Source organism: Rosa chinensis, chromosome 6, assembly GCF_002994745.2.
Source record: "Rosa chinensis cultivar Old Blush chromosome 6, RchiOBHm-V2, whole genome shotgun sequence".
Taxonomy (NCBI): domain Eukaryota; kingdom Viridiplantae; phylum Streptophyta; class Magnoliopsida; order Rosales; family Rosaceae; genus Rosa; species Rosa chinensis.
Window position 1 is genome coordinate 19,065,613 of NC_037093.1, and position 71,439 is coordinate 19,137,051.

At 37.6% G+C, this 71,439-nt stretch overlaps 5 protein-coding genes and 1 long non-coding RNA gene across 8 annotated transcripts; 4 read left to right on the forward strand and 2 right to left on the reverse strand.

Annotated features, from left to right (window-relative positions):
* Positions 1–8,498: 8,498 nt before the first annotated feature.
* LOC112170278 (SWI/SNF complex subunit SWI3D) lies at positions 8,499–14,194 on the forward strand. The gene is made up of 7 exons (XM_024307506.2): positions 8,499–9,108; positions 9,358–9,884; positions 10,359–11,021; positions 11,710–11,876; positions 11,956–12,590; positions 12,854–13,068; positions 13,159–14,194. The coding sequence occupies exons 1-7, from the start codon at positions 8,631–8,633 to the stop codon at positions 13,522–13,524; spliced, it is 3,051 nt and encodes a 1,016-aa protein (XP_024163274.1). The 5' UTR covers positions 8,499–8,630; the 3' UTR covers positions 13,525–14,194.
* Positions 14,195–14,762: 568 nt separating this feature from the next.
* Positions 14,763–15,844, reverse strand: LOC112173565 (organ-specific protein S2). The gene is made up of 2 exons (XM_024311214.2): positions 15,748–15,844; positions 14,763–15,409 (listed from the first exon to the last, which is right to left on the reverse strand). Exons 1-2 carry the CDS (start codon positions 15,790–15,792, stop codon positions 14,993–14,995), a joined length of 462 nt encoding a protein of 153 aa, XP_024166982.1. The 5' UTR covers positions 15,793–15,844; the 3' UTR covers positions 14,763–14,992.
* Positions 15,845–30,268: 14,424 nt separating this feature from the next.
* LOC112173906 (ras-related protein Rab7) lies at positions 30,269–33,567 on the reverse strand. Its single transcript, XM_024311599.2, has 7 exons — positions 33,357–33,567; positions 33,111–33,137; positions 32,890–32,989; positions 31,495–31,641; positions 31,285–31,365; positions 31,058–31,203; positions 30,269–30,537 (listed from the first exon to the last, which is right to left on the reverse strand). Exons 1-7 carry the CDS (start codon positions 33,407–33,409, stop codon positions 30,471–30,473), a joined length of 621 nt encoding a protein of 206 aa, XP_024167367.1. The 5' UTR covers positions 33,410–33,567; the 3' UTR covers positions 30,269–30,470.
* Positions 33,568–37,201: 3,634 nt separating this feature from the next.
* Positions 37,202–46,387, forward strand: LOC112170989 (26S proteasome non-ATPase regulatory subunit 14 homolog). Of its 3 annotated transcripts, XR_005802117.1 has the most exons (8): positions 37,430–37,466; positions 39,753–39,792; positions 39,908–39,989; positions 40,599–40,775; positions 40,858–41,025; positions 41,606–41,811; positions 44,303–44,755; positions 45,976–46,387. XR_005802117.1 is itself a non-coding variant. In XM_040509321.1 (7 exons), the coding sequence occupies exons 1-6, from the start codon at positions 37,445–37,447 to the stop codon at positions 41,795–41,797; spliced, it is 681 nt and encodes a 226-aa protein (XP_040365255.1). In that variant the 5' UTR covers positions 37,430–37,444; the 3' UTR covers positions 41,798–41,811; positions 44,303–44,936. The 3 variants fall into 3 exon arrangements, 1 of the variants encoding a protein (XP_040365255.1); XR_005802118.1 differs by lacking the exon at positions 39,753–39,792 and having other exon boundaries at positions 37,202–37,466; XM_040509321.1 differs by lacking the exon at positions 45,976–46,387 and having other exon boundaries at positions 44,303–44,936.
* Positions 41,826–44,936, forward strand: LOC112174392 (mediator of RNA polymerase II transcription subunit 32-like). Its single transcript, XM_024312158.2, is given in 3 exon segments — positions 41,826–42,563; positions 44,303–44,628; positions 44,631–44,936. Coding segments are annotated over 2 exon segments (435 nt in total). The 5' UTR covers positions 41,826–42,563; positions 44,303–44,318; the 3' UTR covers positions 44,756–44,936.
* A 2,308-nt stretch (positions 46,388–48,695) lies between the features above and the next one.
* On the forward strand, positions 48,696–59,506 carry LOC112170990. The gene is made up of 4 exons (XR_005801398.1): positions 48,696–48,849; positions 49,474–49,533; positions 59,093–59,254; positions 59,384–59,506. It is a non-coding gene; the product is annotated as an uncharacterized LOC112170990 (long non-coding RNA).
* The last annotated feature ends 11,933 nt before the right edge of the window (positions 59,507–71,439 follow it).

Here is a 71,439-nt window from a genome sequence, read left to right on the forward strand (position 1 = left end):
TGGGATGATTGTAGTTGAGGTGATAGAGGAACGGTCCCTTGAGAAGTCCCTTCCTGAAGGCCGCTGATGCCATAGTTTTGTCTAGGTCGCGGCACTGAGACGCTGCCGCTCGCCACCTTGTGACGAAGGCCTTCAGTGATTCGTCCTCCCCCTGCTTAACGCTGAATAGCTGGCTCGTGTTGTGATGACCGGCGGACAATAAGATGAAGCGGGAGAGGAAAGCGTGTGATAGTGCATGGAATGAGCTGACAGACCCCGGCGGACACTCAAAGAACCAGTTCATTGCCTCGCCATCCAACATTTCGCTGAACAAGTGGCACAAGGTGGCGTCGTCGAACCCCTTGTTGTTGGTGACCTTCTTGAAGGTGTCCATGTGGACGAAGGGGTCGGACATTCCGCCGTAATGCGACATCTTTGGGGTTTTTGCATGTGCCGGTCTGACAGCCCGCAGAATTGCAGCGGAGAAGGGTCCCAGTCTGGAAGTGAAGAGCAGATTCCGAGTTGGTGCTGGGACGCCCGATTCCGCCCGGATCAACCTCTGCTCCAGTTGGTGCATCCTTTCCAATATCTGGGCGGTTGCATCGCCGGCGGAATCGGCCTGAATGTCCCGCTAGGATGGCCTGCGCCCTGGCATAGGCAGATTGCCTTCAGTCCTTGCCCTGGCTTCCGAGCGGTTGGTGTGCGGGAGTGATTCCACCACTTGCTCCAGCAATAGTTGAGGTATGGGCGGTGGTCCCATTCCCAACAATTCAGGTGGGTTCAACGGTACCTGCATCTGTATGGCCGGCCCTGGTACCAATGTGCCGGTGCTGGGTCGACTATGCCTGGTGTTATGTGATTGCCCGCTCAGTGCTGGGCGGGCGGTGGCCTCCAGCGTCCTTTTCAGTTCCTCAAAACGTTCCATAAGCGTAGCCACCTGTCTTTGGGCCTCGGCCTTTTCCTTGCGCTCCTCCTCACGTTCCCTGTTTGCCTTATGGAGATCCGCTAGTGCTAGCTCGTACATAGTGACGAGGTCTTGGCCAGGCGGGCGACTGCCGCTTGGATCTACCTCACCACCGAGGTTGACCGGGGTTGTGAATAGTGCGCGGTTAACGCCCACCGCTGGGTCGGAAGATTGGGGGATGGAGGGATGGTCTGCCTGCTCTTCAGCATTTCCCCCGCTACTGTTAGTCATGGTGAGTGTGGTGGGATGGCCTTTTGTTCAAGGATTCCCACAGACGGCGCCAATGTTGATGCCTAAAAGTCCAGCGGTAGCTGGACCCTAGCTAACGTTGATCCGGTGGGAGGATCGATACTTGTGTTGTTCTCGAAGCTACCGTCACCTGTCAAATGAAATACAATGGGCGTCAGAGGGAGACCGCGCCGGGCGGTCTTCTGCTCTCCGATGCCTAAGTTAGTCAATGTATTTGTGTTGACAAAGTAACAGTAGGTAAGTATTGAATGCGTCCTTAATGAGGAGAGAGGAGAGAACCTTTTATAGGTGAGGAAGATGTTGATCTTCTCTTTGTTTTCGATGTGGGACTGACATGCCTCAGTTCCCAGTTTCAGAAGCTTCTGATGCCATCTTGGCGTGGCGCGTGGCGGCGCGTCGGCGACGATCTGGAGGTGGTCCGACGCCGAGGCCGTAGCCTGTCTGGCGGTGTGTCTGCATGTCATTCCTTTAGTTGGAATTAGTACCTTTGGCGGTACAATGAGCGTGGCCCATTATAGATAATTATGCTTGCAAATGTACATGCATGTACATAGAGTAACTTCATCATGTGGAGATGTCACGCCACTAATTTCGAATAAAGATATTCGAATCCGAAATGTGATAACTTAACAAGCACAAGAAAAACACATAGAAAATTTTTCCTTTAAACTATGCAACAAAACAAACTGAGCTCACAATGTCAATACCGACTAGTTCTTTAGAGTCACATATTACATTACAGATAGTTTACAAATTAAACTGAATGACAATTCAATAAGTAAACACACCCACCACAACTCACTACACAGCGGAAGACTTAAAACTAAGATTACCCTTCGACGTCCACGCTACCGAACGTACCCCTCAGCTTCGACGATGATTAATCGATATTCAAACCTGCACAAAAACCCCTACACTATAGAATAGTGCACCGGGATTGAACAAAACAAACCCGGTAAGCTTTTTAAGCCCGTATGAGCTAGTAAACTCAATTAAAGTGACTCACGTCACGCATGTTTATAATTTCTCAACTCATGAGATGAATTAAAGCAACATTATTTAATTTCACAAAACATAATCAAACATCAAGTTCATATCATATCATATCATCTCAACGACAAATCACACTCACTTCCCCTCAACATAAAGCATTTGTCAAAACGATGACCTCACAACTCATTCACAACTCACTCCAAGTCTCAAACCACAACCGCACTTACAATTGAATTAAGTAAAATCAGTAATCCCTGCATGAAAACTTAGTTCAGGAGATCACATTAAAAACAACAATGGAAATCATATAAATCCCTACATAGAGTTTAGTTCAGGAATTTACATTAAACAAACAATTCAAAAAGTGGTAATCCCTGCATATAATTTAGTTCAGGAGATTACATTAAAACATCCCTACATATAATTTAGTTTAGGAGATTACATTAAAACAAACAATTCAAAAGGCATGCAGTGGTAATCCCTGCATATAACTTAGTTCAGGAGATTACTTAAAATTCAACAATTTGAAGGATCACACAAAACATTCTTTTACAAACTTGTACTCAAGAGCACAATAACACAAAGTTATCCCCTAAGCAGTACAATGTACTCAAGAGCACGATAACGTGAAGTTATCCCCCAAGCAGTACATAGGCAGACACACTAGAGCTCTAATTGAATTGTAACCTGACACCTCGGCCGAGGTTCAAGTATACAATATATGTGCCTCGATCACCAATGTGACAAAAGGTCCTTAGACCGAATATTTGAAAGCCCACTTGACTCAAATATTTCCTCAAGCAAAACATATCTTCATAAAAATCAACACATCATGATAATTGTACGCTCGTAATAGAAATGCTCAAAATAAAAACTCACTCAACTCATAATCACTACTTCCTCAATGTCACTCCATCAAATATATATATTCCACGTAAATATATATATACGTAGTCATCTACTCAGGAATGCCTACTAATACCAACTATAGTTTTATAATTATTCCTCTCGAAAATCATTTTATATCAAAACATTGTTTTAACTTACCCATGAACCGTTGTCGATCAAGTTCATATATTTTAAAACAAATAATTTGTATCGAAAATGATTTAACAATTAAACAAGTAATTCCGAGTAATAAATAAATCCGTTCGTAAATAAACCATGTGAGATTTACTCACCACCAATCTAGCTGCGTCTTCAATACAGCCCACAATCACAATCACAACCGTCCGCCCAACCAAAACCATCAATCACCTAAACAAATACGATCCTAACTTAGCAACTAATTCATAACACACTTAAACGACGATCCAATGGTCGGATTCTCACGGATCGCCCTTGGGATCATCCTATCAAAATTATACAAAGATCCAACGTTGGGATCCTCGCGAATTGCAAACCGAAGATAACGCGTAAAACCGAAACCCTAGCATGCATCAACTTTCTCCAAAATGACCTTATGATATATCAAAACGACCGTATCGATGCGTAGATGAATAATATGAAAACAGAACACAAAAATAAGGCCAGACGCACTGCTACGCACCACCACAAGCAACGGGTCAGCGGGCGGTCAACGGTGGCGGTCAACGCCGGGTCAACCACCTCTGATGCAAAAGTCGTCAACTACAAACTTGTTCAAAATGAAGGGATGATCAACTTTCATACCTGGAGCTAAGCGAGATTCTGTCTAGATCATCCTAGGTTAAGCTTGGAAGTTGAACTAATATCGGCTCTCTGATCAGGTTTACAGATTCAACATGGGGCGTCAAAAGCTTCAAACCTTGATCTAGCTCTCTACACCCCAAATCGTGATGCAAGGCTTATATGAGGATGATCAGGAGGAAGAGACGATCCCAAAAATGGAATGGATCGGCCAAGAGGATACAGGAATCAGTGAAATTCGGCCGGATCCGTTTTAGGGTCTGTGGCTGCTCAGATCCCCAAGTTCTGGTGGCTTCTGTAGTGATTGAGCACCAAGGGGACGAGGAGGAGGAGGAGGAGACGAAGCTGTCTGCGGTGGTCTCGTCGTCGACAGACTTTGGACGGAAGAGATAGAACCAAGTTGGTACACCGAGTTCAGGTCAGGTCGCGCGGGTAGGGAGAAGCGAGAACATAGCGAATTTGGGGAGGAAAATGGGATTTTCAGAACTTTTGGGATTTATGAAAAAATCGGGAATTTTCTTATATTTATATAAATTTCCCCAAATTTCAATCACTCATAAGTTTCTCATACGAACTACGATTTCCGCGTTCCACATGTCCACGAACTCGTATCGACACGCTCTACGACTTTAGTGAAGGAAGTTTCCTAAGAATCCAAACATATAAAAAGTCAAACTTCGTAACCCCCCTAAAACGTGTATTTCGAATAATTATCCGTCCGAAAATAATTCCACTCCACCCTCGAACCACGAATTCATTCAAACAAACACTTTATTAATTTCAGGAAACATTTAGGAATTAATAATGAATTTCCGGGGTATTACAGGAGAACCTCAAGTTCTGTGTCACATATAAATGACATAGTCATAAAGAGGAGGGACTTCAGGCCCTCATATAATTGGAGATCCAAGAAACTTGAGGTTTCAATTTTTTTCAATTTATAAAAATCTCTTAAGGAACATCAGGTTCTTAGATAATCAGATTAAGAAACATTTAGTTTCAATGGGAACTCAAGAAGTTACAATAAATCTATGGAGTAGCACAATAGTGCTTTCAAGTTGCTTATTGTAAGCAAAAGACATCAGGGGTGTGTGATGATCTCAATGTTCTTATTAGTCAATGAATTTTAATTTGACTAGTGCCATTTTGAAAATGGCTTGATAAACATCCACCATATAGTGTATCATAGGTGACACACACCCAATTTTTAATTTCCTTACATGTGTGGCTGTGAGGGTAGTATTTACCTTGACTCCTGATTTCTCTCTTGCCATGATCCACTTCTGGTGGCATTTCATGGTGTAACCATGTCAATTGGCTTTCTTGCTATACAATGAGATGGGGAGATTATACATCTCTGGTAATATTGGAGGCAGAAAATGTAAAGAGACAATAATGTGTGCTCTTCTGGAGCCATAAATCAGATATGTAAGATCTGAGATGATTTTTATATTAGCCTTATAAGCATAAGACTTAATAATATTTTCTGGACACCATGGATAAAATTGCATTGCCTGAAAATCACTCAAAACATAAGTTTGAAGATGACATAAATCAAATTTGCAAGAATTGAACAGTGGATCTAATAGGATATACACGAAGCTTCTAGTTCGTGTTATACAGGTAAAACATGACGTTCAATTATTGTATTGTTGTTTGATGTAGATTGATAACATCAAATGCATTTTGAACTTCTAGTCAAAATGATTATCCGAAATATCGAGTTTAAACTTTATGACCAGAACTTATGAGTAAAGGACTTTAGATGGTCATCTAGTTAGTTTGATCATTGAGGAACTTCAAGTCCTCATGTAATTAAGGATCAAGGAACTACAAGTTCTGATCTCTTTTAATTACGAAATCCATGATCACAAATTTGGGGTATATTCATACTCATTCATCATAAACCAATAGTTAAATATCTACTTACTTTTAAATTGGTGTCAATATAATTCCCTCAAAACTTCAGGTTTGAGGTTGACCGAGATTAAAACTCTTTGATAAATTGTCCATATATCCACTCGAAACTTAAGGCTCAAGTCTGCACAATTAGAACTTCAGGTTCTAAGGTGGAATGCTTTAAGCTGGCATAAAGAAGAATGTATCAATCGACATATGAAAATTTACTTGAAACTTCTAGTTCGAGTTGACATAAAGTCAAATAAACTATGAATGAATTATATGTGTAATCGAAGCTTCAGGTTCGAATATTTTTTCTATGAACTGCAAGTTCTAAGATTTCATAAGTTGAACTTCGGGTTCAAATAAATTTGGTGCTCGAAACTTCAGGCTCGAGGTGATTAAAGTGAAGCTTCAAGTTCACTTTTGACTAATTTATATTTTATACTCAAAGCTTCAGGTTTGAGTTTTACTGTTAGAACTTCAAGTTCTGCTATGAAATTTTGAACTTCTGGTTCAAAAATATTACACTCAAAATTCATATGTTCGAGGTATAGGACTGCTAGTCCATATGAGTAACAAAAAAAAATGCTTAATGAAAGAAAAGAAATTAATAGATAGCGAGCAAATAAATAAAATAATAATGGAAACTTCTGATTCCAGTAATGAAGAGAATACACAGAACTTCTGGTCTGGTTCATGAAAATCTTCTATCTGTCTTCAAATTGCACAAGAAAGCAATATTGTCTTCTGGACCAATTCTCTTTATAAAAAAAATATATAGTCAAGAGGCTTCTGGCATTGACTTAGTCTCCATCCTCAAACTACAGCTTCTAGAGGTGGTTCGAACCCCATTATTGAAAAAAAAAATTAGAGGAACTTCAGACCCTCTTATAATTGAGGATTAAGATGAGTTTATATAACATTGAGGATCTTCTGGCCCTCGTTAATTGCATAAGTTGTGAGGAACTCCATCTCGTAATTTCTCATTGTATAATTCTGGAGGAACTTCAGGTCCTCATGTAATCGAATCTAGAACATGAAGTTTCGATCAATTGTGATTATATTCACATTTAATCATATTATGAACAAAGCATAAATAATATTGAGCATATTGATAGTTCATATGATATAACAGAGAGACTGGAAAAAAAAATTGTATCTAATACAACTTGATAAGTCTGCGGATCAGAAAATAGAAACAAGGCAATATACAACCAATTGATATTAGAGATATGGAGTGTAATCAGATCAGGAAATTAGAGCAAATTCAACTTACCAATAAATTTTGATATATATACAAAAGCTCTTGGCTCCGACGAGATCACTTCAACCCACTGCTCTTGGCTTCCACAATATCACAATTGTAATTACCAAATTTGATATCCCTGAGTGTATGTATTATTTTATATTTAGAAGGCGATTTGCAAAGCAAATTGATAAACCAAACAATGGCAAGTGAGAGTACTGATAAAAGGTCCATGGATAATCATGGAGATACAAATATATCATGATGTACTGATAATATATAAAGGCCCCTTTTATTTGCTTGCTAAAGCCAGTTGAAGCAAATGATTTTGATAGGCAAGTCAGTAGCTAGCTGTCCCTTAATCAAGATTTGAAAACATTGTAATATTATGCAAAATTGAACCAATTTGTTTGCATAATTACACATCCTGCGAATCAAATATAGGTTAAACAAAAAAAAATTGCTATAATTATAAAAATTAAACTCATAGATCACGAGTCATGGTAAAAAACAACACACGTTGCACCAAGACATCTTAGATCATCATCGAGTTTTTAAGAAAAAAAAGAAAAAGAAGAAGAAGAGCAAAACGTGCTGATAACGTGTTATAAAGTAGAGGAAAGATAAAGAGAAAAAAGTTGGGAGGAAGTAGAAGTATTTTCATTCAGTCTCATTAACCTTCTTTATATAGAGGTAGGGTTTACATCAAAGTACATAACTAATGAGTATTTACGTGGACAGCCATACAGATAATAATATTTACAACAAGTCGATCATTCTCTCATTTGAAAGCTTTATTACTTCACCCTAATCCTCTTCGGACACAACTTTCTAATATCTAATCCTCTTCGGAGCCGAGTTTCCAATATCTCACTCTCTTATGTTATTTTCAGACCAAAAAAAAAAATCTCAGGTTATTTGGTGCAGTGTTAACATGAAAACATAAGGAGTTAATGTTTTTGATGCAATCGACATACTAAACAAATACCAAACACATACATGTTAACATATATATGGACTTGGCCATACGTTTCCTCATAAGATGCGGAGCTTTGACACAGAAATTTATTCACATAAGTGGAAGAATATTTCATCATTGTTTGTGAAAGCAAAGAACTCGAGCAAGAAAAAAAAGTTAATCCCCATTGAAGTCTTAACACAATACAATCGAGCAGGTTCACCCGTTTGGGTTGTTCAACATTAACTACATTCATTTCTAAAGAAAAGACTTGGATGATTAGAAATTTGACCATTTCTAATAAACCAGTTTTTGAAACCTCAGTGCAATCTTTCTTCATGTAGCCTACTTTCTTATACAGTAGCACTTAAACCTGAATGACTTATTGCCCATAGTTGCTACAGAGATAGACCCTTTGGTAATAGTTTTGGTTGGCTTCAGTTTGTTCTGCCCAAATATGCATATAAGCTTCTTATAGCGTGAAGCTGCTTATAAGCTTTTGCAAACACATACATATTGCGCATACTTTGAATTTAGGACAACACAAAGGTTTCGTCTCAGCTCTAGTCTATATAATAACTAAAAAGAACGAAAAAAAAAAATTACAGGTTCACCGTGAGAGGTAATGTTTTAAAAGAGAAAGTAACTGTGTCAGTGATGCAAGTCTGTATATGTTGCAAAGCCCAAACCCCGATCCGCATCCAAACCCATTCCCCCCATCCATGGAAGAAAAACGCGGAGACGCCGGAACTCAGCCTCCGGCTAATGCCGCCGACTCTCCGGCCTCCGAGCCTACTTCTTCGAGACGCCGCGCCGGAGGCCAGAAGCGAAAGGCCAGCAGCCTCGGCGGCTCCGGCTCTTCATCAACACCGTCGAAACGCTTGACTCGCGAGAAGGCTTCGCTTTCTCACCCTCCGATCCACAACGGCCCGTTGACGAGGGCCCGCCAGGGGCCCAATAACCATGCGTCGGCCTCAGCCGCGGCCGTGAAGCCTGCTGCTCAGACGAAGCGGCCGGAGCCGTCGTCGGTGGAGGCGGAGCGGGCTAAAAGGGAGAGCGAGTTGGAGGCTTTGGAGGCTTCTATGGAAGCTGAGTTTGAAGCCATTAGATCTCGCGATGCCAATGCTCATGTGGTTCCCAGTCATTGTGGTGAGAGAGACTATTTCCAAACCCTTGTTTCTGTTCAAATTTTTTGTTAGAATTGATAGAAATTTTGGATTTTTATGTTCTTGGTTTGAGATTTTGTGTAGTTTAGTTACTGAAAATGAGAGCATTGAGGTAAATATACAGGTGCTGAAGTAGTTTTTGCTTTTGAATTTAGAGGACAACTTTCGAATTCCTTTTTTCGGAACATTAATGTGAAACTGTTTTGATTGGGATCAATTATCTGGATTACAGGTTGGTTTTCATGGACAAAGGTTCACGCCATTGAGGAGCGTATGTTGCCGTCTTTCTTTAATGGGAAGTCTGATGCTCGAACTCCCGATACATACCTGGAGATACGCAATTGTATTATGAAAAAATTCCATGTTAATCCGGGAACATTGGTTGAACTGAAGGATATGTTGGAGCTTGAAGTCGGAGACTTCGATTCAAGACAAGAAGTAATGGAATTTTTGGACCACTGGGGTTTGATAAATTTCCACCCTTTCCCACCAACAGGTTCTACTGTTGCAAATGTCAACAGTGATGAGGTGACAGAAAGGGATTCTTTGGTAGATAAGTTGTATCACTTTGAAGCACTAGAATCACGATCATCAGTGGTTCCTAAGACTAACTTATTTACTCCAACTGTGCCATCTGGTCTGTTCCCAGAGTCTACATTTGCTGAAGAATTGGTGAGGCCTGAGGGGCCAGCTGTTGAGTACCATTGCAACTCTTGTTCAGCTGATTGCTCACGCAAACGCTACCATTGCCAGAAGCAGGTCGGTTCTTTCATACAATTCCTGATTTTTCATTGAATTTATAGAAAATACACATATTGCATTATCTTTGTATATATATGGATGTGGCATGTTAATTATAAAATGAAGAAAATATTACTGTTTATCATCAACATGAAGATTAGTTCAACCACTTGCATGTTATCAAAAGAAGTCATTTTACCATAACTTTTCAAGATTCTTATTTTTCTAGTGTGTGAACTATGTATTTGTCCAGATAAAAATTGTCAGATTCAGAATTGTTATACATCTTTAGGAGGTCAGCAGGATTTATTACCAGCTAGTAGTAATTTGATAATACTCCCTGGTGCTTATTCTTTGCTACTGTATTAGAGTAATTTACTTTTACTTGATGTCTGATGAAGTGGTTGTTATGGTTATACAATTATTAATTGCTGCAAATTTTAGTTACCTGGTTACGACTGTCCTGTTTACCATTTACATTCATTTCAACAGGCAGATTTTGATCTGTGCTCTGATTGCTTTAACAATGGGAAATTCGACTCGGGTATGTCTTCATCAGATTTTATTCTTATGGAGCCTGCTGAGGCTCCTGGGGTAAGTGGTGGGAAGTGGACAGATCAGGAGACCCTCCTTCTCCTTGAAGCATTAGAATTATATAAAGAAAACTGGAATGAGATTGCTGAACATGTTGCTACAAAAACAAAAGCTCAGTGTATATTGCACTTTGTTCAAATGCCAATTGAGGATACCTTCCTAGATCGTGATGATGATATTGATGCCATAGCCAAAGAAACTGCAGATCCAACTTCAACTAACAATGATTTATTGCCCCCCAAAGATGCCCCTGAAACAACAGAGAATAAGACAAGTGCTAATGAGAGTGACCCTCAAACTTCCCCGATGGAAATTTCAAAAGAAGAAGCAAGTGAGGTTAAAGTTGGGGAGGATACTTCAAGGCCAGAAGATGAAAATGAAGTCAAAGTTGGTCAGGACACCTCAAAGTTGGAAGATACTGGTGATTTGAAAATTGATCAGGAAACAGATGAGAACCTTGCATTGAAGGCTCTTAAAGAAGCCTTTGAAGTTGTTGGTTATCCTCAAACACCTGAAAGTCAACTCTCATTTGCAGATGTGGGAAACCCTGCCATGGCATTGGTAAGTTAATTACTTGTGGATATGGTGCATCAGCCCACGGGTTAGTGTGAGTCGGGCCTCGGATAAAAAAGTAACATAGAATTTTAGTTATGAATTCATATAAAACACTGAAATCTTGGACATCTAACAGTTCTGTATAAGCACCATCTTTAAAATATCTTAGTCTTCTGGTAGCCTGCTCTTGTTAGCCAACGATTGATGTAGCATCGAGGCACCCATTCTATTACAAATTTTGACAACCTGCATCTAAATCTTGTGCCTTTAGTGGGCCCCGTGTCTGGCGATTGCAATCTAATTTACCCTTTAAACTTTCCACTTTATGTGCGCTCAGAAATTTACTGCTGCTTACTGCCAGAATTTGAGATAACCATATTACTGAGTTTGTTAACCTTTCACCTTTGTCATGTAGAAAGAAGTATTTGAACTGATTTCGGGAGGGTGCTGCATAATTCTTTGTTCCTTCATCCCTGTTTAATGTATGTATGATGTGTGCATGCACGCATCTACAGTACTTAGGCCTTTATACATGCACGCATGCATCTACTTATGCTGTGTATTATGTCGGTACCAATACAATCTAGTCTAGTGGAGCCGTTACATGCTGTGGGGTTTAACAAAAGCATATAACCATACTTTGCCTTTAAGCTTGGCTAATGTGTCACTAATTATAGACTGAACTCTTTTACAGGCAGCATTCCTGGCACGGTTGGTGGGACCTGATCATGCCATTGCCTCGGCACATAATTCTTTGAAATCCATATCTGCAGATTCTGCTGGCATTGAGCTGGCTTCGAGGCACTGCTTTATTTTGGAAGATCCACCAAATGACAGAAAGGAACAAGCTAGTCATGATAGGTATGTTGATTTTCTGTGAGCAAATAATGTCTCCACCAGTTTCTGTGCATTCTATCTGATGCGATTGAGGGATTTGCAGTGTTGCTGCTGAAAGGGAAGTGCAGAGTGAGAAAGTCGATGAAGAAAATAGTCATAAAGAGGATAACTCCACCTCAGGTTTGGAAGATAGAGGTGTATCAAATGATAACAATGACAAGAAACTTGAAGAAGTTACTCCTGAAGAAAAGTCACAATCTACAAAAGAACAAGATGACAGGGTTTCTCATGAGGAAGTAGGAACTGATAAATTGAACAAGTCAAACAACTCAGAGTTACCAAATGACCAACCACCAACTTTGGGGGAGTCAGATAATTCAAAAGTTGAGACACCACCAAGTTCAGTAAAGGAGTCGGGAGAGGGAACTTCAGTAGGACAGCCTTCTGAAACCATAGAGACACCAATGGATGTGGATATGTCTGACTCCAATCCCTCAACGAAGACGGAGCCTCAGCAACCAGTTACATCAAATTCAGCTGAGGAACCTTCTCAGTCTACAGAGGCATCAAAAGAAGTGGATGTATCTAATGCTCTGCCTTCAGAAAGAGATGAGCCTCCACCACCAGTTACTGAAGAACCCCCTCAACCTACAGAAACATCAAAGGATGTTCTTATGGTGTGTGACTCTCAGCCCCCACAAGAGAATGAGCCTTCCCAACCAGTTGAAAACACTGCAAGTATATCTCTCTCTCTCTCTCTCTCTCTCTCTCTCTCTCTCTCTCTCTCTCTATGGTGTGTGTGTGTGTGTGAGCATGTTAAATTTGGTACAAATAAGAATCTGGGAAGCGGTTCTTATGCATGCCAGTTTTGCTTGGAATCATTAAAGGTGCAACAAATCAAGCCACAAAGAAGAAAAGCCTTTGTTCAACACATTCAATTTTTTGAATTAAAAGTTCAATGCCTGTGATTTACTAATTTCCTGTTTGTTTGCACTTTGCAGGTGAGGATCAGACTGATGATAGTAAACACGAGAAGCATGACTGTACAGACCCAAAAAATGATAAAAAGCAAGAGACAAAAGGCGAACAGAAGATTGATAAAATAAAGCAAGCTGCAGTTTCTGCAGTCTCAGCAGCTGCTGTGAAGGCAAAACTTCTAGCAGAACAGGAAGAAGATCAAATTCGACAGCTTGCAGCAATGCTGATAGAGAAGCAGGTCATCCCAATGCCATATTTTCTCCATACTGTTTGTTTGCTATTAATAACGTAAAGTTCTTACCATTTGGAGTTTTTGGTTCAACTGCAGTTGCATAAGTTGGAAGCCAAGTTAGGTTTCTTTCATGAGATGGAAAGTGTTGTGATGAGGGTAAAAGAGCAATTGGATAGGTCAAGACAGAAGCTCTACCATGAGCGGGCACAGATAATTGCTGCCCGACTTGGCTTACCAGGTTCCTCATCTAGAGGAATGCCATCTGCGATGCCTACCAATAGAATGGCCATGAATGCTGCAAACTCAGTTCCAAGGCCCCCACTTATGATGACCTCTCAAAGGCCACCCATGTCGAGACCCACAGGGGCGGTGGCTTCGACCCCTTTAAACCAATTTTCGTCCTCAGGAAGTGCGATTCGGCCTCCCAGTCAGGACAGCCTTTCTTCTATTGGGACAAAGTAAATTTCACAAGAGAACATGTGAATAAATGTTGATCCTTTCTTATATATCGGTCATCAACCATCCATTTTACCATGTGAGTTATTCAAGTTTGGCAGATTCTTGGTTGCTATTTTGGGAGTTCAAAATTCTGTCACGACAGAATATAACCTGTCCATGTTCCCAATGTTACCACTGATAAAACCAGACACAAGGGGCTCTCAGAGATATTATGAATGTGCTCTGCTGTCTTGCTGCAAGGCGTGTCATGAAGTTTTGGTTGATTTGATGATATGGGAAGTGGCCTATCTATAAACTTTATTTGAGGCTCTCAAAAGCTAATCCGTCCAGTTCCATGACCAATGATTACCTTGTAATATGAGACTGAGGCGAAGGCACAGGCAGCATCTTCTCTACCAGACAGGACTCACCGGATGTTCCCTACAATATAACCTTTTTAAGCTTCTATTTGAAGCAGTGCTCTCAAGTCGTGTCCACTTGAATTTAGCTGCTGTAACTTTTCATGAGGTGATGTTAACTCGAGTTGTATCATATTTTATTCAGTAAGAATTACTATATTGTACCTCAAACAGCTTAGAGATTCAAATTAGTGCGTGGGATGTCATCAGGTCTAATGTTGGATTGAGTTCATTTAGCTCATATGACTTTATTATATAGAATCAGCTTCAATGCAGAGTCTACAAAATTTGCCCCTGGATTGAGCAAGAGTGAATTTATCAATTCTAACAACAGACCCCAAAATATTACCAATTCTGTTCAATGTGTATTCCTTGAAATATCTCACAGGTACCCAGAATTCTAACCCAGACAGCCATTCTATTAATTTTATCACTGAAAGGACCAAGGTCTAGGCACTAAAGTGGGTTCAGTAGCCGAGCAGCACAAGTGTTCGATTTAGCAAGCAAATCAGGAATTGAGAAATCAGATTCAGTAGCAGTAACTTAACTGCTTGGAGCTCAGTACGAATACGCTTAAAAGAAGAAGATGATTCATCTCTGCCACTCCCCGTTGGGAGGGCGAAGAAGGTGAAAACAGGAGAGTATGCCGTCACCACGGCGTCAAGATATTGATCAGAATGCCACTACCAGTGACCGGATTGCAGTAGAAATGGCAAGGTATTGATAATGGAGGTTGCTTTTTCGCCCGCGCGTGAAGCGGTCTAAGAAAGCAGAGCGGATGCTTGTAAGTGCATGTAACTGTTTTGAACTTGAGCATCTTTTTCGTATTATACGGATCAATAATAACAATTCACAATAACCAGATACGTACTATTCACGAATTGCATTCAGGGATGAAACAACTTATTTAACTTCTTACAGGATTGCATCACACGTACATATCCTGAAGCTTACAGTTACTCGACTTGAAATATCAAACAATCAAACCACATATATCTTACAATCATAATCATAAAAACTTATTTAAAAACAGCACCATAATTGCACCAGTATTTCATCACCTCTCATTTTCCTCAGTCATTGTACACAGAAATATTTGGCCTTGGCTCAAAATCTTCTTCAAATGCATGCCTTTTGGCTTTGACTTCAAATGGCAGCTTATCTTTAGGACCTTTATCCTTAGGGTGCATGTTACCTATGGCCTTAGACTCTAGCTCGTCTTTAAGAGTTCTGGACTCTGTTACTTCACTGTCACCATGGTAAATTGTGACATCAGGTCTCGGTTCAAACTCGACAATCTCAAATTCACTGTTAGGTTTCCCATTTTCATTGCAGTTGGTTTTCTCAGCCTTATCATCAGATAGATCAGCATTGTTAAGCTCAACCTGTTCTTTTACGAGCTTCCATGAGTCTGCTGGCATGGGTTGCTTTTCAATGGAATTTTTCATGTAGCCTCCTGCACCTATTCTTGAATGTACAGTTGTAGTGAACTGCTCCACAACGTAGGAAAAGTTCACAAGATCAAATCGAAATCTTAGAGAGATTATATTATTTTTAAAACCTAGTATTTTTATTTAAGTAAATGTTCTTTTCACCAACAGTTTAGTTTATTAATAGCATTACATATGATATGTAATCCTGGGGCTAGGTTCCAACCCTTTTCAAAAAAAAAAAAAAACTTCATGCAAATACAATGTAATTAAGATTTTAGCCTATGATTAGGTCGTTTTTCCCATCTTTCAAGTTCTTGACAAGAAATAACAATACATATCAAGCTTAAAATCATATATTATTTAAATGGAAAGATACTTAAGATAGAAATTCTCACCAAAAGAAGTGAGAGGAGAGCTATGATGGCATAAAGGGAGTTCATGACTGCAATGCTATGCAAGAAGCCTTCCTTCGATATTGCAATGATACGTAAATTCAGATTATTTATAGATAAATTAGTAGGAGAATAAATCTCTTCATATAATCATGTTGGGTGTGCCAATGAATTAAATTATATGCACTTATTGATAAGAAAACAAATGATGAATAGAATAAGGTAATCCCAACCAGGCAATGAGTATGCATGGTTTATTATATTATACTACAAGTAGCACAAAATATCAAAGCATCCAATTTCTTAATCCGTATGTGGAACTGACATGCATTATCTTATAAACTCCACCAATCCAAAACATGTTTTAAAATTGGAAAGATATCATCTTATATAGCAATCCAAAATATAGTGGCCGGATGTCTACTAACAACCAAGATGTTTCGCTAGCTAATTTTGACGAGAAAATATAATCAATAAATTAAACCTAAATATTTAAAGATATTAAAATATCGACTCCTCTTTTATTTCATTTATCCATCATTAAAATTGAATTTCTTGCCGAAGAAACAAGTACCTTTCCAAGCCAATTATATTAAAACAATTGGGCTTTTTTTTCACTTTTGTATATGGTTTTTGCTAATAAAGCATCAAATTTCTTGACTGTCTAGTCTCCAAAGTATTTGTTGCATTGCCTAATATGTTTCATGTGGGTTGTCATTGTCTGATTGTCAAGAATTTATAAATAGGAGATCTGCTCCAATCGTGAAGGATCGATGGTGATTTTTTGTTTCCATGCAAATAATGGCGATAAAGATGTCACCCACTGATGTATTATTTAAGGCAAGAGTTGTTTCCAAGTGATATGGATGATTGTTTGTGACTTATTTCTTTCAAATACAAGTTAATTTGCAATTAGAATAAAGGGTTATTATTATAGCTAGTACCTTAATTTATTCTCTATCTTATCGATAATATTTGAACTTTAATTTGGATTACAATCAATATTTGATTTGGAGTGTCTTTGTCACACTTGGTTTGCGGTAGGGCTCGTCAACGGGCCGGGCCGGGCTTTATTATATTTTTAAATAATGGCAGGCCGGGTTTTATTGTAAATCGAAGGATCCAAGCCCGTCCATATAAAGCGGGCCTTGCGGGATTTTTCGGGACGGGGCTTGTGGGCTTTATTTATAATAAATATTTAAAGACACTAATTTTTTTATAAATCTATATTTATATATCATACATTCCAAAGAGCAACCTCCACCAATTCAAAGAAAATGAGAAAACCGAACGTTGGATGTGCTTATTACAATAAATTATGCGTATGGTTAAAAATTTAGTCAATTTCACCATAATTTCGAACCCGATCGGATTGGTCAACCGTAATTATTTGTATGTTTTCTTGGTTGACCGATTGCGTGAAGACCGCGAAACGTGCTTATTTTTTTACATCATGTTTGTAAATATTTCATCGATGGATGTGTATGGACATAAGATAAAAATTTCAATTTTAATTACAAATACGTTGGTCTATAGCAATTTGCCTCCTAAAGTTGCATAACTTATACATTGCATTTAAATTGTTGAGATTCATTCTAAAGCAAACATGAAGTGGAAAATGAATTTGGAGAAACCAACCACTCGATGGAAAGATTGTAATATTTTATGGTGGTTGTAAAAATTTCAGCCAATTTGGTTCTCGTTTCGAATTCGATCAACTAGGTCAAACTTAGTTACTCTTATAAACCTATATTTATATATCATACAGTCTAAAGAGCAACCTCTATCAATTCAAAGAAAATGGAAAACCAACCGTTGGATATGATTATTACAATAAATTATGAGTGTGGTAAAAAATTTAGCCAATTTCACCATATTTTCAATCTGATCGAACTGGTTAACCGTCGTCACTTGTATGTCTTCTTAGTTGACCGATGGCATGACGACTGCGAAACGTGCTTATTTTTTCACATCATATCTGTAAATATTCCATAGATGGATGTGAGTGAACATAAGATAAAAACTTCAATTTTAATTACAAAGACGTTGACCTATTCCAATTTGCCTCATAAAGTTGTATTGATTTATACATTGCATTTAAATTGTTGAGGTTCATTCTAAAACAACCATGCAATGGAAAATGAATTCGGATAAACCAACCGCTCGATGGAGAGATTGTAATGTTTTATGATGGTTGTAGAAAATCCAGCCAATTTGGTTCTCGTTTATAATTTGATCAGCTAGGTCAAACTTAGTTACTCTTATAAACCTATATTTATATATCATACACTCCAAAGGGCAACCTCTATCAATTCAAATGAAATGGAAAAACCGACCGTTGGATGAGATTATTATAATAAATTATAAGTGTGGTAAAAAAATTTGCTAATTTCACCCTATTTTCGAATCTGATCGAATCGGTCAACCGTAGTCATGACATGAAGAATATATATGCACATATTCTATATAGAAGCACATATTCTATACTTCTATATAGATAAAATCTTCAGAAACAAGACACATGGGGCTTTCCGTGCATATAGGGTACAGCTCCTAATTCTATCCGAGCAGTTCCCAGTAATTCAGCGAAGTTCGGTTCTAGACATGAACTTGTAAAAGATGTTGCAGATTCCCGTCTAAACAGAACTGTTTTCAATTAAATTGCTATAACTCCTTCTAGAAAAGTCGGAATCGCAAACCGTAAAATTTTCCAGAAACTAGACACATGGGGCTTTCCGTGCATATAGGGTACAGCTCTTAATTCCATCCGAGAAGTTCCCAGTAATTCAGTGAAGTTAGGTGTTCTGCACAACAGTTTCTGTGTTGCAGATTCTCGTTCAAGCTGAACTGCCTTCACTTAAATTGCCATAACTCCTTCTAGAAAAGCTGGAATCACAAATCGTAAAATTCTTCAGAAATTAGACACATGGAGATTTCCGTGCATATATGGTACAACTCTTAATTCCATCCTACCAGTTCCCAGTAATTCAGTGAAATTAGGTGTTCTGCACAACAGTTTCTGTGTTGCAGATTCTCGTTCAAGCTGAACTGCCTTCACTTAAATTGCCATAACCCCTTCTAGAAAAGTCGGAATCACAAACTGTAAAATTCTTCAGAAACTAGACACATAGGGATTTCCGTGCATATAGGGTACAGCTCCTAATTCCATCCGAGAAATTCCCATTAATTCAGCGAAATTAGGTGTTCTGTACAACAATTTCTGTGTTATTTATATAATATTTTTTGTTTGTAGGCTTTTACGGGCAGGGCCTAAGGGGCTTTTGGCTGGCTAGGCCTATGGGCCGGTCCGGGTTTCAAACCCCTAAACCAAGCCCAGCCCTCTACCCACCGGGCTGGGCCTATGGCGGGCTTTTTGAATGGCCGGGCCGACTGGCCTCCATCGGCCCACTTGATCCGCGGGCTTTTTGATGAGGCCTAGTTAGCGGTTGCATGGCAAGGTAATATTTGGTGATTTCAGACAACTTGCATGCAACAATCTTTTTTTTTTTTTTTTTTTTTTTTTTTTTTTTTGCCAAACTTAAAGCCGGTAGGTGATGTCCTAGATGAATTTGGCCCTTAGGATTTTGCTGACATAGATATGGCCACTGATGTAACCTAATGCGGTGGGGGTTACTAGAGTTAAAAGTTAGATTTGGTGGAATGGCTCTGCACTAGTTTGTGTATACCCATACTCGCTCATTCTTCACCGTCTTTCAATATTTATAAATTATAAATCAGGTCGACCAGATTCAATCTGGATATGCATCGTCCCTCTTTGATGCGATGGTTCAGCTACAATGGTGTAGGTTGGTGTTTTGATGGTAGGGTGACTATGTTTTTGATGTCAGGATCTGCTCAGCCTTGGATCCACAAAATTAAATCACCTGTTGGATATATATATATATATATATATAGAACTTTGCTCAGGTGCGGATATCCGCACCGAAACAAAAAGGTACGGATTTGCCATTTTTTCTCACTTTCCGATCATATTTTCACATCTTAACCTTTCAATTTTTAGTTCCTAATGTATAGATCATCTCTACAAAATTTCAGCCAATTTGGTAATCGTTAAGGCATCCAAAACTGCAATTTACACGAACGGACCGAATCTGTCTAACCGGAACCGTTCGTATTTATAATGGTAAATTGCAGTTTTGGATGCCTTAACGATCACCAAATTGGCTGAAATTTTGCAGAGATGATCTATACATTAGGAACTAAAAACTGAACGGCTAAGATGTGAAAATATAATCGAAAAGTGGAGAAAAACTGGAAATCCGCACCGAAGCAAAAAGTGCGGATGTCCGCACCCAAGAAGGGCTGTATATATATATATATATATATATATAAGAAGGGCTGTATATATATATATATATATATATATATATATATATATAGCGCTTCTCCACTGCGGACGTCCGCAATTTTTCTTAGGTACGGATTTTAGGTTTTGACCCACTTTTTGATCATATTTTGACATCTTAACCGTTCAATTTTTAGGTCCTAATGTATAGATCACCTCTGCAAAATTTCAGCCAAATTGATGGTCGTTAAGGCATTGATAACTGCTTTAAAGCTAGTACGGTTCAGGTTAGACAGATTTAGTTCGTCCATTAGTTTAAGCGAGTTAGAGACCTTAAAAACCATCAATTTGGCTGAAATTTTACAGAGATGATCTATATATTAGTACCTAAAAACTGAATGGTTGAGATATGGATATGCGACCGAAAAGTTACCCTAAACCCTAACCTCGCTCTAGATAGGATCTATATATATTTGTGCCCTAAAACATGAAAATTACTTGTCCTAAAAGTACAATTTAGTGTTGACTAATCTAATTTCAAGTTTTGTAGAAAATCTTGTCAAGAGGACGAAAAAAGTGAAATTCCGGTGAATTTTATATGCACCACCACTTTTGGCGGCACAAGTACTTCATGAAGCAATCCCAAAAAAATAGGAGTTTAAATGGAGCAATGAAGCCATGGACCATGAATTACTAATTCAAAGGACTAATTTTGATCACTCCTTTGGCCGTAAATTACAAGGGAAGTCCACGGAAATCGTTATGCAAAACATTTGTTGCAAAGCAGGAAACTGCATTTCAGAATCAACTTGTCGGGAATAGTTTTGGAGAGTTTTTCTTACAACCTTCCAAGTAGACTCTTATAGAAAGGGCCAGCATTCCTTAAAGATATTATATTGTAGTACAGCATGAGCCCAATATCTGGTCATAAACGTCATCAAGGCAGCTGAAATTAATGCTTAAAATAGGTTTCCTGAGAAGACATAAACTGTCAGATTTTCATGAAGCTTTTTAGGAGATCTTTTCTGGCAACTTACTTGGATTTTTTCTCGATGGCTTTGATCATTATAGAAGAGATGATGTTATAGAGTATATAGGAGTCAAGAAACATCCAGAAACATGCCAATACCAGGTCAAACCTAGTCCAAGAATGAAGCTTCAGAAGTAGAAAACGAATCCTAGTCGAATAAGGGTAACTTGACCGAGAATCCATTTTTGGACGGCTTTGTTGTGCCCAAATTTTATATATATATATATATATATATATATATATGTATATATATATATAAAATGGGGGCAGAACTCAGAAGGCCCAGAAAGAAAGAAAAAAAGTTTTATCAGGGCAATACGGGGATATTGAGGGGCAATAGAAGTTTGTTAAAGGTCTATTGGGGGGGGGGGGGCGGCAATAGACATTTTGAATTGATATAATCTGTTTGTATTTTTTCTTTAATCAAAGTTTATTTGTCTAAATTTAGAGAGATTAGTTTCCATTTTGGTGACTGAAAGCTCTATTGGGTGGCAATAGACGTCTATTAGGAGGCACTAAGCCTTTTTGGCGACCTATGAGATCTATGACGATCTCTTTGGGGACCTCCGGTGAGTTTTTCAGATAAGTTCGGTGGGCAGCGGCAGGTGACCGGATTCCAGCGATCGGTGACCAAAATCCTGCTACCGGTGACGGGGCTCCGGCGAAGTCGCCTATGGTTTCTCTCTCTTCCATTCTCTCTCTCTCTCTCTCTCTCTCTCTCTCTCTCTCTCTCTCTGTGTAATAAAGGGGTAAGGGTAAAATAGTCTAAAAAAAACAAAAAACAAAACAAAAAAACTTTATGAGATATTAAGGAAGACATTCTTAGAGTGTTTTGGGTAAAGGGGGAATTAAAAAAACTTAATAGGGCAAGTAGGAAAAAAAATCCCTAGAATTAGAGTAAATGGACAAAATCCCTAATATTAAAGTACTTAGAGACTTTTGAGAGACAAAATTTAGGATTGGCCAAGCTAGGCCTGGGCACGGTCCCAGACCGACACCATTTTTCCCAGGACCGAGATCACTTAACTCAGGTCGGGCCTTCACTTTTAGAGAGCAGGGACCGGACTGAGCCCAGACCACCACTGAACGGGCCGGTCCAAGTGGGCTTTCAGTCCTCAATATGTCAACTGAAACAAAGTGCAAATTGGAAGTCTACAAATCTGAAAACTGAAATTGCTGGAATTCTGGAAACAGAGAGCTACCACAAACTGAAAAACCAACTTCTGCAGTTCTACTCTTCTACGGTTCTACTCTTGTATAAGTCTATAACATCACAAATTCATTGCAACCAACTCATCCAGTGATCCAACAATCAACATAAATACATAACCAAGTCAACCAAACTGTCCAACTGATCATCCAACTATCCAAGATTCAAAGTAAACTGTCCAACGAAGTAAACCAGTAATAAACTCATCCAAATGACCAAATGAACATGGATACAAATATTTAACAGCAAATACAAGTTTATAACGGTGAACTGATGCAAATGACCAAATGAACATTAACATGAAACTGTGAACCAAAGCATTAAGCATATGCTTAGCTCATCCAAGTATCTAACATAATTTGCAACTGTGAACCAAAGCATTAAGCATAAACTCATCCAACATTCCAACATAAATTTGCAACTGTGAACCAAAGCATAAACGCATCCAAATGACCAAAGCATTACACAAAGTCATAAATAATAATTGAGTCTAAATCTGAAGAATTACAACTGTGAACTGTCTGCAATTCTGCATTTTGAAATCAACAAAAGTAGAAAATTGAAATGATGAAAATTAAGTGATCAACTGCATATAAAGATTGCACTGTGAAACTGTAAAAGTCTTGCTAATGCCTGCTGGTTGGCTTTCTGACTAGCTTCTGACTCAAACAGATTCCAATTTACAAATTTGCAGTTCATTTTTTCCCTACACAACACAAACATAAATGATAAATCTGTATTACACACTAACACATTTTACAAATTCAAACATTCACACAATCTCCAATCTATATATTCTTTACCTTTAGATTTCTTTGATGGAGTCAGTTTACCAGCTCTAGACTTTGAAGAAGCTACAGTAGTGCTTGTCTTGGAAGCTTTTGCTTTTGCAGACTTTGAGGTTCCACCTTCACTTGCTGGAACAGCTTCAATTTGTTCTGCCACTTGGTTTCCCTTGTCTGCTATTACATCTATAGAAAACAATAATGTTCAACCTCAGTCATCAAAAAAAGTTAGAAACAAGTGAAAGTTTGAACCTGTGAAACATTGAAACAAATATACAAGTACATCTTTCCATTTTTTCATAGAATTCAAGCTCTTCTATGCTTGGATAATATTCAATTTCAGATTGATTTTTTTCCTTATCCAATTTTGCAAACAAATTAATGCTTCCACACTTTTAGGAGTTAAAGAACTCCTAAAAGGGTCAATCACTCTTCCTCATGTACTGAAGCAAGACTCAGATGCAACTGTGCTGACTTGGATTGCAAGTAAATCCCTTGCAACAGCTGCAAGGTTTGGATATTTGCAGCCATTCATCTTCCTCCATGTAAGCAGCTGTTAATCTTCATTTTCTTTGGGCTTCTCCATTGGATCAAGGAGGTACTATCCACTTCACTCTCCACCACCACAACTTCTTCAGATTCTGCTAGGGCTTGCTGCCACCCTTTTAACATCTCAACCATTTTCCCAATCATTTTTTTCTTGTTCTTGGACTTGGAAGATGTGGTTGTAGCTTGTGTACTAGTGGAAACCACACAACTTGTTGCACTGCTGCTTTTACTCTTCGCAGAGGCATTGCTTGAGTTTGCATACAGAGCAGTCAAGGACAGCAACAACTCTTTCACTTCATTGTACTTTGCTTTCACTGTTTTGACATCGTAACTTAGCATTTCAGTACAAATATGACTTATATTCTTCAACTTGAACCTGGGATCCAAGACTAGGGCCACTAATAACAGTTGATTCATATCATCGATGCTTCCAAAATACTTCTGAATTTTTGTTCTCATCTTCACTGCCATGTCAACCATTCATTATTTTTTCAGTTTCACTTCCATCACTCATCTCAGGCTGCACAAAAAGGGTATCAATCTCAGCTTGTATTGCCACAATGTCGTGAAAAGCCTTATGAGCAGTGGGGTTTTTGGTTGCACTAATTCTCATTTTGACATCATAAAAAACCCTCAAGAACTTGACAAAAATTTCAACTTTATCCCAATCTGCATCAATAGGTGGCCCCACTCTTTTTCTTGCAGTTTTCGATTTTTTTTTAACTGAAATTTCAATGTCTGCTTCCTCCTCAAGCTCGTCATCATCATCGAAGTAGCCCAAGTACTTCTGGTCCTCCTCCTCAGCCAACCTATCAAAAGCTGGCCTCACCTCTAAAGTCGTGTCAATCATGAGAAATGTGGAATTCCATCTTGTTGGAACATCTAACACAGGAATTCTTTGACATTCCGGTGTCTCCTTTTCAACGCATAGCTTAAAGCAGTCTAATCTGCTTGAACTGCTTCTAATATATTTCACGGCATTTCTAATTTCTGCATAGCTTTTATCCATTATATGCAGTCCAGCCCTCACTATAATGTTCAAGATGTGAGCCAAACACCTCACATGCATGAACTTGCCACCAAAAATTGGGGGGTTCTTCCATCCTGCCATTTTCCTTCTCAAATAATCAATTGCAACCTTATTTGCACTAGCTTTATCAACAGACACAGTCAAAACCTTATCTATCTTCCACTACACCAAATAAGTTTCTAACAGCTTTCCTATTGTTGTGCCTTTGTGATTGGGAATCACACAAAAATTGAGGATTCTCTTGTGCAATTTCCAACCATGATCTATGAAGTGTGCTGTTAACACCATGTAGTTGATGTTATGCACATATGTCCAAGTATCTGTAGTTAAACACACTCTATGGCCACTTAAATGCATCCTAAACTCCTCTTTCTTCCTCTCATACATCTCCAAGAAGCATCTTACTATTTTTCTCCTAGAAGGCACCTCAAATCGAGGAATAGCTACCTTGCAGAACCACCTAAACCCCTCATTCTCAATATGGCTAAATGGTAGTTCATCTATAACTATCATTTCACAAGTAGCTTGGACACAAGCTTCTTGTGACCAGCCTTTGCTAACATTTAAGGTAGGTTCAGTTTGTCCATTACTAATCAACACCTGCTGAGTTTCTTCTAAATTCTCCCTACCAGGATACTTCTTACACATTTTTTCTACATGTCTACGCAAAGTACTGGTACCATTAAAAGAAGAATCAGCAGCAAGGTTAGTGCCACGATACCTGCACTTTGCCCGTTTCTCAAATCGTACTTGCTCTTTCTTCCCATCAACATCTTTGAAGAATGGACTATCATATTTATCATAATGCTCCCACACCCATGACCTTTGGACCTTCTTCGTTTGCCTTTCTCTTTTTCTTTTTTCAGCTCACCCCGGGATGATTGAGTTGGTGCTGCGTCTGCTGGAGTTGGTGCTGCATCTGCTGGAGTTGGTTCACTTGGTTCCTTATTCTCACCTTGTTGTGAGACAGCAACAATCTCGTTCCCATTTCCTTTCTCAACTTCAGCTTCTAGATTGACCTGACATTGAGAATTCGATGGAGCTTTAGAACTTACAGGTGAATGAGATGATGATGGAGCCGATTTTGAGTGGCTTGAATTCGATGATGTTGCCATCGAGAGGTAGAGTCAGAGTCTCGGAGATGAAGAGAGGTAGACTTGGGGACTCGGGGTTGGAGGCTGGAAACCTAATTTTTGGTTGGAGATGAAGAGAGGTAGAGTCAGGGTCGAGAGGCTGCAAGCCTGCAATTGGGATGCTCTTAGGGTAAATGCTGATTTGGGATTGTCTTAGGTTAGCTGTGGTCATGTCTATAGTAAGAGTATGGACTCTGAAAACTGACCAATAATGGGGAAACAAGTGTATTGCTCGGTCTTTTCGGTCCAAGAAGTCTTCGCAATTCATGAACCGGGACCGGCCCTGCAGAAATAAATCCTAGGACCGAACTAGCCGAGAAAGCAGTGATATATTGAGAAAAGCCCAGACCGAAGCGGCCAGTCTGAGCAGGGTCGGTCCTGTTTTCCAGGTTTTCGGTCATTTGTGCCCAGGCCTAGGCCAAGCAATAGTTAGTTCCCATACTAGTAGGCCCAAAAAACGTTTGAGAAGGGTTTAATCTCTAGTCTTTACTATCATAAAGGCATAAATGGAGCCACTCTTTTAGTGTTAAAGGGCTTCACAAAATTTTGAAATGCTCATAATACCTTTACATAACATAATTATCAAAGTAAGCCAATAAAATATAAAAGATTGAATTCACCATCAGTGCCTCAACTCTTTTGCCCCGCTCAGTTTGATACCTGATTTTCAAAAACGATCAAAGTCATACCTGGACTCAAATTTTACTATCGACGACATACTTTTGTTAGTCTTCCATCAATGGTCCGTTAAATACAAGGGTATATTAGATAATTCACTTCTTTTATTAATGAATTGACCTATATATCCTTCTGATTCTTTATTTATATATTTTTTATTTAATTAAGTGATTCTTTAAAATTTGTCTCTCTTCTCCCTCTTCTTCTTCAACCAGAATCAGATCGAAATTGAAAAATTTAAGAGAAAACCCACACCAAACCGACCGGCTTTTCAAGTTTTCGGTCTTTTTTTCTCTCTTATCGAAATGTCAAATAATTGAAAGAAAAACCGGACCAAACTGGCCTAATTTTTTTCAGGTTGACAGCCTTTTTTGCTAAGTCGTGTCCAATAGATATTTGGATAAAGAACATGTAGAGCAACTAACAAAAAGAAGGCGTAGAACTTAGTTGTATTTACACCATTAATTTTCAAAAACAATGAATTGGTATTTATGGATAGTTTATAAATAAAAACTAGTCATTCTCCATACATGCTCTGCATGTGAAGTATTTTTTTTTCTTCAGAAAATAAAAAAGAAAATGGTTATTTCAAAGACAAGATAGTGGGAGAGAAAAGTGAGTTGTGAGTTTTTTTTTTATAATAAAAATAGATTTTGTAAATGTCATAATTATCCTTGTAATTTAATTAATTATAATAAAAAAATTAATCTTTTAGGGTCATTTTCGTCAAAATTTTTTATTTTGGCTAAAAATTCTCTTCTCTTAATAATAATAGTATAGATAATTTAAAGAATGCACAAGTGCCTGTTAATAACAACACCCACAAAACACTCAACACTGTAAAACCATTCGAACAACAGAAGAAGAATTTGACCAAATCAGGTTTGATTTTCAAGTTTCCGGCCTTTTTTGTCAACCCCTATTCGAAAGTGTTCAATGGATACTTGGTTTAGCAAAGACTATAAATTTATTGACCAGTTGGCAAAAAAAAAAAAGGATTTTGCCCCATTTTTAGGGATTTTTTTCCCACTTACCCTATTAAGCTTTTTTAATTCCCTCATACCCAAAACACTCTAAGGAAGTCTTCCCTAATACCCCATTAAATTTTTTTTTAAAGACTATTTTACCCTCATCCCTTTGTTACTTAGAGAGATAGAGAGAAAGAGAGAGAGAGAGAGAGAGAGAGAGTAAATGAAAGCAAGGGCATAGCCAATGTAGGGCGAGAAGGGTCAGATGACCCCTCTCAACTTTTCAAAACTATTCCTGATTGGCTTAAATTTAAGCATCTTTGATATAAAACTAAACCTGATTGGCTGAGATTTTGGATTTTAGTGGACCTTTTGTGAGAAGATCGGCTCATTGGTCTAGCTGAACTGTGGGCCCACTTTCTTATGATCAGCTTCACAAATTTTAATACATTTATTCTCCAACAAAGTCTTCTTTGTATCAAGACTAACTTACCTTATTCGAAAAAAGAAAAAAAAAAAAAAAAAAAAAAAAAGCTTTCATAATAGACTGAGTACAATAACACATTAGACTACTCTTTTTCTTATATTTTTACTAGGCATCTCAAAAAATTTTGGGATAAATCAATTCAATTAATGTAATATATTCATCTTTTAAATTGAAGCTATTTTGGTGGACAATTGTAACTAAATGAAGTATTAATTATCTGATAATTCTTTAACATATAAGGTAATCTGGCTATTAAAATTTTGACCCTCAATATAATTTCTAGCTACGCCACTGAATGGAAGAGAGAGAAACCATGAGAGACTTCGCCAAAGCCCCGTCACCGGTCACCGAATTCCGGTCACCGGCTACGCGCCCACTGGACTTTTCTGAAAACATCTCCGGATGTCTCCAAAGAGGTCGTTGGATATCTCATAGGTAGCCGGAAAGGTTTATTGCCCCAATAGACATCTACTGCCCCCCTAATAGACGTTTATTGCCTCCCAATAGAGGGGCAATAAACCTCTATTGCCCTTAATAGACGTCTATTGGAGGGCAATAAAGGTTTATGAAACTTTGCCGGAAATCTCCAAAAAGGTTGTTGTAGATCTCATATGAGACCGGAGAGGTTTACTGCCCCCAATAGATGTCTATTGCCCCCCAATAGAACTTTTGATCGCCGGAATGGGAACTAATCTCCGTAAAATTAGACAAATAAAACTTTAACTAAGGAAAAAAACGAGAACGTTACATCAATTCAAAACATCTATTGTCCCCCAACAAACATCTATTGCCCTCTAATAGACGTCTATTAGGCAACAATAGATATCTATTGCCCCTTAATTAAAAATGCAGTAGGTGACCTAATTTTGTTGGATATGGAGATTCACCTCCTAGGTGACCTGTATTGACTTTTATCGTCCATTAGTATTTTGTACCATGATTAGAAGGAGGTGGTGTAGTAGTGACTGCAGGATTGGATGCCAAACCGGTAGTGACCTAGTTTTGTTGGATATGGATATTGATGGGGTCGATCCTACGGAAGGGTTTTGTTGTGAAAAATAGACATTCTAGGCCTCCAGGTTCTCGAACCTTTAAAAAGGAAAAAAAAAAAAAAAAACAAAGCCTTGAAGGACAAGATTGGCCTGTTCCAGGACAAGTGTTGCTTGCTGACTGTACTACTCCGCCTTCAAGCTCCGGTCTCTGTCCCCTTCACCTTCAACTCCAACGACTTGTAACACGCAAGAGACACATACAAACACACACAATCAGATCTCCAAGACCATTGAAACAAAGAAGTCTCACAATTAGAACTCAATCCAAAGAGGGACGGTGAGTTTTTACACGATCGAAACGTTGTGATGGCGGACCTCGTACCAGAGCTCCTCATTGACCATAAGAGCCAGGTCGTTGTCGCTGCGCAATTCAGAGTTGTTTTGATGCGAAACGACGAAGCAGCGTTTGAGGTCGTCGATTAGATCTGCACCATCACCGATGTATCACCTCCGTCGACATCATCGTCAGCCTCGTCTCTCTGCCAGCCATCTAGACCAGAGACCGGAGCTGAAGGCCGTGCGCTAGCGTGAGAGAGAGAGAGAGAGAGAGAGAGAGAGAGAGAGAGAGAGAGAGAGAGAGAGAGAGAGAGAGAGAGAGAGAGAGAGAGAGAGAGAGAGAGAGAGAGAGAGAGAAGAAATCGCCGGTGAGAGAGGAGATCTAAGGGAGGGGCATTTGTAATACATTAGATCAAGGGTAAAATTGTCATTTTATCTTAAATTGTGTTGTTGGGAATAAAATTTAAATTTTGTTGCTGGGGTCAGTGAGATATAGATTGGTGCTTTGGGTGAAGGACCCAAAAAACAAAAAAAAAACGCATACCGTCAACTAGTATTAATAACTTTACTTTTAACCAAAAAAAGAAAAAAAATCTAATGTTATATATTTGTAATTTATATAATAAAAATAATTAAAAGAATGCACAATTGCGGTGGTTGATATGCAAATTAAGCATCTGAATGTTAAATCTGATTCTACCATTCTAACGGATCTTGATTCTACTATTCTCATGAATCTTATCCAGAGGAGCGAGGACTTCGATGGTAAACTGCAAATCCCAGCTGAATCATTTTGAGTCCTCATGGACAATGATTTAGGACCATGCAGACTCTGAAACAAATCGCCCCTTTGATAATAAAGTTTTGATGGATGGTATTGATGGCCTAGTGAGATCTCAGACTTTAGGTAGGAGTTGAACTTAAAATGTGTTACCAACACAAACTAGTTATACTTAATGAAGAATGCATTAAAATACAACTTGTACCATCTGTTGTAGTGGTAATGAGAAATACGGGATCTCGGGGATGAAATAATATGTAATCTGTTTGAACCAACCAGAAGTCAGAAAGAAAGGCACCACACAACCGAGATGAAAAAGCATTGATGAGACTAATTTGTTCCCCACACAAACAGTAATATACAGTATCAGTGTATGTAGCACCGAATGTACTTCCAAAGATGACTTATTCTTTTAATAGGAAAAGAATTCAGTTGAAATATTTAACACTCGCATCCACTCGACCTTGGCTGACTGCTGCTTCCAACATCAATGGTATCCGGCAAGTATCTTCATGAAATTGATAGTTTCACAGATGCACAGCCGAAAGAAAAATATGTCAAAACACATGAACTCTAGAGCAAGAATAAATGTAACTTTATCATATATGTAATATTTAAAACCAGAACAGTTCTCACCTACATGATTTGTCAAGTGTAACGTTTATTCAAGAAGGTTTTATTAGTCTAAATAGTAGAGGACATACAGAACTCTATAACAAAACTATCAAACTTAATTATTTGGAAAAGAAATAAAAATCTGTGCTGGTGTAACATAATTTCAATTTGTCATGGTAAACAGAGTGGGGCTAATCTGTCGGCACCTATTACTAAAAACAACTCAGTGAAGCTCATTCCCATTATAGAAGAGAAATAAGATGGGCATATCGAGAACGACTAAATCATATTATGAATAGGTGATCTAACCCAGGTAGTGTGAGGAGGAACTATTTTGGCTACTATTAGATTAAGTTTGTTCATATATATCTATAAAATTAACTTTCAAACTGCTAGTTTCAATTTCAACTTACATCTCCTCCTCTTCTCCACTCTTCAGAGCATCCCTTGCTATGCACTGGAAAGCTTCTTCCACATTAATGCCTTCCTTGGCAGAAGTTTCATAGTACGGAATGTCTCCTTTTGATGCACACCAAGCTCGAGCCTTTTTCTCCGACACCTAGAGAAAGTGAAATGTAGACTTCAAAAAACAGGATGAGAGAGAGAGAGAGGACAATTTTTCCTTATAAAAGATGCATACCACTCTACTATTTCCACCATCTACATCAATCTTGTTTCCAATAACAACAAATGGAAAGTTTTCTGGGTCGTTAGGACTAGCCTGCAGAAGATTTTCCAAGTCAATATCAAAAGCTCAATTTCCCAATTGTACTTGCTAAGAAATGTAAGTTGATTTAAAAGAATAACCGCAAGGGATTGCAAGACTGCAACAAGAAATCAAAGACAATACCTGAATAAGGAATTCTTCCTTCCAGTTGTTAAGGTTATCAAATGATTTCATCGAATTAACGTCATAAACAAGAACACAGCAATCTGCACCGCGATAAAATGCTACACCAAGGCTCTGAAACCGTTCTTGACCAGCGGTATCCCAGATCTAACGAAACAAAAGGAGGTGAGATGACTTATTGAATCCACATAGCGGCCAAATTATCCTAGAACTGAAAAACATAAAAGTCTACTGCAGAAGCTATGGTAAACATGCTAAGCTAGAACATATTCAATGGGACTGTAAGGTTAAGTGCATAACAAGACGAAGTGCTTAGAAACTGGATTCTGCTTTATTATGCTATACAGAGAACACAATCCCCTAGATTACAATCTTCACACAGTAGCCTATAATGGAAGGTTGTTCAACACTGAGTAGTTGAGATAATAAAAATATAAACAATAATTTAAACATACTACGTCACGACAAAAAACAAAATTATGCCCTGAATTTACAGAAACTAGATATCAAAAGTATGAAATACCTCAGGCTGTTCAGATCTATATACCACTGAGAGCGAAAGAGAGAGCGAGGTACTGATTTAGGTTTACTTGTTTGGTTGATCTATAAAATCCAAACTAACTTTGGTTTGTTGACATGTAAGGTAACATTCTGAAACTAGATTACAATCCAGATATGGCAGTATAACTAAACAAGAATAAAATGGAAGGAAAAGGAATGGCTGGCAAGTTGGATTCAGACTTACATTCTTAAAGAAAATCACCTCTTAAATTTTTTAAAGGGGAAACATTGTCTAATATGTACCACTTGTGCAAAGTGACCAAATACAGGTGCCTCTTCAAATTTCTAGTTCTCAAAAATGTGAAGACTTGCTAGCAGATATTCCAAGCCAACAAATTGTCCTTTCTAGCATATGATTACATGATAAGGCCATTTAAGTAGAAGAAATTGTTGATATGAAGGCTCAGGGGAATTTCCAATCATTAAGAACTATCTAGTTAATTATAATAGTCATAACCATCAAACAATTCTGATTTCAACATGTGAATGTTCAATATAGCTGTGAAGATTCGTGATCCTAATTATTCCTTCAGATTCTCAGAACAACGAATTGCAAATTCTGGTTTAGTGCAAGTATCAAAAGGAAAAGTGATGAGATCAGATCAACATCTATCTAGTCTTAACTCGGGTTTTTCAAACCTTGTTTAACCACCTAGTTCCTCCAAATCTAGGTCACCACTAGGTCAACCACAAGTCCATGAAATTCGAATCAATATAAACGTCACCAAACAAGCATCCGCATTTAAACCGAGAAACATCCTTATGCAGTTTTTAAAAACATAAAAATATTTAAAATGCTTAAATCAATAAGATGAACCAAAGACTAAAACAGACCTGTAAGGTGAAGAGCCTATCTTCGAACTGCACTTCTTTCGTCAAGAAATCGGCTCCAATAGTCGCCTTGTATTGATTGCTGAACTTCTTATTAACATATCTATAAGAATTACGGTCAAGGAAAACCGAAATTGCACTATCTAAACAAACACAACGCATCATCTTCAAAACTAAATTAGCTATAATCAATAAAAAAAAACTTAAGCGCTTCCAAAGGATACTGATTCATCAAAGAAGTCTTCCCAACCCTGCAAAAATCACAAACCAAACAAAAAACAAACGCTTTTACTCCTAAGAAGCATCAACCAACTCAAATTTCGTGTAGCTATACAATAACAGATGAAAATCAAGGTTTCAGATCACTGTGTGAGCTAAGATCTAGAAAGATCCGCGCAATTTTGAAGCGCGAAACCCTAGAACACAGAAATAGAGTAGGTAAATAGAAAGGGATAGAGAGAGAGTCAGACCCGCTGTCGCCGAGGATGATGACCTTGAGGAGCGTTCTTCTCCGAGACGGCATCGTTTCGGAGTTGAATTGGAGACGATCTGAATTGGGAGCAGAGGGAGGGAGAGAGAGAGAGTGGAGCTAATTTTCAAGTTTTTCTAGAGGTTTCTTTCCGAGAAGGAAGCTGGTGGTCTTCTGGTCTTATTAGTCTTCCGGGTCATCTGATGCTGTAGCTGACCTGTACTTGTTTGTAAGCGATCGGTCATAAATTAAAATTTCATTTATTTATTTATTTTCCTTTTCTCTTCTTTTTTTCCACAAGAAATCTCGGGTCGTCTCTTTCAGACCTCCTCGTATAGTCATTATAGTGTATAGATCTTTTTTTTTTTTTTTTTTTTTAATTTGTGAAATATCTGATAAAAATAAAATTCTCAACTAATAGTCAACTCTGATTGAATAAAAAAAAAATGTCACTGTTATAGAACTTGGAAGGCGCAACATTCAAGTTTTAGGGTGCATTGCTTTTAAAATTAGGGGCCCTGACCAAATACCCAAATTTGAGCAAATATGAACTCATTTACTTCAGTAAGAGATTAGTGTGTCCACTTACCCCATTTAAAAGTAAAAATACTATTTTGGACAAACTCTCATTATAAAATTAAAAGCATGCCACACTCTCTCTTTCATCGGCTTCCCGAGCCCGTCGCCGGAGGTCTGCACACTCGCCACAGCCGTTGGTCCTCCTCATCATCCCAGTCAGCGATAGATATGCTCCTCCACTGCCGGCTCCCTAGTCATGCAACCTCCTCGTGGTCCGATTGCGGTCGCTCTTGACGATCACGGAGCAAAAATCACCGTCGTTGTCGTCGAAGTAGTTGAGGGAGGCGCCGTTGCCGAAGTCCTTGGGAGGCGTTTGAGGAGTAGAGGGAGGGTGGAGGAGTCGTCGTCTTCGTCGCGAGCATACGGGTCGGGTTCTTTGTCCGTGGAGATCTTGAAATTGTCGCATCGCTATTGTTTCTGGTCTCACTCTAATTTAGAGTTGGAATCATCGTCGTTGTGGACGACTACGGAGGAGTAGAGGTCGGGTTTTGGCTGGATACTTCATGTTCGGTGAGGAGTGCCGGTCGGATCCATTTTTGAGTGGGTAAAGGAGCAAGTCTGTGAGTTAGATGTTAAAGAAGAAGAAGAAGAAGGACATTAGGTACGAGTGTGCTGATGTTGAAGCCAGCTGTAGAGCACGATGATGATGATGATACTTGTTCCGTAGTACTGGGCTCTGCAAATTTTGGTGGGATGAAGACAATGGAGTTGGAAATTAACAAAGAAGAAAACTCATAGGGCCATTGAGTCATACGTGGTAGAAGATCATTGGTGTTAAGTTTCTCTAGTACACATTATATGCTTGGTTTGGTGATTTTTTGACTTTTGCCCAGTAAACTTTTTCAAAATTGACTTGGCAATTATGATTTCAGTTGGTATAAATGTATAAACAAATGATTATTGGGTGGTGTATGGTTCAGTGTTTACAGTTTACTAGAATAGATTTTGCCAGTAGTGATTGTTTTTTTTATTATGATTTGGTTGGTAATAATAAGATTATTGGGAGGTAATAATAAGATTATTGGGAGGCAATACTAAGATTACTGAGGGGCAGTAAAATGTTTGTTGGGGCAATAAAAAGATTATTGGGGTGCAATAATAAGATTATTTATCTGAATAAATCTCCGAAAGCTTTCAAAATTCAAAACATCTTCATTTTTCACTAATTATTGATCCACAATAAACTTGTTATTGGGGAGCAATAATATGTTTATTGGAGGGTAATAACATGATTATTAGGGGGCAATAATATGATTACTGGGTATTATTGGGGGGTAATAAAATCAGACGCCGGAATCCGGTCACCTGTCCAGTAGCCGGATTCAGGATTTCGGTGACCGGTCTTCGAAGTCCGGAGTCCGGCAAGGACTCCGATGACTTCTCTCTCTAAGTGACAAAGAAGGAGAGGGCAAAATTGTCCCAAAAATAAATAAATAAAATACTTAATTGGGTATTAGGGAAATGATCTCTTAGAGTGTTTGGGTAAGTGGGCAATCTCTTAGAGTGTTTGGGTAAGTGGGCAATTTTTAAGCTAAAATTGAGGTTGTACCGCCTCTTTGCTGTCCGTCAGAACCGGCGGGTACAACCTCATGTCCTTCCCTTCATCATATCCGGCTCCGGTCTCTGTTTTCTCGTTGATCTCCTTGAGAATTTCGCTTTTGATGTTTGAATGGTTTGAGATTAGCCAGAAGAACCAGGTCAAAGCCGCCGAGGTCGTGTCCCTTCCAACGAGGGTGAAGCTGATGACGATGTCAGTGACGAATTTCTCGTTGGAGTGGCCGGAGCTCAAGAACCGAGACAGCTGATCGTGAGACTCCAGGGTCTTCATCTCGTCCATCTCTCGCTTCTTTTGCTTGACAATGGCTTTCCGATCCGATTCCGAGAGCTTGTTTGTGGAATCTAGAATGGTGTCGTTCTAATCCTCTCTTCATCGTCAACCTTGTGGTGGCCTTGGATCATTCGTAGATCGAACGGGAAAGAAGAATCGAAGTACGTCAGGTCTGATGAAGAAGATCGATATGGGTTTTTGATTCTCTGTTTCTGAAACTCTCTTATTTGGAGTAATAGTGTTTGGGGTAATGGTGTTTATGTTTGGATTACTGGTTTTTGGGGTTTTGCGCATTTTGGGTTTTGATTTTGGAGACATGGTGGTGGAAGAGAAGGTTTGGAGAAGATGGTTGAGGTTTTGGTTTAGGGTTCTTATGACGAAGCTGAGAGAAGCAAAATGGTGTTGCTTCTGATAAAGCTGAGAGAAGCCCAGTTAGAAATAGGAAACCAAGGATTGAATTGCAGAAAAGTGATAGTAATTTGGGTAAGGATGAAGGAATTGAGATGAATTTGGGTCAGTTGAGGAGGGTGAAATTAGAGTCAATTAAGAGAAGTAATTCTTCTGGCAATCCAATTCAATTGAGGAAAGTGAAATCGGAATCGAATAAATGGAGAGACAAACAGAAAAAGAAAAAAAAAAAACAAAACAAAAGAGAAAAAAATATTTTCAAAAAAAATTAATTAATTAACTAAAAATTTGAGGGTAGAATATACATTTTTGGTCGGAGAATAACAAATTGGACCTATTGGTCCAAAATTGAGACATGAGGGAGTAAACTGTGAAATTGAAAAGGCAAGGACTGAACTGTTTTTTCCCTGAAAGTTCAGGGACTAAACAGTATTTAACCCTAATTCTAAATTTGAAGCTCCATGAAAGGCTCCAAGTTTTAATTTTTAAGAGCTTTTTGCAGAAATTTGTGGTTTTTATCTTTGCGTTTTTGTTTGGAAAACTGCTCTAGGCACTAAAGTTGGCCTCGAGCTTCAATGCTTCATTACAAGAGGTAGCCATAATTATACGGTCCGAGTAGAGCAGATTCAATTACATGGTCTATGGACTAGGGATAGAATCCTTTTTTTGGTCCCACTGGATTCCAGGTTGCCATTTCAATCTTTGAAAGTTGAAAATGTTCATGGCTGCACTATATCTCCAACAAAAAAGAATGTGACTCTTAAAAATTTAGCTACAAAATGCGAAATTGAATTATAGAGATTACATTCACAATGGTTCTTTACTTTTCTTCCGAATTTTTGCTAAAAAAAACCAAGCAAAAAGAAATTTGTAATGCTTTCGCATGTAAACGACACCGTATTACATAGAAGGCACCCACGTCAGCGAGTATTGAATTGAAAAATACTCTCCCAGAGAGTTCTATTTTGGAGTACGATCTGATAGGAAACACACCAAGCACGCAAAACCCAGAGAGAAGGAGAGTGCATGTCAGGTATGGAGAGGCTGCAGAGAATCTTCGCCGGTGCCGGAGGAGCTTTGGGCCACCCGCCGCCCGACTCCCCCACCCTCGATTCCTCCGAGCAGGTCTACATCTCCTCCTTGGTGCTCCTCAAAATGCTCAAGCACGGTAACTCTACGCTTGATTGATTTTTCAACTTCGGATTCATGCACGGACTTCAAAAAAACCCTAAGCGATTCCTTTTGTGGCTATGTTCATCGAAATATGCAAATACATGTTATTGTTGGCTCATTTAGGTTAGTTTTTCTCACTAGTTCGTTTGGATTTGGATACTTAATAGGAATACCATGAGGCGGCTATGTTTCCTTTTGTGGTTTTGGTTTGAGTGTTTGCCCCTTTGCCGGAGCAGAATTGCTGCACTTGATAGATTATAGCAAAAGACTTTATAAACTTTAATTGAATTATGTAGAACTCTACGTGGAGTGAGAATGGCGAATTATAGGTTCATATGCATTTTGGAAGGTCATTTGTGTCTTCAGAAAGACTCAGAAATATCTGATTTGCTAAGTGCGATTGAGTTTGCTAAAAGCAAGGGTAGATATATGAATTCATCTGCTACAAAATCATCGATCTTTCCTTTATTCTTATGCTGATAAACATAGGCTGCATAATGTGGAACTCTGTTCTATATGATACAGGAACCATAGTATGCTTAGAAGCTGCAGTATCGATAGCAAACAAAAGAAGCTGAAATCTCACATATCTCATGTGTACTGGAAGCGGCACAAGACTTGAGAAACAACTATTTTCTCCCGTTGTTACCTCTTGAAATATAGTAATTTCAAAATTCATTCATTCTAGTAGATACAAAACACTCGAGCCATCAATACAAAAATAAATTTATGTAGCATTTGTATATGCTCATACGAGGCTGCTTGTGCTAAGTTTCTAGTTTGAATAACTTAAGGTAAACCCAAAAGTGCAGCCATGAGGTGACATACGATGATGCGAAACTCTGTCACTTTATACTAGGAGGCACACATAAGAGCATAGAGTTTCTGTGGAAGATGGGGGTGAGGATGTGAATCAACTATGGTCTAGAGTTTGTTTATGGACTTCTCTTTGGGCATTCTTCTTTTCAGAATTTAGAGATTACTCTTTTCAGGCAATTCTTTATAATTGGAATTGCTGTTTGTTTGTCTTCCTTGTTCTTCTCCTTTTGTCAGTTCATTTGACTCCTTGTCTTCTGTGTTGTATTTTCTTTGGTTTGTGAATAAAGATTGTTTCTTATTGAAAAAAAGATAAGAGCATAAGTCTCTGTGCATGCATACAGTGTTTGTTTCATTTATGCATGCAGAACTTATGTTATATCTGTCCCGTATGGAACTCCGATTAACGTGAATTTTACTGCATGCACAACATCGTGTTGTATCTCTTTCTCCTATAAAACTCTTATTAGTGGGAAACTGGGAATAATGCATCAAAGACTCCACGGCTTGAGAAGAAAGTTGTGAAATCTAAATTTGATTGAACTTTGTAGTCATCACTCAATGAAAATTTGCAAGTTCATGAAGAGCCCAAGGAACTTTTGTGGTTATCCCAGTAACCTACATGGTGTCAACATAGAGTTTTGCAAGTTGTCCATTCATGTTGTAGTCACCTTCACCACCTAGACTCTCCTATTCTTCCTTTCCCTCTGCCCATACTTCCTATGGCACTGTTGATGAGGATGTTCTGCAATCATCACCTGCTCAACTGGACAGGGTAGGCCTTCAGGAGGGGATGCCACAAGCCCTGGATCTATTATAGGCCCTTCAAGTAGATGCAGCCTCAATAGCTACTAGCTGAATAAGCTAGCATACTATTATCATATTGACCTTCCCAAAATCCTAAATAGATAAAGGGTCCCCATGGAAGCATGATAGCATTTTCTTTTGTTTATTTGATACACAGCAATTGCACATGGCTGCATTGCAGACCTGGTTTAGAAACTGGGGCCTCCTGCCGAACCCTACAATCTCGAGCAGTTAGATAGGCAGTTTATTTAGGCAGTTCGAACCCCAGATGGGAGCAAAGCATGGGCCTTCCCATTCTTTTTAATGAATCAGGCCGGCATCCAATAGATTGCTCAATTGGTGGCTGTCATTTCATAATCTATCTCCCCTGATTATTCTCCAACCTCTTGTTTAATTTGGATGGAACCTAGCACAACACTTGCAACCGAAACCATTAACACAACATAGGGTAGCGCCTTGATGTGGTATTGTAGAAAGTAAATTATAAATATCTGGACCTCAGTATTATGAATTGAGATTGAGCAATATGAGAGGATCTACCTGGGAGAGAATACTGCAATTATTGGTTTGGAACTCAGTTAGAGAGAAACAGGGTCTGCTGAATTGAGTGGAGCCGGTTTTGTTAATCTTCCCATCTCACAAATTAGCCGTCTCAGGTGGAGAGTGAAACATGTCTGATGACGCATTTAGAAATCTTGGGCTGTTGTTGTTATTATTATTCTTTTTTTTTTTTTTGGATAGCATGTAACTTTTATAAGTTCTGTTGGTGTCATAATTGAATACCAGCAACTTGCATGCACGGCTTGAAAGTATCAATTTCATTTCGGTAATTACCGATAATTGTTTCCTTTCATTCTGTGTTTTGCAATATTGTTGATATAATGACCTTATTGTGCACTTCTGCCTCATTTTAGTTAACATTCTTTTTGTTGGCACTGCAGACCAGAGATGGTAGTTGGGCGGTACCATTCGCATCCTGGATTTGGATGTTGGCTATCCGGTGTGGACATTAATACCCAGCAGGTTGTAATTTAACTCATCTTTTATTTCATTTAATACGACAGAAGTTTATTTTTGTTTTTGATATGGAAGAATCTGTCAGAATGGGTCTTTTTTTTTTGTTTTGTTTTTGTGAACTATTAATTTCTCCTGATGGTATATGTCATATGTAATCATGTTGGTTCCTGTGATGTCTTTGTTAACAAGAATATAATTGATGTTCATAGTTCTTTGGCTTCAGTCAAGATATAGTCTTCTCCTTTAGCCCCCAAATTAGAAAACCTTGAGACCCAAAACAATATAGGTTGAGTTGTAAATCTTTACTTTTGAATGAAGGACAGTCACTGCTAACTATGCAGCCTTTGATGTATGTATCTAAATTTCGTATTTGTTTCTAGATGGTGTGTATATTTGTGTTCAACATTCTTTCGTTCGTGTGTTTGTTACCGAAGATGAAGTCTATTTTGACTCTTCTTGATGGGTTTAATGCCTGACCTTCATTGACTATGATTGTTAATAGTTAGTTGGTTAACGTATCCCGAGAAGAGGGAGCCTTGAGTTGTCTCGGATGATTTTCATACTGCTACCTACATATTACATTATACTTTTCTTATACCCTTTAATCTTCTGTAGAGCTTTGAAGCTTTGAATCAACGGGCTGTAGCTGTAGTGGTGGATCCAATTCAGAGCGTGAAGGGGAAGGTAGTCATTGATGCAATCCGCCTTATCAACCCACAAACTATGATGCTTGGCCAAGAACCACGGCAGACCACATCCAATCTCGGGCATCTAAATAAGCCATCAATTCAAGTAAGTTGTTGACAAGCAACTTTTAGATCACATTTTTTAAAGCTACAGCATTTTGATGTCTTCTGTAATGTTCTCTCTTCAGGCCTTGATCCATGGGTTAAATCGTCATTATTACTCCATAGCAATCAATTACCGGAAGAATGAACTCGAGGAGAAAATGTTGCTTAACCTTCACAAGAAGAAATGGACAGATGGGCTGACACTAAAGCGATTTGACACTCATTCAAAAACAAATGAGCAAACAGTTCAGGTAATGGCTTTTCATAGCTAACGTCATATTAGTGTGGAATCAATTTACTCTGTCGGCATTGGCTTTCTTTCTTGATTAGTTATTTGCCAATAATGTTTACTTGGAAAGGCGAGGAGTAGGTGTCAGCTTGTAATCAAAGCACTTTTAGGCCTCCCATGGGCTCGAAAATCTTCATAACCATTTTTGTGGGAGAATGCTCATTAGGAACTGCCTATGCAGCATATGCAACTATAAAAAGCGATTTTATTCGATGGGCAGGTTGAGATGTTTTCACTATCCAAAAGCTAATTGATGATAGAATAAGAAGAAACCCCTAAATGGTCTACTTAGTGTCGTTTGCATGGTTGCTTGTCCAAGTAATAAATAAAATAAACTGCCAGATTTTTCATTTTTGTTATAAAATATCTCTGTGTGTGTGTGTGTGTGTGTATAGATGAGGTTTTAATCATGTGTCATCTCCTGCTTCACTAGAATGACTGTTGGAGTGTTTCCAGCAAGCTTTTAATGCTAGCTGATTTTGATTAATGCATGGGTAAATGCTACATCAGTTAGTGATTCTTTCGTTATTTGGGTTTTGCAGGAGATGTTAAATCTAGCTGTTAAATACAACAAGGCAGTGCAGGAGGAGGATGAGCTGCCACCAGAGAAGCTTGCAATTGCAAATGTGGGAAGACAAGATGTTAAGAAGCACCTCGAAGAGCATGTCTCCAACTTAATGTCCTCAAACATTGTCCAGACCTTGGGCACAATGCTTGATACTCTGGTGTTCTAGAGTTTAGTAAGCAAGTAAGTTTGCATAACCGAACCTTCACTACCAAGTTTCTATATCGTTGAAACAGTCTGGAGTTGTAAGGTTGGTTTTAGCCAAATTGGTACACGCATGAAAGATACATCTTCTTGATGGTTTATTGTACTTGAAGTTCGTATTTCATGTCTCAGTTTGTTTGCTAATGTTGCAATTGGATTAGGGAGGATCTGCAAGTCTTACTGAGAAATTAGAAAATTAAGCTCAGTTCTCATTCTTTGTCTAATTTCATTAGATGACCTCATGCTCTTAATTTGTTGAACCTCCATAAAGGCTCAAAGGTGTCATCTGTAGTGGTTTTGTTCAAAATTGCCAGGGCTTGTTGCAAGGAGAATATAGGTCTTCGGTAGGCACATTATGTTTGATTTTCATAATTTAGAGATATAGAGCTAGTCTATCTCTATATGAAATTAATCTACTTGATATATTAATACACTAATGTCACGTAGATGAATCGTTTGGCGAAAATATGAAATTGGAAATTATAAAAGTGCGTATTCTGTGCCAAAACGTTTTGAAAGTTTGCCATTCTCGAAGGCTCAAAGCACAGGAAATTCTGGTTCTAAATCGTATGTAAAGGCAATCTTTGAAAGAGGGCATTTTACATCAAGTTAGTGCTATAAGAACTAGTTTGATATTCAGCATTTAAGCACCAAACAGATTTATAAGTTGCCTACGTCGTCGTCGTCTTCTTCTTCTTGGGTTCCTTCCCTCAGGCTTCTATCCTACCCAGGTATTCCCTCCTTTTATGTTTTTGCCTTTAGCTTCTCCTCTCGATTCAATTCATTGAGCAAGAATTAGTCGCCCTTCATTTTTTGTTTAAGTGTATCAAAATTATATTGGATATTCCGTCTGAATTTCTAGGTCTCATTGTTTGATCAGGGGTTTTCGGGTTTGGGGTCCTAATCCTTTTTTGTTAATCAATTCAACTTCCTAGCCCTTCAATATTGAAAGTTTGAGAATTTGCCATTTTCACATGTTTGTTGTACTGATGATCTTCTAGGATTCTCTTTGTTGCTTTCAAATGCTTGTCTTGCTTTACACCCTAACCCCGGAACATGTCTGTTTTACTTGCTGGTCTGATGAAGTCTTCTCAACTCCTACAGTTGTTTGAATTTCTCTTTAGAATCCAAACTCTGATTGACAAAGTGGAGTCAAGAATTCGAATTTGGAGAAGGAGTCTCTTCCCTTGGTTGGTCGTTTGCAGTTTATTCAATCTGTTTTTCTTATGATTCTATAGGTGGCCTGCATGAGTATCAAATTAGAAGATTCTTATGGTCCAGTATTAGACTTAGATTGAGCACCCTGGATTTTCTTCATTCATCTATCTACGAGTGATCATTTCTAGTGACTACCACGAGCGATATCCCTAGTAGAAGTTGTAATTAGTTCACTGCTGGTTTTCTCTTAATGTTTGTTCTCTGTTGATTTTGCCTTCTCATTAGGCTTGTTGGGAGAAGCCCGCTACATCATTGGGTGCTTGTTTGTATTTATCTCCCTTTGCAACATTTACGAAACAAACAAGGCATCTGGATATGGTATCACATCCCACTTCTCACTCGCATGGACGTAAATGTTATAATGGGAGTTTGTATCGTGCTCGTTTAGGATGAGAGTTTAGAATTTTATAATCAATAAAATAAGTGAAGCAAACTTGCAAAGGAACTCTGAATTGAGGTAAGCATCTCTTGGATTAAACCTTCCGTCTCAACCTTCTGTGATGCCTTAAATTGCCTGGTTGTGGAATTTCCTACCAAAAATCTGGTTTAGGGTTTATGGAACTTTAACCCGGGTCCAATGAATGTGAACAAACCAAACGCACCGTGGCCCTTATTTCTTGTCTCAATTCCCTTCTTTGGTTCGTCAACCCCAGTTCTCCACCCCCAAACCTGTAAAGTGCAACCTCAGTGTTGTACTTGTTGACTCTTTGTTCGGCTTCTCTCGTAGGCCAGGTTTTTTGTTTTGTTTTGTATAATATCATAGTTTAGGGTTTAACTTCTGGCTGATGGATGTCTAATATCATAGTTTAGGGTATATCATAGCTTCTTGTTGCCTCTATATCTGGTTAGTCCTTATGATTGAATTCATTGATGTCATGGTGAGCATTCAATTAAAATTTCGGTTTTCCATCTTCTTAAAAAGCTCTCTTCTAGCTTCATTTTTAGTTTAATTGTATGAAGTTATAGTGATCTTTAAAATATGGACTTCGAAATTGAAATGTGTAACGTGTACTCAGGTTTAAAGTGACAAAATTTTTGAACTTTGATGTGAGTTAGTATGAATTTCTAGGTTCTACTGTGAAATAAAACAACTACAGCTATTTTTTGTGCATTTTTTTTTTGGTTGGTCTTAAGCATATATAAAGTAAAGGTAGCCAATCCTTTACCTCATTTGTATATGTGTTTAAGGTTTTAGTTTTTTGCATTTTCCTCAATTAGTTGCAGTTCCCTAACATTTTACTAATACTGACAGCTGCTTGGCCCGCAAGATGGACAACATTGTGGATTCTCTAAACAACGCATACCAAGAGTTTGTTGTTGCTGCAGCTAATGTGCTCGAGGCCAAGGAAACTTCTGGCGGCCAAAAAACAACAGCCACGGATACTGCCCTAGAGAGCTTTCAGCAGAAGTGGGAACTCTTCAGAGTGACTTGTGATCAAGCAGAGGAGTTTGTGGAGTCTGTGAAGCAAAGGATTGGCTCAGAGTGTCTGGTGGATGAGGCAACCGGCCCTGTGGTAGGGAAGTCTGGGCAGACTACGACAACTGGGCTCCCACCAATCAGTGCAGTTTGATTGGAACAGAGAGTAAAGCTGTTCGATGGCTTGTCATAGGACTTCAATATGGTTCCGGAACAGCTGCTGGTTCAGCACACTCTCATCAATCAGCTCCTTTTGATGCTAGATTCTCTGAAGATTCAGCTCCATAGGTATGAAATTCAAACCCCTGTATCAACCAAGGTTGATAAGTTTTTATAGGTGGTGCATTGAAGTCCTCAAGTACTTATTAAATATGTAAATATGAGAAACAAAAAGGATTGACATTACAAGATCTGTGAAAAGATTAAGGTCCTAAATATAAGAAAGTACATGTGTGTGAAAGAATTGTCACATGTCAATCCTACCATACTCACCAAACACATAGTTCATGTAAAAAAGAAAAAAAGGCAAATATACAACAGATGTAATTTAAACTACAAATACCCCTCACCATTTCTCTGTTGTCTTAGCATAGAAGTAAATCTGACAGCTAACATGAAAAAGTTGATGCAACTTCCCTTGTATACACATTCAAGAGGCGTAACGTTCTTCAACAAATTCCTGTCTTATTTTTTTCTTCCTATTTTCTTTGATGCCTCTTGGCTGGGCCAAAAAGCAAACTTATGCCTCTGTTTGAGTTTAATTTTCCCAAACAGATATTGTTCATATGCATACAGATCAGTTATTATAGATTGCCAAAGGAGTCACATGTACACAAGTATCAGGCACTCACTTATTAGTTATAGAAGGGCCTAGCCATTTAGTGATCGCAATATTACCGTATCCCTTAAACTTTTCTGGGGATTTTAAGGGGCTGTGATTTTATTATTATGTGTACTTGTGCTGAGTCCCCTTTGGTTTTGTGATGAACTTATCACTTATAGGAGGGGGAAAGACTAAAAGACAAAAGAGAAGAATGAGTTGCTGAAAGACTTGAAGGTTATATGGTTATACCTATATGGATGTGCATTGCACCTAAGTATTTGTCCTTCTGCAGACATGGATAGCATGGGAGTAATTTTACTTTTATTTCCGATTACACAGGAACTACTATGGGAACACTTACTGTGATAATCCTGAATAGAGGGACGACTCTAGATTTCATCATTTTCCTGTTTTAGAGAATCTGAAAAGTGATGTTTGTATAATTTTGTTGACGTTCTGCTTTCAAGATCTCATCATTGGCAAGTTTTGGGTGGCTGTTTTAGGATAGGAATTCAAAACTCTTTCACGTGTTTGTGCATTTGTCCTAATGAAGTAAATCTTTGTTAACCTCTTGTATTCTTGAATGCATATGGCAATCCTTTATCTTTCTCATAAATGTTACGAGTGATTGATCACTTTATGTCACAAACTTTGCCTTTTCTTACAAACTGTTTTAACCTGGCAGATATCATCTTTGGAACATCAGGTCAATAAGATGGGTTATGTAATCAGTCTGAGTAATGTTAAAGATGCTGTTTACAGTTCAAGGACTGTTAGATTCTGCTGTGTTTGGGTGATATCGAATACACCGGATGCAGTCGTACTAGGTTCCAGATCATTGTTTCTGCTTCAGCAGTTGTGCTTTTGTGGGAGGCAATATGCAAATCATTTGTGGTTCCTTTGTAATCTATAACTGCCCGTAGTATTGTTGCCTCTGATGCACTCTTACACCTACAATAGACTATTTCTAGGAGACTTTTAACTTGTAACAACTGATCAAGAGCCAAGAGCAGTGCTTTTGTTGAAGTCATGTATTTACTGCCGTTTCTTTGTAATTGTAGGAAGGAAGCTGATTCCAATAAGTTCATCTTGAAAAAGAGAAAAAATTGCATTATGAATTCACGATCAATTTGCCTTTGTTACAGGGGATGTGACTTTCCATACGATTAGTATTCGAGACGTTTCTAGTTTCTAAATCAATGTGTTGGAAAACAAACACAGAATATCTCCAAGGGACCTATATGAACCCTACAATTAAGAAAGGTCGGTTGCTTTTGACCCTAAAAAATAGTTTAAAAAAAAGAAAAAGAAAAGAAAGATTGCTTTAAATTTTGCCAATGCGGTGTCATCGAAATTTTTTTTTTGCCAATTTGGGTTGTTTTAGTTGGTATGGGTATGCTTATGATTGAGCCCCTATCCAGATTCGATTTCCACTCTCAGCAGTCTTGTGATGTAAGTCTCTTGCAGAAATCCATACCTATTTATCTGTGGAGATATCCCGCGTCAGTCATTCAGAATTGATGTTGTAGGTCTGCCCTGGCATAGAAGTATATGATAGTCTTCCTCTCTCCAAAATTTTCTGTACAAACAAAAAAAAGCATTAAAACTTTTTCGAAAAGTATATTTTTTTTGTAATTATGACCATCTCTAGCAGAAATCCAAACTTATCTATCGATGGAGATACGTACCCTAGCGCGGAAGTGTAAGATAGTTTTCCTATCTCCCAACTTTTTTGTACAAAACAGAAGGATTTAAATTTGTTTGAAAAACAAAATTTTTTGTAATCCTGACCATCTTAAAATTTAGCAATATGCAAAATATTTGTAAAACTAGTTTTTTTTTTTTTTTTCCGATCAAATCAACAACTCAAATACAACGACCTATTGTGGGTCGAACTCATGACCTCTCACTTACAAAGGGGAGACTTATGCCACTAAACCAAATGGTACTGGGCTTTTAAAATAAGTTTTGATTATCAATATTGAATGAAATATATCAAAATTTCTACCCGAAATGTTCATGTATCCAAATTCAAAGTCCCAAAATTTCATTAGAAACTGAAATTTTGAACCTTATTTGATCACCTTACAGACACAGGTCCTTATTTGAACTTATTTAATAAAATTCCGGATTGTATGTATGAGGTTTCAAGTTCATATCAAGATTATATATATGAGGTCAGGAGTTTGAGCCCCATCCAGGGTGGGAATGGGGTGGGGTTTTTTTTTTTTAAAAAAAAAAAAAAAAAAAAAAAGGTTCATATCAAGATTTATTTCAAGTTAAATTTATGAAGTGTCAAAATTTGTACAATAACATCAGGAAGAAAAAAAAAAAAAACTTTTGAGTTTGCGACTTTGCGCAAGGCGCCGATTTGAAGGTCACACTATTCAGTTAAGAGCTGCTATGGCGTCCTACTCTCACAGGCCAATGTCAAGATCGTCTGGCCGCCACCACCACGTCGACATAATGTCCAGCACCAGCGCCCTTCTGCCCGGCGGCGAGTTCGTCAACGACGCGGAGGGCCCGTTCGATGTTGTCGACACGAAGAAGGCTCATCTCCAAGTGCTCCTCCGATGGAGGGTAAATGGTCTATCTTTACTGCTTCACCAGAATTGAAGCAAGTATGTGTTTGTGTGTTAAAAGAAGTCACGTCGATTTCACTACACGGTGGACTTAATAGAAGAACTAGAGAAAGACAGTAGAGGCGGATGATTAGATCTCGTGCACAAGTCGAAAGAGTGGGCTTGTCCGGTAACGTTTTTAAAAATGATTTTTCAAAAACCGATTTTGAAAATGAAAACGAGAAAACAAGATTGGATTTTTGAGATCCGAAAATGTGTCTGGTAGTTTATTCCAAAAACAATTTTCAAAAACGAGAACAGCAAAAATGCGTCCGGTACTACTGTATGAAAATACAAAAAACAATGAAAATGTATTCAGTTGTAGTATTTTTAAAATCTCAATTTTCAATATTTAGTGTAGAACTCAATTTTCGTTCTCTACATGTATATAAAAAAAAATCACAAGTAATTAATATAAAAGGATTTTTGATGAAGACTATTGGTGATGGAAGAAGAGAGCAATGAGAAAAGATGGCGACTGGAGATGAGAGAGAGTCCTGAGAAGAAGAGAGCGACGTGAGAGTATGGAAGAGAGCACGTTTTATATATTGGATGGGTGCTGCGGAGATCGTTTTAGCTTCATGTACATGGTATCTTGACTCAGACGGGGAAAGAAAGGACATTAACTAAGGAAAGGTTGGGAGTATAAACCATCACAACAACTCCTTGTGTTAAAAATATCCAGTCCAAATCTTGTCTTAGATACATAGAAATTAGTCCTTTGAACAGTCTTCAAATTTGTCGTTGAAATTTTGAATATCGTTTCCAGGAGTGTTCTAAAAATGTAATTAGTGGCATGGCGGAACGCAGTTTGCGAACCGTTGCCATTGCAACCAGAGAAATTAAATCGACAGATATTCCTGAGGGAGAGAATTCAAGACAATGGGCTTTACTTGAAAATGAGCTGGCTACTGTTGCTTGTTGTTGTGGGTATAAAGGTAAAACATCTAACAGGTTTCTCATGATAATGAGGTTACCTTTCTTGCCTTTCCGTTTTAATTTGAGAATAGATCTCCCACACGTAAACAACAAAAGTTCTCCACTGTTGCATAAATAACTTTTTGTGATTCTTTATATTTATTTTTTGGGATATCTTCACAAATGGTGTATGAATTTTAGGCATTTCTACACTTTGGTGTACCAACTTTCATAACTATCAGAATGGTGTATCAAGTTTGCTCCAATCTTTCATTTTGGTGTACGCCGTTAAATTTTCAGTTATCTTTGCATAAAAAAAAAAATTCCGTTATCTTTCCTTTAGCTTTGTCAGTTTTTTTTTTTGTAAAGATAACGGAAAGATAAAGGAAAATTTACCGGCGTACACCAAAATGAAAGATTAGAGCAAACTTGATACGCCATTCTGATAGTTATGAAAGTTGGTACACCAAAGTGTAGAAATGCCTAAAGTTCATACACCATTTGTGATGTTTTCCCTTATTTTTTCTTTGACAGCATATGTAATAGAATAGAACCATGCTAAGGGCCTTGGGTGTAATTTAAGGTGTAGAATATTTAGCGTTGTACTACCTTTCTCCAGTGGAAGCTAATATGTCTAATTGTAGAATCGTTGTCGCCCTGAGGTCAAAGATGCAGTGCAATCATGAATAAAGGCGGGTGTTAAGGTATTCTTTCACATTTTCTAAACAATAACTTTAGATGTTAATAAATGTCCATCTCATAACATTTTTTTTTGGGGCTGTGACCACTTACCCATTTTTAGCTTAAAAATTGTCCACTTACTCCACTAAGAGTTTTTTAACCCCATTTACCGATTCTAAAATTCATTGACAATTTTGCCCCCATTAAACAAATTAAAACTCATCATCTCTCTCCTCTCAGAATCACTCTCCTCCCGGACTCTCTCTCTCTCTCTCTCTCTCTCATACACACTAACACGGACCTCCGGCGATTCATACCACGACCTCAGACCGCCGGCCTCCTACATCTCCTTCCCCCGAAACGACGTCTGGATGGCTGCATCGGGAACGATTTCTAAACGCCTAACAGAGGCTCCATTTTCGTTTTTGATCTTCGGTGCCAAATCGAAAGATCTGATTGTGCTGTTCCTTCCGAGATGTTGCTGGAGGATGGCTTCTCAACTCCGATCGATGTCTCTGGATATTAGTCAATTATAGTGATGCAACGGGCTAGCGGTGGATTCGTCAATTACCCAGACAAAACTTCAGTGTGTTTTTAATGCTTGTTTTCAATGGGCATAGTTGGTTTATCAATTAAATTCAAGCTTTGGGTCTGGAGTCAGGACCGTTTCTCTCTCCCATAGTCCCATGCATGAATTGATGGATGATGATGTTCTCCCTCCCATGCATGAATTGATGGATGATGATGTGGGTGTTTCGGGAAGCTCGCAAAATTAATAACGATGGGTGAGCAATAATAATATTATAGAGGGGTAATAATGTTTCTATTAGGGTAATAATCATATTACTGGGGTCAATAATCATATTATTAGGGGGCAGTGATGTTTTTATTGGGGGGCAATAATAATATTACTGAGAGGCAATAATCTGATTATTGGGGGGCAATAATATAGTTATTGGGGGGCAATAATATGGTTAATGGGTATTATTGGGGGGCAATAAATTCAGCCCCCGGAATCCGGTCACCGTTCGCTGGATTCTGGTCATCGGTTGCCTGATTCCGGTCACCGGTCGCCGGAGTCCGCGGCCGGCCACTGGTCACCGGAGCACAACAAGGTGGATGATGACTTTTCTCTCTAAGTGAGAAAGAAGGAGAGGGCAAAAAAGTCCCAAAAATAAATAAAAAGAATAAAAAAAAGAATTAATTGGGTAAAGGGGAAATAATCTCTTAGAGTGTTTTGGGTAAATGGGGTTAAAAACTGTTAGTGGAGCAAGTGGGCAAATTTTAAGCTGAAATTGGGTAAATGATCATTTCCCCTTTTTTTTATGCTACACCATTACTACCTATAGGAAAATTCTACAATGTGTTAACGTATGACATGCATACAATTGCCTTAAAAGTGGTAAAATGCGTCCTCAAAATAGTAATATTAGTCCTCAAAGTGGTAACACGAGTCCTTAAAGTGGTAAATTTTCTTAGTTACCACATGAGTCCTCCAAATAGTAATATTAGTCCTCAAAGTGGTAACATAAGTCCTTAAAGTGGCAAATTTTCTTAGTTTACCATATGAGTCATCAAAATAGTAATATTAGTCCTCAAAGTGGTAACATGAGTCCTTAAAGGGGTAAAAATAGTTTATGTATGAGAAATGTTAACATATCATAACTTTACCCCTAACTATAATGGTAGATATAGAGGATGGATTAGGCTGGAGGTGTCTAGTGGCTTTCTGGGTGTACCTTTTAGCTTCAGGTTTTCAGAATACATGTGAAAGCCTCTAGGATCAAGCTAGTGGCCTATATTTAGTGACAATTTGTTGTTTAACCTCTGAAGAGTTGTCTTGTTCAAGCGGTGAGGCTTTTTGTTTTTTTTTTTCTCTTTCCCTGATTAGAAACTAAAGTAATGATTTAAAATTTTAAATAGCAAACTTTCTGATAAGGTTCTTTTGATCTAAATAGCAAATTGAGAGAGGTTCTTTTCTCCTGAGTAATGTTTAAGAACGTAATCAGCATTACTTGGCACCTCTCTGACACTTCTGCTTTTACAAATTAAACTCTAAACTGAATAATACAGCTTACTTTAATAAAGAACAAGTGAGACCTAATCTTGGGTTTGTCGAGCAACAAGTATGTTTATTTTTATACAAGTACAACAAAGACAGATTGTCATAAAAGAATGGAATAAAATTGTATGTCACATGGATGGAAAACCCATATCCAGGTTAGCAGCAAATGTCTTGCACAATTATTGTAACGAAACTTCTATAGGGTGCTCAGAGCTGTTGATTTTCTTTATAGTTTACTGAAAACAGTGTTGAATTTCCACAATAAAATACTAGAGAGGTTCAGACTCGAGACCTGCAAAAATGGACCATTTGCATTCCAGTCATTTGACTCCTGGATAAGTGAGGATTCTGGTATAGAGAGAGGATTTAAGCTCTTTTTTAGCATGTTGAAGTGTAGCACTACTGGTTTTTGCAGGATGCAATACCCTTGTTTGATGATTCACTCATCTTAAACGACTACACCAATAATGTTAAACCATAATTACATGCTCACAATCATAAAAAGGATTAAGGCTTACCTTCAGCAATCACTGGCATGGATTCCATCTTATGCTACAAACACGAACACTGAATATGGCCTTCTGTTACTTACCAACTTGCTTCTCAATGGACAGAACAATATGCAAAACGTCGGTAGTAATCAGGGACCAATTCATCTGTATATATAGGAGACTTAACCCTCAAGAAGCTTCCCATTAAAGCTATCCATATCGGTTTAGGTTTCCTAATTAGATTCTTAATGTAACACTTCATTGTAATCTTTCTTGCAGACTAAGAATAGGATTACTTACCTTAATGAATAGATACACTGCTTCATTAAGTTACAAGTATTGATTTACTGTTTGTATCCATGTTAAACTAGGATTGATATTAAGCTAATTATCAATTACTTTATGATGATATGTGTTATGTCCATATTTGATCTTACAATCTCCCCCTTGGACTCACACATATCATGCTCGATGATTTGCACCAGAGAACATCAAAACCTACTTAACTTACTGAAGTGCGCGCCAGATAACAAACTTAAATCGAAAATCCATTCCAACATGGTCAGATCACAATTACTTATGCAGAGCAAGAAACAGTATACATTTTAACAAAAATGCAGAGTTTCAAAACCACAAACACAAGCTCCTGCAATCCACATATGTCAAACCAGAAGTGATACAATATATGTTAATGTGTATCAACAAGTAAACATATATTAGGTCCTACTTTATGTTTCTAAAACCAAAAACTCAAGCAAATTTACTGAACACTGATGGCTTAAAGATATTGCTTGAACCTTAACATCATGCTTCACATGATTTAAGCCATCTGATAGCAAGTATAACTTTAAACACAAAATCGATAATTTTCAGAACATTCAACAAAAACTGCAGTAATAACCAAAATCTGAAAATACCTCAAAATTTATTAATAATAAAATCTGTCATTACAAACAAGTTGTGATAAACAAAATAAAAGATCACAACTAAAACACAAGAACTCAAAAAACCTTAGAATTTTAAATGCTCCAACTGGACTAACTCTCTACTGAACCTAAGCATCTAAATTAGCTAAAATTCCAATGCTTGCTGTATGTTTCTGGAATGCTGCTACTGACAATGCCTTGGTGAAAGGATCTGCTAGCTGTGAATTTGTGTCAATACTCAAAACAGCTATTTCACCATGCTTTACTCTTTCTCTAACACTGTAATACTTTAGATCAATATGCTTGGAATTATTTGACCTTTTACTGTTCTTGCTAAAGAAAACTGCAGCCTCATTGTCACAATAAATTACAAGTGTTCCAGCCACAATGTGACTCAATACTTTGGTCTGCATGAGAAAATTCCTAATCCAAAGTCCTTCACACACAGTTTCATATACTGCAATAAATTCAGCTTGCATAGTAGAAGTTGAAACAAGTGTTTGTTTCATGGTTTTCCAAGCAATAGCACCTCCTGCAAGCAAGAACACATATCCACAAGTGGACTTCTTGGAGTCTGGATAATTCCCTGCAAAATCCGAGTCTGAGAATCCAATGAGTTTCAGATCCTCCACTTGCCTATAAACTAGCATGTGGTTTTTAGTTCTCTGCAGGTATCTCAACACTTTCTTCCCAGCTACCCAATGTTCATGGCTTGGATTAGATTGGAATCTTGACAAAATTCCTACTGCAAAAGACAAATCCGGCCTAGTGCAGACTTGTGCATACATGAGACTTCCTACAAGTCTGGCATAAGGCTTTGACTCCATATTTTCTTTCTCAACATCACTATTGGGACTTTACTTCTTGGTTAACTTATTTCCTTTGGACATGGGAACTTCTCCAGCTGCACACTTCTCCATACCAAATCTCTTTAAAATTTTGGTAACATAATTCTGTTGAGACAAACCAAGTAGTCTCTGTGCCCTATCTCTTTTAATCTCAATACCTAGTACATAGGATGCTTCTCCTAAGTCTTTCATGTCAAAATTCCTTGACAGAAAACTCTTGGTATCTTTAAGCAATTTAATGTTACTGCTAGCCAAAAGTATATCATCCACATAGAGTACCAGAAAAATAAAATTGTTCCCAACAGTCTTCAAATAAACACACTCATCAACAAGATTTTCTGTAAATCCAAAAGTAGAAATCACAGAATCAAATTTCTTGTACCACTGTCTAGAAGCTTGTTTTAGGCCATAAATTGATTTTCTTAACTTACACACTAAGTTTTCACTTCCAGCTTGTACAAACCCTTCTGGCTGCCTCATATAAATCACTTCATCTAGTTCACCATTCAAGAAAGCTGTTTTAACATCCATCTGGTGCAGCTCCATATCAAAATGAGCCACCAAAGCCATGATTATCCTAAACGAGTCTTTTGTAGAAATTGGAGAAAAAGTCTCAGTAAAATCAATGCCCTCCTTCTGTGTAAAACCTTTGGCAACTAATCTTCCTTTATGTCTCTCTACGTTGCCATTTGCATCTCTTTTGGTTTTGAAAACCCATTTACAACCTATAGGCTTCTGTTTGGGGTCAGGTTCAACTAATTCCCAAACTGCATTTTGGCTCATGGAATCAATTTCTGCTTCCATTGCTAGCTGCCATTGATGAGATTCACTACTTTCAATGACCTGATTAAATGTAGTTGGATCATTGTCCTCTGCACAATCCATTTCAATTTCTGCTTCTTGCAGATAAACAATGTAGTCACTCTCTTCCCCCCCATAAGTTGGTTTTCTTGCTCTCTGTGATCTTCTAGGTTGAGCCACTGGATGATTTTGAGGTTCAGTTACTTGACCAGTTACGTGGTCAGTTACTTGGTCAGTGACATGGGCAGTTACATGGGCAGTGACATGGTCAGTGACCAGGGCAGTGACTTGACCAAGTACAGTTACTTGGATAGTTACATGGTCAGTGACATGGGCAGTGACTTGACCAGGCACAGTTACTTGGTCAGTTACATGGGCAGCGACTTGGTCAGTGACATGGTCAGTGACTTGGTCAGTTACTCGACCAGGGTCAGTGACATGGTCAGTTACGTGACCAGTGACATGATCAGTTACATCTTGTTCTAAAGGCAATGCTACACTTATATTCTCATCTGACACAATTTCCTCAAAATCTGAGGTTAAATCCTCAAGGTTTGTATTGTGAACCTTTTCACTTAGAAACTTTACTTGATGTGTTTCAAAAATTCTAGGTGAATGATGAGCAGAATATAATTTATAGCCTTTAGATTTATCTGGATAACCTATAAAATAGCAACTAACAGTTTTGGGGTCAAGTTTATTCAAGCTTGGATTATAAATCCTAGCTTCTGCATGACATCCCCAAACATGACAGTGATGAAGACTAGGTTTCCTGCCACACCAAAGCTCAAAAGCAGTATTTTCTATGGCTTTGCTAGGTGTCCTATTGCAAATATAATTTGCAGTTTTTAAAGCCTCACCCCACAGAAATTTAGGCAAACCAGTTGTACACATCATGCATCTAACCATGTTCAAAAGAGTCCTATTCTTTCTCTCTGCAACACCATTCTGTTGTGGATTATAGGGTGTTGTGTATTGAGCTTTAATTCCATTGTCTTGCAAAAACAAGGCAAATGGACCCTTTTGTTGGCCGGATTCAGTGTACTTTCCATAGAACTCTCCCCCTCTATCTGACCTCACTGTTTTGATTTTCTTTTCTAGTTGATTTTCTACCTCAGACTTAAAGATTTGAAAGGCTTTCAATGCTTGTGCCTTTTCTGAAAGTAGATAAATATAACTGTATCTAGAAAAGTCATCAATGAATGTGATAAAATACACATTCCCACAGATAGTTTGATGCCTAAATGGTCCACATATATCAGTGTGTATGAGTTCTAATAAATTTTGGCTTCTATATGCAGTCTTCTTTCTAGTATTAGTTATTTTTCCCTTAAAGCATTCAACACAGTCTGTTAGATCAGAAAAATCAAGTTCATTTAGGATGTTGTTTTTCACCAAAATTTTCAGTCTCTCTTTTGAAACATGGCCGAGTCTTCTATGCCATAAAAATGCAGACTTTTCATTTTGTTTGGTTCTTTTAACACCTGTTAAAGTGTTAGTACTGTTTGTGTTATTTTCAACAAGTAAAATTTCTTGTTGAGCCATTGAACAATTTAACTGTAAATAATCATTCATAATAACACCAGAACCAATTTGAACAGAATTTTTAGAAATAAGAATTCCATTACTATCCATAACAAGTCTACAACCAGATTTTACTAAAAGAGAAACCGAAACCAAATTCCTTCTCATGGAAGGTACATAAAAAACATTGTCCAAAACTAACAATTTTCCTAATCCTAAATCGAGCTTTAAGGTTCCAATAGCCTTGACTGCCACTCTCATGCCATTGCCTACACACAGGTTCACTTCATCACTTTTTGGGATTCTCCTCCTTATGAATCCCTGCAAAGAATTAGTAATATGAATAGGTGAGCCTGAATCTATCCACCAAGACTGTGGTTCAACATTTATAAGATTAATTTCTAAAGAAAAAACTGTATTAGAAAAAATCTTACCCTTTTTGGCTAACCAATTTTTATAGCCAGTGTAGTCCTTTTTCATGTGTCCTACCCTTTTGCAAAAGTAGCACTTGAACCTAAATGGCCTATTTTCCTTGGCCACTGCAGCTGTTGAACTCTTAGTTATGGCTTTGATAGGCTTGAGCTTATTTTGGGGCTTTTTCCTTTTAGGCTTCTCAATGAGGTTAATGGTTGTAGCAGGTTCCTTTTCTTCCTTGATCCTAGATTCTTCATCCACACAGATGGATATAAGTTCATCTAGAGTCCAGTTTCCCTTTTGAGAGTTGTAACTGGTCCTAAGATGACTAAAACTGTTAGGCAAGGAATGTAGTGCATAATGCACTACCTGCTCATCCCTAACCCCCATCAAGAGCTCCCTGAGTCTGCCATTTATATTGATCATCTTCATAATATGCTCTCTAACTCCCCCTGAACCCATGTACTTCAAATCATGAAACTCCTTGGTTAGCCTAGCAGCTTCTGCCTTTTCACTTTCTTTAAACTTAGCACCTATGAGTTCCAAAAAATCTGATGCTAGCTCAGGTTCTTCTATACTTCCTCTGACAGTCTTGGACATAGAGGTACGAATGAGGTTCTTAGCCATTCTATTGGATCTATGCCACTTCTTGTAAAGATCAGTTTCCTTCTTAGTGCTCTTTTCAGTTAACTCTTCAGGTTTGTCCTCAGTGAAGCAATAGTCTATGTTCTCATGCATTCCCATATAGTTCTCTACAGAATCTAGCCAAGCTCTATAGTTGGTTCCAGTTAGCATCAAGACACTGTTCAAGTTCATGTAAGAGTTACCTAAGGAGCAAAACAAAAATTCGTGTGAGTTCTCAATTTGTAAAGAAAATAACTTTAAGTTTTCTGTGTTTTATTTAGCTTTAAGCAACCAAAACAAGAACATACAGAAAACCTAAACAATCCATACTTGCATTCATATCAGTCCATAACCAAAAATAATGTTAAGCAACACTTTTGAGCAGAAGCATAACATCCCGGAGTTCTTTATCAATATACCATGTTCAATGAAAACAAGTTATCCAAAGAAATTTATCCACATGTTTAGACAGAAGAAAAATTTCTAAGTATCCGTATTTATTTTCATCAAGCACGCATATTGTTGTTTTGTATTCTAAAACCATACTTGACCACTTCTTTGGAAGATAAAACTGAAGCATGGTTTTAAAACACAAAACACAATTTCAGTTTTGTTACTCGATCAGTTACATGGTCAGTGACCTGACCAGTTACGTGGTCAGTGACCTGACCAGTTACATGGTCAGTGACATGACCAGTTACATGGTCAGTGACATGATCATTTTTTTCTGCCAACATCAATGAAGAATGCTTTGTGCATCATAATCACTTATGCCAACAGAAAACCACAAAACCCATGAGCTTTTAACTTTATATTCTACCCAGATTCATCCTTGTAAGAAAATTAAGCTCTCATATCTGTCAATTTTAATAATGTGTAAAAAAAATTCTGGGAGATTTTTGTTCTTCATGCAATTTTTACACAATCACAGATACAATACCATATCATCAATCAATTCAACATGCATATTCAAGCATAACCAAAATTGATTTGATTCCAAGAAACCACAGAACAATCAAGAAATTGTAAATTTCATCCGGTCACCATCTACTCTAACCTAAAGCACGCCGGGAATGCAACTAGTGTTCTTGAGCACAATCAAAAACTCAATTATCATGCTATGAATTGAAATCAATTTCACAGAAAAACCTGTTTTTGCTTTTTCCCCAATTTGCTGCTAAAAATCACAGCGGAAGCGTGAATTTGATAATTAACCAGATGCAGCAATCGACTTAAGTAACTTACTTTGATCAATTACATGACCAGTTACATGGTCAGTGACTTGGTCAGTTACTTGACCCGTAAAGCAAAAACCTTTTTTATTTATTTATTTTGTTTTTTATATTTGTTTTGCAAAACCCTAAAACGATTTTGATATATGTGAGCCTATGCTCTGATACCAATTGTTAAACCATAATTACATGCTCACAATCATAAAAGGGATTAAGGCTTACCTTCAGCAATCACTGGCATGGATTCCATCTTATGCTACAAACACGAACACTGAATATGGCCTTCTGTTACTTACCAACTTGCTTCTCAATGGACAGAACAATATGCAAAACGTCGGTAGTAATCAGGGACCAATTCATCTGTATATATAGGAGACTTAACCCTCAAGAAGCTTCCCATTAAAGCTATCCATATCGGTTTAGGTTTCCTAGTTAGATTCTTAATGTAACACTTCATTGTAATCTTTCTTGCAGACTAAGAATAGGATTACTTATCTTAATGAATAGATACACTGCTTCATTAAGTTATAAGTATTGATTTACTGTTTGTATCCATGTTAAACTAGGATTGATATTAAGCTAATCATCAATTACTTTATGATGATATGTGTTATGTCCATATTTGATCTTACAAATAACACCTATGTGAACCTGCAGGTACACATGGTCACTGGAGACCATTTTTTGACTGCAAAAGCAATCGCGTTAGAGTGTGGAATTATTTCTGATAAAGATACTACTGAGCCTAATATCATTGAAGGAAAAACATTCCATGAATTATCTGAAAAAGAAAGAGAAGAATGTGCAAATAATATAAAGGTGTGGTTTCAACATTGTGAAAGTTCTGATTACATTAGCTTTTAGATTTTCAGTATTTCTTAATCATTCAATTATCTTCTAGAAGTGTGAGTTGTACATTGGCTTACTTCATGGCATGGTGTTGCTCAGGTAATGTGGAGATCTTACCCGAATGACAAGTTATTGCTTGTGCAAGCATTACGGAAGGGGGCATATGTTGTTGCAGTAACAGGAGATGACACTAATGATGCTCCTGCCCTTCATGAGGTATATCATCTTTGTGAGTTATATATCTTTGTATATAATTTGTGCCTTCATATTCTTTAATGTTAGAAGACATCTCAAGATGACTGCTATAATTCTACATTCGGCATATAAGCATCTTATAACCTTGCCCGTGTTGAATTTATATGCGAGATATTGTGAATGAGAAGTTGAAGATATACCAAATCCTGTATGTACTATTCTGTATACTTAATAAATTAATCATATGCAAACATATCATTAAGATGAAGACATACAGGTGGATTTTCACGATGGATCTTTCACAGGCAAAGAAAATAGAAGGGTCGTTGATCAGCAAAAAGTTATTAGTGCCGACTATTGTAAATCTATTGAAAGAAGAAAAATAATACATAAAATTATTTGTATTCAAGCAATCAAGATTAATGTTTCTATTCCATTCTTCGCAGTTCTTTATCATGTTATAAGAAGGCAACAATGTTGACTTGTCCGGAGTTTTGTGCTAATTGTGGTAATTGTAGCCTTTTGGCTTTAGGTGGCCAAGTCTTAACCTATATCTTTTCCTGGTGTTTTTTTTAGTTGTTTTGGGACGGCTGGATTTCTTGTCCATCTACTTTCATACTTGGTTTGCTATCTATTTTTAAAGTTCTTGTTTGAAAAATGGACTACAAGAGGTGTTTATGTGTATGCTTAAATACATATATGCATCCTTTCTGTGTGTCGCATGTCAATATCCATGCTGGCACAAACGTAAAGTAAGTGGGGTGTAATGCAACTCATCTATGACTATATTGATTTGTTTAGACGCCAGTTTTGTAAGAAACAGCTCCAAGTCATAAGACTTCTACGACATTTGTAGCAATAAATTCTTTTGAAACGGATGCTGAAGAGGAATAACTAAATGGTTCAGAAACTGGATTACCTTTTTCTTTTCTTGCCTCTTGTCTATCATGGTTTTTGTTAGGGATTTACGTTATAATACTTCATCTACTCAACATCCATTACTGTAATGTTTTATAGTTGTAGTTGATCAGTTTCTTTAACATTTTGTACTTTAGGCAATATCTGGTCTATCTATGGGCATTCAAGGAACTGACGTTGCAAAAGAAAGTTCGGATATCATTATCTTGGATGATAATTTTGCTTCTGTTGTAAAGGTGAGAAAAGTATCCTTCACTTTCACAAGAAGTTATCCAAAGTCTTGGTATCTTTCTTTCCTTTTTTACTGCTGTGCTTCAGTTTTGTTTTCACAGCAATTAGTTACTTTTGCGTTTAGTTTCATTAACATAAAATGGATGTAAAATATCTTCTTGAAGTTCTTAAAACTCAAAAATTCGAACTGGTATGTGGAATTTTAAAAAATGTTTATGGAAAAGGCATGGCTCAAATCTTGACAGGTTGATTAAGTTTTGTACACTTGTTCAGTTTTTCATTCACATTACCTCTAGCCCATATTTATATCCCGGTGGTCTGGTTTCAGAAAATTGGTAAAATAAATTTCGGGAAGTTTTCCTGTTAGAGACAGAAATTATTAGACTTAAATCAAATCGAGATTACTGGTGTTAGTTTTATGAAGTTTTTCATTGGGCTTTGTCATTGTGGATTTGAGAAGTTTAATTTGATGGTCCTTTCAAATAATTGAATATCAATGATTTGTTTTATGTTTTTCTTGCAGCTTCTGTGGGTTAACTTGATCATTAATTGTAGGTACAAGTTTTGATTAACTTGGTGTGTTGGCATTCCATACAAAACGGGAAAATATCTTTGAGGTTTAACTTTCTTTATTTAAAGATATTTTTCTGTTTATGAAATTGTGTAATTGATTTCCTTTAAGATTTATTGTATTTCTTATATGGAAAGTCTCTTTCTCAATTAAAGAGGAATTAGGTCAGAATCTTGGGATAGAGTTTTTGCCGTTGGTGCTTGATATATATTCAGAAAATATGCACGGCAAAGAGGGGATTTTAGAAACGCAAGAATTTGTGATAGAGTCTTGCATGTTTGTTTGAGTTTGTGTCTTCACAAAGAGCCAAAACACTTGGTCCATGTATAAGTGTTTGTGATCATAGTTTCATATGTATAATACTCTCTCGAGATCAATAGGGAGACTGTGAAGAAAGAAGAACAAGATTTGAAGATCATTCAAGTGAAGGAGTTCTAGAAGGAAGACAAACTTTGTATTAGATTTTGTGTGAATCTTATAGCCGAGCTAGTGCTATTCAAAGTTTGTAAAAGAACATATCCTTTTCAATATGATGATCTTTATTTTGGGTTCTCAAGAGTAAGAGCCCCGCAGTGTTTTTAATCTCATACTTGAGGTTTTCACTGCGTAACCAAAATCTGGTGTGTAGTTTGTTATTTTGTTTTCTGCTGCCCAGTAAGGATTGATCAGTGCACTGCAATCCTCGTTTTCCAGAAAATCATATTCTATCCTTGTATTTTCATTAATACTCTAGGAGCACTTGCATTAGCAACTGAACCACCTACAGACGACCTTATGCATAGAACACCAGTTAGCAGAAGGTGAGAGATTATGTGCATTAACATATCTCTGCAATTTAATATCATCCAAGTTAAGTCCTTGTAGCTTTATGCTCTTAGAAATATGGTGTCTATCCATTAGCATAATGTAGGGATGTTGTAGTCACTTTTCCCAATATTATCTGCCAATATTGCCACCATTTTCTACAATATTGGGTCCATTGTGAATTTGTGATAATTTCCCACAAGCTATCTCCATAGAGATGGGTTTGCTTGCTGCAGCACACTTGGTGATCATAATTTCTTTCTTTTGAATTGTGGAAGTTTCTTAAAATTATTTTTATTATTGTTTGGCATCCCTCCGAGATGAGTTTGATAATGTTGTGACGCATATGGATATTTGATGTGAAGAAATAATCTCATATTTGTTTTCTTAGGGCACCTCTTATAACCAACATCATGTGGAGGAACATTATCGTTCAGGTAACCGTTCATCTTATGATTGTTGGTGAACTTACTAAGATTGCAGTATAGCAAGGGTGAATCAATCTTTTGTATGACTGTTCTCTTTGTACTCTTTTTGTTCTCCTTGTCCTCTAGGCTGTTTATCAAATTATTGTGCTCCTTGTCCTCGACTTTTTGGGTAATAGCATTCCTGGTCTGAAAGTGGACAACGTACATGCCGTTTCGTTGAAAAATACACTGATATTCAATGCTTTTGTCTTCTGCCAATTAAGTGTTGAAATTTAAAATAACTACGTGAATGAGGAATAAGGTTGTAATTGTTTAGTTGGTTTGGTTTCGGTACTCTTTTTGGCTTGCTAGTGTATACTGAAGTTCGCTGGTGCTAATGAATCTATTTTTAAAGAGGATTTTCTTGATCTTTATACAGATTTTTAATATTTTTATAGAAAATTACACACAAGTGTCATTTTAAAACTTTAATTAGTCAGAAGGCCACTTAATTTTTCTTGTACATATAAGGCCCCTCTATAAACAAAACAAATAGTCTCTCTAAAATCAAAACCCTCTCTCTCTCATCTCTCTAAAATCCAACTCTGATTCTCTCTCCCTCCGTCTCAGCCATGACCGCCTCCAACTCCAATTCTCTCCCTCCATCTCAGCCATGGCCGCCGTGCACGAATATCCCACTGGTCCAAGCCGTTCCTCAAGTACCTAATACCGGAGCCCTAGCCCAAATCCAAGACTCCAAATCTCACATAATCAACTGGATCTCCCAGATCCTTTCGATTTCACTGTTGTCTCTCTCCGCCGACTCCGGTTTCTCGCAGATCACTGTCGCCGCCGACGGATTCCTTGCTTCTCCCACAGATCGACAGCGACGACTTCGTCTCCAGCTTCGAAGGCAAGTCCAACCTCTTCTGGAGGCTTGAACTGGATCTCCGACTCTCTCCCCTTCCTCTCAAGTCCTGATCGCTGCTTGATGATTGTGATCGGAAAGGTGAGAGGAGGATAGCGACGATGATGAAGGTGCACGATGAGGCGAGCCGAGGCAAAGCAGCCCAGGCATTGACGACGTCGTTTGGGGCTCAGTTTGGTGTCGACTCCTTCAAGCCTCCTGATTTTCAAGCCACCTGATTCTCATGAAGGTAATCACTATCCTAATTGGTGTTTCGATTGTTTTTCTGGAATTGTGAATTTTGTTGTCATGGAAAAACTGGATCGCGTTGGCCGACTGAAATTGAATCTCCGGTGCAGGGCGTCGTTTCACCACTGTATCTCTGTAGCAACAGCTCCGACGCGTCTCATGCCTCCACAGCCGCCGTCCCCGCTTAATCTTTCACAAGGATTTTCCGCTCCGAAACACCAACCAAGGCGCTTTTCGGCGAACTCTTGCTCCAGGTAATTTTTTGTTTTCTTTTTTATTTCAGATTTGGTAATTTTCTGCAAAGTTAGTTTTGTCACCTTAGATTTTTATTGTTGGCCGTATGATTTGGCTAATTCTTTTTCTTGAGGATTTGAGTTGTTTGTGTTTTTTGGTAATTGATTTGAAGGAACTGAATTCCCTGGGCTATGAACCAAATGTTGTTTATGGTGTTAGAAGTTGGATATTGAAGCCTATATTGACCAAGAGATCATTCAGCCAACTAAAAAATTTTGAAATGAAGGCTCATGCTGGAGGTGGCAAATGACACATATGGGTCTAGAGCGTCACCTTTGAAAAATGATAGTAGCATTACAACATTGACAATAGCTTTATACAACTATTGTAATAGATTTTCACAACTATAGTAGTGGCTTTAAAACAAGTATGGAAGTAGCTTTTTATATAGTTACATTATTGTTGAACCCTACATACGTTTTGTAACATTGAATATGTTTTCTTTTCTCGATTCCAGTAGCATTTTATTTTTGTTGTACCTTTAATATTGTCATAGTTTTCTTAGTCTCTGAGAATAGCTTTCTCAGTCTCTGAAAATAGTTTTTGTTCTACTTGATTATTGCTTTTGGCATTGATGAGAGTAAGTTTTGGTGATGCGAGAGTAGATTTTCTTACTGGTGAGTGTAGCTTTCTGGTGTTGGTGACAGTAGCGTTTGTTGCTGGTGAGCGTAGTTTTTGGTGTTACACACAAGTAGCTTTTGGTTTTAGAGTGTAACTTTTGTTGGTGACAGTAACTTTTGTGACATCAGGGGAAGTCTCACCGAAGTAGCTTTTGTTGCTAGTGACAGTAGATTTTATTGGTAATAGTAGCTTTTGTGACCTCGCCAGAGATTGCTGGAAATCTCATTAGAGTAGCTTTTGTTGCTGGCAATAGTAGCTTTTGGTGTTAGTGACAGTAGATTTTGTGGTCGTCGGAGGTCGACTGGAGACCTTGCAGAAGAGGAGAGAGAGAATGTTGACTTTTTACTCTAGTGGCATTTATGTAAATATGTTAGTTTTTAATATCCAAAATATAATACATTTTTTAATCTAGTGGCCTTATGAGGGAAAAAAACTAGTTGGTGGCCTTATGGCTAAAAAAAACATTCAAATATGCACTTATATGTAATTAACCCATGTTTTTAATGCTCAAAAGCCTGAAGAACTGAATTTCTTCAGTGGAGTGACTAAGAACTACCTCTTTATGGGAATAATAGGAGCCACATTTTTAAGTCAGGTGAGACGCCACTACATTTTTATTTGGGTTTTGGGTACCTAGTAGTTACTATTACACACTTGGTATAAATTGATTTGCTGATAATCATTATTCAGTTTCTTGGGAGATACACGAAAACAACGGTACTTGATTGGCAGCAATGGCTTATTTGCTTTGGTATTGCTATCGTCAGGTAGGCTTGTGTACTACTAGCTATCGTACAAGTTATTTATGAACCTTGCATCAATATTTTCAAGATACTTAACGACTTTTTATTTTCTGACAGCTGGCCTCTTTCTATTGTTGGAAAATTGATTCCAGTCCCTAAGACTCCATTTTCCCAGTATTATAGGCGTGTGTTTCAGCCATGCAGATAGTCATTCAAGCGAAGCAGAACTTCTCGCAATACCTAATGCTGATTTCCCGCAGAACTTCACGCAATACCTAATGTTGATTTCTCTAGTTGCATTCGTATAGTTCTAGTAATTCAAGGCCATTGGCTTTAGAAGATATTTCTGAATTGGGGTTTTGCCCGTATGCCCAAAATCACCATGTATTTTGCCCAAACAAACCATCAAGTTGCAACATCATGTGCCCATTTACACAAATCTTAAAGGAAAAGACCTATAATGTTATTCATTTTTAAGGCAGTGCCAAATATATCATATGTTGACTTTTAGTTCAAATTTTCTATTTCTTAGAGAAATCTGTTCTTTAAACTTAAAAAGAAACAAGACTAGCCTTCAACATGCCAAAATTTTTCACCTAATGGCTCTCTGCCTAACGGTTACTCAAAACAGGCGGAATCACTGCTGTTGGTTTCTATACTAAGTGGAAAAGAGGTTTTTCGTTTGAAACAGAGCATCTAAACTTCAAGGTTATACAGGATAGAGGCAGAAAACGATTAAAAACAACATAAAACACTATTATAAACTTGAAATATTGACGACGTGGATGAGCAATATGAAATTATTTATTTAAACATAGTTACAAGCTAAGAACTCAGAGCCTCATTCTTAGTTTAGCTGTTTAACTATCCATGAGTATAGTTACAGATACTTACTTGAAATGAAAGCACACCATACTAGATATTACAGGAAGGAAAGAGCACACTGCTACTACTATGGCTTTCTTACTTCTTGAGCGAAGACTCTTCTTCTCAATTTTCTGATGTCTTACAAACTAAACCTAAAACTCCTTATATAGGGAGCGGAACTCAAATTGGAATTCAAAATACAAAAAAGTACATAACAATTTCATTATTTTCTGCTTTTGTGAGTGCTCCGGATGATTGAGATCGAATGACTAAAAGCAGATTCTTTTAGGTGAAATGTTTTTCACCTTCGTCTTTTTTGAAAAACAAAAGCTACTTTTATAAAAGCAAAAGATGTTTTTGGTGCTTTCCACACCTATTGCTTCACATGTTCTCATCTGTTTCAGAATTGTTGCCAAGGACAAAAGAGTTGCTTTCCATCCTTGCTGTGGTTTTGTTGTCTTCTACATCTGTATCTTCATACATTTTGTAGTGATTATCATTTTCAATTTTTTCGATCCACTGAAAACATGCTAAAGTGGAATCGATTTCCTTTTTCTTGGGAGATAGAAAAATGTCACTGCTAACAACCTCAGGGTGGTCATATGCAGTTATTATGATTTTCTCTCCTGCTGCCAGGAATGTATTTTCAGTATCTTCTTCGATGATCTTCTTGATATATTTGAGAGACATGGCCTTCATCCAAGGAATGCTAGAATTTGGTTGGCCATTGTATCCTTCACATGCAAGATGAAGATATCTTCCTTGAATAATTATCACATAATGATATGGAGAAATATAGTCAACTTCGCCATTCTTCTTTTGAATCCACTCTGGTAGAGTAGATCTGAACTTTAACCTAAGAATGCAATCATTTTTCCTAACATTCTTAATAGTGTTGACTATGATGGGTGGAAGTCTTTTGAGATCATCATTTGTTTTGGTTCAAAGATTATGGACAAAACCATTTTCAACATGCCAGAGATTGTGTTCTTGAGGATGTTCACTCTGAACATTGACCACATATCTTCCAACATAAGGTCCAGGGACAATAAAAAGAGTTTGTGGAGGATTTGAGTGGGGACTTCCAATAAGATTATGAAAGTCGAACCATTCTGATTCTTCTAGTGCTAAAACAGGAACTCTAGCACTTTCTGGGTCTTCAAGATATTGAATTTTTTCATTCTAGACAGCACTATGATGTGTCATATTTTCATGAACTTCTTCAAACTGTGGTCTGGCATTTTCATGAAGTTCTTCAGCTATGGCAAACAAAGCTGGAAACATGAGTCCACTGTTTCTTTCCTGAAAAGCATATAAAAGATTATCTAAAATGACTTTCTGGTGATATGGTAGTCTTCTGCCAGTTCTGAACACAGAGTCATCGAAAGTTTTTAATTCATAATTAAAAATGTTTATAACTCCAGATGGAATTATTTTGCTTTTTGGCAAAGCAACAGTCTTAAACGGTCTTGAGGAGCCTTTACCGTCTGTCGTTTGAGACGGGCTAACCAATCCTTTACCCTGGGATTGATCAGTTGTGGCTAGTCCTTTTGGACTTAGCAAAAATCTTTTGAGGATTTTTTTCTTTGGGTTTCTCAACATTTTTAGGTTCTTTTCCTATCCTTCAGTTTCTGTGGTTGCGTCCTTCATCGCCTTCTCTTTGGCTGAACATTACTATTTCCCTTGTTAGGGCGTTTGGAAGGTAGTTCTTGTTTCCTGCAATTAATTCAACATTATAATCATATTGGTTAAGAAATAATTGCCAATTCGCTAATCTTCCTCCATCAGCAGCTTTATCTAGTTTAAAATTTTTAAAGTTTTTTGCTCTAGCAAAATCTGTGCGTACAGTAAAAAGTTTCCTTAGAAAAGCTGGAGAATTCAAAATTGTTTTCTTGACAGCCAAGATTTCTTTTTCCCCTGTGGGATAATTTTGTTCTGCAAGACTGAACTTGCCACTATAGAATTTACATATTTTTTTTCAATGTTAGTTCCAGACATTTTTGCCAGAACTACACCGGACTAGTAATTATCATTGGCATCTATTTGAAGTATGATTTCATCATTTTCTTCTGATTGTTGGAGAGGAGGGAGTGCTTTTATCTGCTTCACGATTTTTTCATCATCTTTTGTGAAGTTCCATTTTCTTTTGGAACTTGATTTGGGAGATAATTTTGTTGTTAATCCTGAGATTTTGGGAATGAAATCTCTCTCATAGTTAATGACTCCTAAGAATCTTTCTAGACTTTTAGCGTTAGGAATTCTGTCTGGAAATTTCCAGATTTTCTCGAGGATATGGGGTTGGAGTTTTATTACTCCATTCTTGATATTTATACCAAGAAAATCAACTTCATCTAGGATAAAAAAGACTTTCTTTTCTCCTAAGATGATTCCATGCTGAATTATTAGCTTAACAACCTCATGAAGGTGTTTCATGTGTTCTTTTCTGTTTTTGGAGAAGACGAGAATGTCATCAATGTAGACGACACAGAATTTAGCGACATGTTTTAAGACGTCATCCATCTTTCTTTGGAAGATTGAAGGGGCTTGTTTTAGGCCAAAAGGCATACTAGCCATTCGTAATGACCTTGTGGTATTCCAAATGCAGTGAGACGAACACTATCTGGATGCAACTTGACTTCCCAAAAACCCGTGCATTGAATTTTGAGAAAACATTAGCTCCTTTGAGCTGATTTATCAGGACTCTTGCTTGAGCTATTTGATAACCGTCTTTAACGGTCTTCTTATTGACATCTCTGTAGTCAATCACCATTCTAGCTTTCTCTTTAACATTTTCTGCATGGTTTCTGACGTAGAATGCTGGAGCATGATGAGGGCTAGTGGATGGTCAAATTAATCTCTTTTTTAGGAGATCTTCAATATCTTTTCTAAATTCTTTTTGGTCTTCCTCTTTGTACTGAGGAATGGCTTTAACATGACATATAGCATTCATATCATGTAATCTTAATTCACAAACCACTGGGTCTTTTTCCCAAAATTTCTGAGGGTCCACATCTATATTCTGTTCAAGCATTTTCTTGATTTTTTCAAGCGTAGGATTTTCTGGATTTCAAGCTTATTTTGAAAGTGTTTGAGATTATGCTCATGTATAAAACTAGCTTCTTCATCTTCACTAGTTTCTTCTTTTTCTTTATCAGAAGATTCTTCAACAAGTAATTCTTGCTGTTGTTTATATTGCAGCACTGGTTCAAATTTGGGCCTATAATCACCACTATTTCGTTGTGACTTCTGATATTGAGCAATAAAGTTTGGACCTACAACGCTTGTTGCTTGGGCAAGTCTGTCTGCCCAAAACATTCTATCTCCTTTTCTGAAGCCTATAGCTTCTTCATCTTGAACAAATCTTTATAGGAGAATGAAATCGTTTCCCAACAGGAAATCTGCTCCTTGGCCTTCTGATTGCCAAATAGTGTTGATGATAAATGTTCTTCTGCCTATGGTGATGTGGACATCTTTAGCTACCTTATTCATGGTAAACTGGCTTCCGTCAAACTGAACACCAGTTGCTTTTCTTTTATCATCTTCTTTCCAGAGTTCTTCTGGGATTGCAAATCTCTTGGCAACTGTGAATCCTGATCCATTATCTACGAATGCATGTAGATGATATTTTCTGTGATCTGGAAATTTTAATCCAATCTCTATGTAATTGCTGTATCTACTAGTAGAGATGACCTTTGATTGTTGAAGCACATCTTGAGCCTATTCTTGTGGTATGAATGGTTTGCATCCTTCTTTTGGATTGCTTTCTAGTTCAACCAATTCTATATTTTCTTCTTTTATTTTTAGAGAAGATAGAAATAATTGTTTCAGTAGTTTTGTGATCTAAAACTTCTGAATTTTTCTTTTCGTTGAAATATTCTTCATATTCATGTTCTTCTAATTGGCTAACAGCGCCATTCTTTGTTTTTCTTCTTGCTTCAGCTATGAAGCATTCTTTGTGATAAGTCTTTTTCGACACTTCACAAAACATAGGAAGTCCATTCTTTTCATGACATAAACGATAGTCACAAATGAATGTACCAGGGTTAACCTGATATGAAGACAGTATTTCTGCTATCTTACTTTCTTCCCAGTTTTTTTCTTTAAGGATATACATCTGTCTAGATTCTAAATATTCTATTTCAGAATCATTTTCAGAATCAGATGATGAGGAATTTCTCTTCTTCAGACCAGGTAGAGTAAACTGATCTGTCATCATCTTATTAGTCCGAATAAGCTACTTCATGGCCTTTCATATTTGCTGTTTCTACTATAAGCTCATAATCTTCAAATAAAGCTTTTGTAGATCTTTTATTTTTTTTTTCTGGACATTCATTGGCATATGTCCTTCAGCTTTACATAACTAGCATCTGCATGCTTTCTTTCCTAGTTTATTCTGATGGTGGTTTTGATGATTCTTTTTCTTAAAGAATTTCTTCTTTGGATCTCCATCTTGTTTCATGAAGTTGGAGCTTTTCTTAAACTTCCAATTCTTTTTGTTTTCATTCTTTCTGAACCGTTTAGAATAATATTTCTCTTTTATTTTCTTGCGAAAACTGGATTCATGACATCCCTAGTTGGTATGCATATCTAGTATTCCATAACAGAAATTTTCAACTCCTTTGAGTTGTTTCTTGGCCATTTTGGCTCTAAGATTTGCTTTGCATTGTTCTTTTAGTAACTTCCTGATTTTGTCAGCAATTCCTCCAACTGAAAATCTTTCAATTGGTTTTTCAGCTATACTTTCTCTTACAGCTATTCTCTAAGGTTCAGTAAGTTTTCTGTGTAACAGGTTTACTAGATCATTGTTTTCTAGTTCCTTATTGTACAGTAGTTTCTTGGAATTCATTTAGATACTCTTCAAAATATCTCATGTCGCAGATTTTGAGAGCATAAATGTTCGATTTGGCTGCTTCTTTAACCTTTTCACTTGTGTTTGAGAGATCTCCACAGAACTGATCATACAGGGGTACTCAAAATCATACGGAGACTTGGAGTTTTTTTATTTCTTCTAACCAATCTCTTCCTCTGGCAGTTTCTTTGAAAGACAAGTAATATTTCTTGGCTACTCCAGTGAGAGTAGTTTCAAAATACACCTGAATATCTGGTGCTTCAAACTTTCCAAGGGTGAGAGCAGCAGCCATCACAAGGTTATCTACCCATTGGTCAATAGCTTTTCTTTTATCTAAAGCTTTGTCTAGATTTAGCCATATACTGTAATTTGTGATTGGCACTCTAGGCAGATTGTCTTCTGGGACAAATCTTTGAGAATTTCTTTCTTCCTTTTTGCCTGTAAGTGCTTTCTGTATAGGGAGTTTCCGTTTTCTCTTTTCTCGGGTGATGTAAGTTTT

Coding starts and splice junctions, on each gene's coding strand:
- LOC112170989 (XM_040509321.1), top strand. CDS start 37,445: ATGTTATTGTTGGCTCATTTAG. Junction 39,990..40,598: donor TGGACATTAATACCCAGCAG/GTTGTAATTTAA, acceptor AATCTTCTGTAG/AGCTTTGAAGCTTTGAATCA. Junction 40,776..40,857: donor TAAATAAGCCATCAATTCAA/GTAAGTTGTTGA, acceptor TTCTCTCTTCAG/GCCTTGATCCATGGGTTAAA.
- LOC112173906 (XM_024311599.2), bottom strand. CDS start 33,409: ATGCCGTCTCGGAGAAGAACGCTCCTCAAGGTCATCATCCTCGGCGAC. Junction 31,204..31,284: donor ATGGTGGAAATAGTAGAGTG/GTATGCATCTTT, acceptor CACTTTCTCTAG/GTGTCGGAGAAAAAGGCTCG. Junction 30,538..31,057: donor AGTGGAGAAGAGGAGGAGAT/GTAAGTTGAAAT, acceptor AATTTCATGAAG/ATACTTGCCGGATACCATTG.
- LOC112170278 (XM_024307506.2), top strand. CDS start 8,631: ATGTTGCAAAGCCCAAACCCCGATCCGCATCCAAACCCATTCCCCCCA. Junction 11,022..11,709: donor GAAACCCTGCCATGGCATTG/GTAAGTTAATTA, acceptor ACTCTTTTACAG/GCAGCATTCCTGGCACGGTT. Junction 13,069..13,158: donor CAATGCTGATAGAGAAGCAG/GTCATCCCAATG, acceptor GTTCAACTGCAG/TTGCATAAGTTGGAAGCCAA.
- LOC112173565 (XM_024311214.2), bottom strand. CDS start 15,792: ATGAACTCCCTTTATGCCATCATAGCTCTCCTCTCACTTCTTTTG. Junction 15,410..15,747: donor CTCTCCTCTCACTTCTTTTG/GTGAGAATTTCT, acceptor GTTGTGGAGCAG/TTCACTACAACTGTACATTC.